Source organism: Gymnoscopelus microlampas (genome assembly GCF_963454915.1).
Source record: "Gymnoscopelus microlampas genome assembly, chromosome: 17".
Classification (NCBI taxonomy): domain Eukaryota; kingdom Metazoa; phylum Chordata; class Actinopteri; order Myctophiformes; family Myctophidae; genus Gymnoscopelus; species Gymnoscopelus microlampas.
Window position 1 is genome coordinate 4941515 of NC_139954.1, and position 72089 is coordinate 5013603.

Genomic DNA, 72089 nt, shown 5'->3' on the forward strand with positions numbered 1-72089 from the left:
ACAAACTGTACAGGTATAGGGCTTTTCACCTGTATGAGTCATCATATGTGTTTTTAGATTACCCTTGTGAACACAGCCTTTACCACAAACTGTACAGGTATAGGGCTTTTCACCTGTATGAGTCATCATGTGTGTTTTTAGATCGCTTGTGCTAACACAGCCTCTACCACATACTGTACATGTATAGGGCTTTTCACCTGTATGAGTCATCATATGTATTTTTAGATTACCCTTGTGCACCCAGCCTTTACCACAAATTGTACATGTACAGGGCTTTTCACCTGTATGAGTCATCATGTGTGTTTTTAGACGACCCTGTTGATTAAAGCTTTAACCACATACTGTACAAGAAAATGGCTTTTCACCTGTATGAGTCATCATGTGTCTTTTTAGATGACCCTTGTGAACACAGCCTTTACCACAAACTGTACAGGTATAGGGCTTTTCACCTGTATGAGTCATCATATGTGTTTTTAGATTACCCTTGTGAACACATCCTTTATCACAAACTGTACAAGAAAAGGGCTTTTCGCCTGCATGAGTTTGTTTCAGTGATTTCAGGTCTTGGGACAGCTTTCGCTGTCCTCCCACATTCTGTGTCTTGTGTGATTTCAGAGTTTTTAAAGCTGACTGATCTCCCCTACTCTCCTCCCACTCATCACTGTCTTCAGTGTCTGATTCAGAACAGTGAGAAGAGAGGAGCTGGTCATCACTAGTTGGTGGTGATGTTCCACAGTCCTCTACATCAGCTTGTGTTTTCATGTGTTCAGTTGAGGTGCTGGCTACTGGCTCTGTCTCTCTGTTTTCATCATCATCTTCACTTTTCACTGCTAGTAATGTCAACGTTGACCCACCAGCCTCTTCTGGTATTTGAAGTAGATCCTCTTGTTCCTCTTTAATCTGTGGAGGTTGTGGTTCCTCCTGGAGCAGACTGGGGCTCCTCTCCTCTTCAGGGGAAACCTCCTCTTTACACACAGGGACATGCAGGAAGTCTACGAAAAAGATACAATGAGACTCTATAACATGTTTGCATCTTGTACATCCACTGCAGTACCTCAGTGCAGAGTTGTGGCTGGAATACGTATCAACTGATTACTCTTTGCCCACAACTGAACCATCGTCTGAATGTAGTCCCATTGTTAATGCTAAAATCGATAACCATATCCTACCAATTCCTAACTTTACACCCTCAGTACCGGCCCACTTTCACCAATACAATAAATAGAGTGTGCTTGAAACTTACTGAGATCCAGGTGGTCTTCAGGTTCCTGTTTAATAGAAACAGTCCTGGCTGGAGAACTGATCTTCACCGGCAGACTGGACTCCACACACTGGTCTGGAATGAAGGAATGCAATACCCACTTTATAAACAGCTGCTATAATAGAACAGTGAGAATCATGTAGATCTCAGGATTCACATGGAAACGGTGTGGCTCCAATGATGATCTCTGACTTAATGTGACCACATGGATTAAGCTTCTCCATTGTGGAGATTTACATATTTATACCTATAGCGTGTAGTTTGATGATGTTTGTGCAATAGACATAGCTGCAGTGTGTAGTTTGATGTTTAACAGACATACCTGCAGTGTGTAGATCGATGTCCATATCAAAATCAATGTCCAGCAGTTTGTTTTGTTTCTCCAGCAGAGTTTCCAGTGTCTCTATCTCTCTCTGGAAGAGGTTGCACATGAACTCTGCAGCCGCACTGAGGTGCTCCAACACAAACACTTTGACAAGCTTCACACAACAAACATCAGCACCACGCTGCTGTTTGTCCAAAACACACAATATGTCCTGTCCCACCGACGACATGTGTTCATTTATCTTCAGCCGTACAGACTCCATTTGACACGTTTTTACCTCCTTTATGGCCTTCAGCCCCCTGGTGTGTAAGTGAAGATAGAGCTGTGGAAAGACAGTCTGTCCGCCCTCACTGTGAGTCCTGAGAGTTTAACTGTGGTGTGTCCTGGAGTCTGAGCAGGAGGACAGAGTGGAGATTTGGAGTGAAAACACCACCATTTATCTTGAAGAGGAGAAACACCTCCTCCCACATCCTCACATTCATCCAGTTCACTGCAGTCAGGGGCAATTTCAATGTGAAAGGCTCATAACAAAAGACAGTGTAATGATGGGTCATCATCAGAGGAACATTTACATAGATGCAAGTTCCAATGGCTTTTGTTTCATGAACATGTTGACTGTTTTTTTTTTTACCAAAGAAAGCAAACCCATGATGACAGATTTCACTCACTTCTTTGTGATGAGGCAAAAGTGAATTTTGAGGTTTAGCTATTGATCAAGTTCTTCCGTGGAATTGTCCATTTAGATAACAAAATGTTACTTCACTGTGAAAACAAGTGTGTTTGGTGGACATTACAATGATACGCTGTCATGCCACCCTTTTTTGTTTTAGAAAATGTGCTGAATTCTGGGTTTTATCAGCAATGCACACAGACCGGGAGTGTTTACTAATGAATGACATTATTCCAGTGATTTTGTTCTTCTTTTACATAGAATGAGTTTAATTCTTGAACTACCAACAATGTCTTTACTTTAATTTCAATACCCAGAGCAACATGTTCTGCAGATGTTAAAAATCTGCATATTGTTTGACAAACAGATAGACAGGTATAGAACTAAAATATTAGTTAACTTTATATGGGGAACTATTACTAGGGAGGTCACAAATGTATTAAAAATTAACGGATGGAGGGCTTGGTAAAAATGTAGCATCCGGTTCATAAAGAAGAGCTTTGTGGATAGGTGAGGCCTTGAGTTTGCAAAAACAGAAGGGTTGTGCAAGCACAAACAGTTTGCACAAACAGAAGGGTTGTGCAAGGAGCTCTGTGCCTTATTTTAATATTATGTATGGTGAGTTAGTAAGCACATTTGCACATTTAAATATTGGTCTGACATGTCCAGTAAAAATGTTTATGTTAATCTGTGTGAAGATGTGTATGCTGGCATTTTCCCCTACAAACGTCTAGATGACACTCAAAAGCAGGCGTGCATAAAAATATACGGAGTGAAAACATTTCTGAAAAAGAGGTACGTCATGTGGCTGGTCTCAGTGAGGAGTTGCTGTGTGAAACTGTTAAACTACCTATTGAAAACTGTAATGAGGACAAGTCTATTGAACACCTACTTGTAGAATGTCAGAGGTCACAATACGTTTGGGGGAAGATGGCACACATTGGTTTTAATGTAAATGTCAAGTATACAAATTAAGCCCCATCAGCAGAGGGAACCCCACAATATAATTCCTCAGCTTGTATCATACGTAGTTCCAATTTTGTCAAATTATTTTCACCAAATACACTTGTTCACTTTTTTTGAGAACCTGTGGAACTGGCCTATAGCAATGATTATACAGGAATATAGAGTGGCCAGAGGATGGGCCGTGGGTAGCGTGGGAACCAACGCCCATCCTGCCACATTAACAACACAGATCATCACTTTATTTTATTCACATACCAGTAGACTAACATTTTTCATCATCTAAACTGACCAATTTATTGACCAAAATAATTTGATTGGAAATAAACTGTAAACATCTTGAGGTTTGCTTTCTTTGGCTAAGAAAAAACAGTCAGCATGTTGATGAAGACATTGTCAACTTGCCTCTATGTAAATATCTCTGATGATGGCCCATCATCATCATCTAGGTGTCTTTTGTTATGACCCTTTTACATTTTAAATGAGCCGGCCGGCCCACTTGGCACAGCACAGATAATCTACACACACACTTTAGGTGTGTCATTGTCTCCAAGTATCCCCCAATCTATACGGTTGTCGTTGATCTACATGTGATTCTCCAACTCTCTAATTTCAAGGACCCCGCATTAGATTTGCATTAGACCACATAACTCCATTTGACAAGATGTTTATCTCTGGAACCCAAATGTAAGGATATTTATGTTATTAGGAATGATTCAGTCAAATTGTTGGTCCATAATACATTTACTGTCTATGTACTGTAGGTATGGAGATCACAGTGAAATTGTGATCAAATTCAATGACCCCTGGAGGTCCCCAAACCCTACATTGAGATCCACTGATCTACAATAACTAGAGACACCATGATTGATATACTGATATCTGTTTGGTGCATCTCATGTGTTTGGTAGTGAAGAAACTCAGCATTTATGAATGAAACAATGTCATTCATTAGTAAACACTCCCCCACTCTGTGTGCAGTGCAAAAGGCCTTGCTCAGCCACATCCTGAAAAGACAGGAGAGGATATGTAAAATTATATATTAGGCAGTATCGTCTCAACAACCCAAGAGTCTCCAGATACATATAAATCCCTGTCTGCAGATTTGACTCTAATTTAAAAACAATAAAAGACTAGGGGTCCTTTAGTTTAGTGCGTTTCAGGGGGATCCCAGCTAATTTGGTGAAAGATTTGGTGTAGAGGAAAACAGGGAGGGGGACCCCAGTCAACATAGTGGTTCATATAGCATACAAAATATGACCATTTTAACCTGTTTTATACTATATATACTTCTGGGTCACTGTTAAAAAATATTATTTTATAATGACAACACAACTAATAATAATAATACAATGTATGCAGACTGTAAAATGAATACTTACTCATATACCCTGTAGTAATACAAGTATACAAGGTATAAAGGCTGTAAAATGACTGTATTGTTCACAGTAGTTATGAGGTAAGTCCAACACATGTTTGATAACATTTCTGTAATGATAAAGCACACATAGAGGACATGTAGTGGTGAAACCTTTATTAAATCAAACAACCAAAAAAACATTATCAATGTTTACTTTCCCAGGTATATTAAAGTGTTTCTTTCAGTTCAGAAAAACAGAGTAAATGTAAATAAGTAATCTGTAAAAACAATTCCGTAAAAGTAAACTAAGTCAACTGTCAGCTCTCAGACATCTACCAAATATGTACTATGATAATTTAACAATACAAACAACACACATGTCAACACACAGTGAACAGCTACACAAAACCAGCAGCTTGTCAGCACTTTACTGCACCATTATGCATGCATATCAATGAAAATAATAATGAATAAGACACGTTTTAATCCCGACAAATGTGCACAGACAGTGGTGCTCATGTTGTTCTACCAATAACCTATAGGCTGGAGGGAATAATACAAGATTATAAAAAACAAGCAATTGAAATTACATCATGTTAAATCGAAAACAAGATCCATACACAAGATAAAACAAAAATCTATATACAGAAACAAATAATGTTTATTCAGTCGCGTTGATATTGTCATATTATGAGATTCCTCTGATTTAGTATCCTTGTCATTGACATCCTGGATTAGACTGAATGATCATATGTGTGACTAACTTCAACTAAAGGCTTCCCCTCTGTATGAGTCCTCATGTGTTTGTTTAGATTACTTGTGCTAGCAAAGCTTTTACCACAAACTGTACAAGAAACTGGCTTTTAAGCTGTATGAGTCATCATATGTGTTTTTAGATGACCCTTGTGAACACAGCCTTTAACACAAACTGTACAGGTATAGGGCTTTTCACCTGTATGAGTCATCATGTGTTTGTTTAGATTACTTGTCTTAGCAAAGCTTTTACCACAAACTGTACAGGTATAGGGCTTTTCACCTGTATGAGTCATCATGTGTGTTCTTAGATCCCTTGTGCTAACACAGCCTTTACCACAAACTGTACAGGTATAGGGCTTTTCACCTGTATGAGTCATCATATGTATTTTTAGATTACCCTTTTGAACACAGCCTTTACCACAGACAGTACAGGTAAAGGGCTTTTCACCTGTATGAGTCATCATGTGTGCTTTTAGATGACCCTGTTGATTAAAGCCTTTACAACAAATTGTACAGGTATAGGGCTTCCCCCCTGTATGAGTCCTCTTGTGTTTGTTTAGATTACTTGTTCTAGCAAAGCTTTTACCACAAACTGTACAAGAAACTGGCTTTTCACCTGTATGAGTCCTCATGTGTAATTTTAGATCGCTTGTGCTAACACAGCCTCTAACACATACTGTACAGGTATAGGGCTTTTCACCTGTATGATTCATCATATGTCTTCTTAGATCACCCTTGTGCACACAGCCTTTACCACAAATTGTACATGTACAGGGCTTTTCACCTGTATGCGTCATCATGTGTGTTTTTAGATGACCCTGTTGATTAAAGCTTTTACCACATACTGTACAAGAAAATTGCTTTTCACCTGTATGAGTCATCATGTGTCTTTTTAGATGACCCTTGTGAACACAGCCTTTACCACAAACTGTACAGGTATAGGGCTTTTCACCTGTATGCGTCATCATGTGTGTTTTTAGATGACCCTGTCGATTAAAGATTTTACTACATACTGTACAAGAAAATGGCTTTTCACCTGTATGAGTCATCATATGTGTTTTTAGATGACCCTGTTGATTAAAGCCTTTACCACAAACTGTACAAGAAAAGGGCTTTTCACCTGTATGAGTCATCATATGTATTTTTAGATTACCCTTGTGAACACAGCCTTTACCACAAACTGTACAGGTATAGGGCTTTTCACCTGTATGAGTCATCATATGTGTTTTTAGATTAGCCTTCTGAACACAGCCTTTACCACAAACTGTACAAGAAAAGGGCTTTTCGCCTGTATGAGTTTGTTTCTGTGATTTCAGGTCTTGGGACAGCTTTCGCTGTCCTCCCACATTCTTTGTCTTGTGTGATTTCAGAGTGTTTAAACCTGACTGATCTCCCCTAGTCTCCTCCCACTCATCACTGTCTTCAGTGTCTGATTCAGAACAGTGAGAAGAGAGGAGCTGGTCATCACTAGTTGGTTGTGATGTTCCACAGTCCTCTACATCAGCTTGTGTTTTCATGTGTTCAGTTGAGGTGCTGGCTACAGGCTCTGTCTCTCTGTTTTCATCATCATCTTCACTTTTCACTGCTAGTGATGTCAACGTTGACCCACCAGCCTCTTCTAGTCTTTGAAGTAGATCCTCTTGTTCCTCTTTAATCTGTGGAGGTTGTGGTTCCTCCTGGAGCAGACTGGGGCTCCTCTCCTCTTCAGGGGAAACCTCCTCTTTACACACAGGGACATGCAGGAAGTCTACGAAAAAGATACAATGAGACTCTATAACATGTTTGCATCTTGTACATCCACTGCAGAGTTGTGGCTGGAATATGTATCAACTGATTATTCTTTGCCCACAACTGAACCATCGTCTGATTCATGGTACATTTAGATTGATGTAGTCACATTGTTAATGCTAAAATCGATAACCAATTCATATCGGTTCAACTTTACACCCTCAGTACCGGCCCACTTTCACCAATAAAATAAATAGTGTGTTTGCAACTTACTGAGATCCAGGTGGTCTTCAGGTTCCTGTTTAAGGTGGTCTTCAGGTTCCTGTTTAATAGAAACAGTCCTGGCTGGAGAAATGATCTTCACCGGCAGACTGGACTCCACACACTGGTCTGGAATGAAGGAATGCACTTTATAAAGCACTTTATAAACAGCTGCTATAATGGAACAGTGAGAATTATGTAGATCTCAGGATTCACATGGAAATGGTGTGGCTCCAATGATGATCTCTGACTAAATGTGACCACATAAGCTTCTCCATTGTGGAGATAGATTTACATATTTATATCTGTAGCGTGTAGTTTGATGTTGTGTGTAACAGACATACCTGCAGTGTGTAGTTTGATGTTGTGTGTGCAATAGACATAGCTGCAGTGTGACAAACTTCTTTAATACTACTATATCTAATTCCCTCTCCCAACCCCCCCCCCCCCCCCCCCACACACACACACACTTAATGAACTACTCTATATCCTATCATACTCCTGTTTCCCTTAAGAACTCTAATACCACTCTAATATGTTTCCTACCTTACTTTCTTAATAAACCCTTTAGGGTAACCAATATACGAAATAAAGAGATAGTGCTTGAAACTTACTAAGATCCAGGTGGTCTTCAGGTTCCTGTTTAAGGGGGTCTTCAGGTTCCTGTTTAATAGAAACAGTCCTGGCTGGAGAACTGATCTTCACCTGCAGACTGGATTCCACACACTGGTCTGGAATGAAGGAATGCAATACCCACTTTATAAACAGCTGCTATAATAGAACAGTGAGAATCATGTAGATCTCAGGATTCACATGGAAACGGTGTGGCTCCAATGATGATCTCTGACTTAATGCGACCACATGGATTAAGCTTCTCCATTGTGGAGATTTACATATTTATACCTCTAGCCGCTAGAGGTATAAATAGTCTAGCGTGTAGTTTGATGATGTTTGTGCAATAGACATAGCTGCAGTGTGTAGTTTGATGTTGTGTGTGTAACAGACATACCTGCAGTGTGTAGATCGATGTCCATATCAAAATCAATGTCCAGCAGTTTGTTTTGTTTCTCCAGCAGAGTTTCCAGTGTCTCTATCTCTCTCTGGAAGAGGTTGCACATGAACTCTGCAGCCGCACTGAGACGCTCCAACACAAACACTTTGACAAGCTTCACACAACAAACATCAGCACCACGCTGCTGTTTGTCCAAAACACACAATATCTCCTGTCCCACCGACGACATGTGTTCATTTATCTTCAGCCGTACAGACTCCATTTGACAAGTTTTTACCTCCTTTATGGCCTTCAGCCCCCTGGTGTGTAAGTGAAGATAGAGCTGTGGAAAGACAGGCTGTCCTCCCTCACTGTGAGTCCTGAGAGTTTAACTGTGGTGTGTCCTGGAGTCTGAGCAGGAGGACAGAGTGGAGATTTGGAGTGAAAACACCACCTTTTATCTTGAAGAGGAGAACCTCCTCCCACATCCTCACATTCATCCAGTTCACTGCAGTCAGGGTCCATTTCAATGTGAAAGGCTCACACCAAAAGAGCTCCGTTCCGAGCTGTGTTCCGTCAGCAGAAATAACGGAGCAGAAATAAGACTTCCGGTTGACGATCTCTTCAGAATAAGAGTACCCTCTAGAGTAAAAAGAAACCATTGAAAACCATTGAAAAACGGTTCATTTGCACATTAAAACTATAAATTAAGCATTTAAACGAAGCTAGAAAACACATATTATGTATATTTGTAATAAAAGAAGTGTTTAACTGTTTTAATAACATAAAAAATGTATCTAAATGGATAAATGCTGTTCACTGGAGTGCATAGACTTCACAAATTGGGCGCTGGACACGAGACAGGAATTTGTGGCGGCACTTGTGACATACGCACGCGTTCAGGGAGACCCCCTCTACAACGCCACACTCTCCGCTAAGCCAGACAGGTGTATTTGGAAAAGTGGCGGGCCGTCCAGTGAGGTCAGGGGTCAGAAAACAGCCATTTTTAGTGCATAGACTTCACAAATTGGGCGCTGGACACGAGACAGGAATTTGTGGCGGCACTTGTGACATACGCACGCGTTCAGGGAGACCCCCTCTACAACGCCACACTCTCCGCTAAGCCAGACAGGTGTATTTGGAAAAATGGCGGGCCGTCCAGTGAGGTCAGGGGTCAGAAAACAGCCATTTTTAGTGCATAGACTTCACAAATTGGGCGCTGGACACGAGACAGGAATTTGTGGCGGCACTTGTGACATACGCACGCGTTCAGGGAGACCCCCTCTACAACGCCACACTCTCCGCTAAGCCAGACAGGTGTATTTGGAAAAGTGGCGGGCCGTCCAGTGAGGTCAGGGGTCAGAAAACAGCCATTTTTAGTGCATAGACTTCACAAATTGGGCGCTGGACACGAGACAGGAATTTGTGGCGGCACTTGTGACATACGCACGCGTTCAGGGAGACCCCCTCTACAACGCCACACTCTCCGCTAAGCCAGACAGGTGTATTCGGAAAAGTGGCGGGCCGTCCAGTGAGGTCAGGGGTCAGAAAACAGCCATTTTTAGGGCATAGACTTCACAAATTGGGCGCTGGACACGAGACAGGAATTTGTGGCGGCACTTGTGACATACGCACGCGTTCAGGGAGACCCCCTCTACAACGCCACACTCTCCGCTAAGCCAGACAGGTGTATTTGGAAAAATGGCGGGCCGTCCAGTGAGGTCAGGGGTCAGAAAACAGCCATTTTTAGTGCATAGACTTCACAAATTGGGCGCTGGACACGAGACAGGAATTTGTGGCGGCACTTGTGACATACGCACGCGTTCAGGGAGACCCCCTCTACAACGCCACACTCTCCGCTAAGCCAGACAGGTGTATTTGGAAAAGTGGCGGGCCGTCCAGTGAGGTCAGGGGTCAGAAAACAGCCATTTTTAGTGCATAGACTTCACAAATTGGGCGCTGGACACGAGACAGGAATTTGTGGCGGCACTTGTGACATACGCACGCGTTCAGGGAGACCCCCTCTACAACGCCACACTCTCCGCTAAGCCAGACAGGTGTATTCGGAAAAGTGGCGGGCCGTCCAGTGAGGTCAGGGGTCAGAAAACAGCCATTTTTAGTGCATAGACTTCACAAATTGGGCGCTGGACACCAGACAGGAATTTGTGGCGGCACTTGTGACATACGCACGCGTTCAGGGAGACCCCCTCTACAACGCCACACTCTCCGCTAAGCCAGACAGGTGTATTTGGAAAAGTGGCGGGCCGTCCAGTGAGGTCAGGGGTCAGAAAACAGCCATTTTTAGTGCATAGACTTCACAAATTGGGCGCTGGACACGAGACAGGAATTTGTGGCGGCACTTGTGACATACGCACGCGTTCAGGGAGACCCCCTCTACAACGCCACACTCTCCGCTAAGCCAGACAGGTGTATTTGGAAAAGTGGCGGGCCGTCCAGTGAGGTCAGGGGTCAGAAAACAGCCATTTTCAGACCCCCTCTAAAAAAAAATTGTTTGAAATAGTGAAAATAGACGATTAGCATGCAGATATACGTCAGAATCACTTGTCAGTGCACATTTATTTATATTTATTTATTTAACAGGGACAATGCACATTGATCAACATGTCAGTTATTCACGTCCATGTAAATGAGCCAGAGTTGGCTAATTTTCATCTGTAGTCCCTGGGCAGGCTGTTAAAAAAGTGGTATAGTTATCCATACAAAAAGAGACATTGTCAACTATACAAAACAAGTAGACATAGTACAATACAGTAAAATAGGAGGAGACACATCAGTGATTAATGGAGGCGAAATTTACTCATGATTACAAATTTGGTTAGCTTTTAGCCATCTTTTAAGGTTGAATTTGAAGGTTAGAAAGTTGTTGGTCTCTCTTACTTCGGTAGGAAGACTGTTCCAGTGATGGGGGGCTCTAACAGAGAAGACTGTTTTACCAACACACTCCGTCTGAATGGTACCTCACAGTCTCCTCTGGTAGTTGCCCTTGTTGATCTGTCACCACTCTCCCTTCGCTCTATGAACTGTTTTAGTGGTGGAGGTGCAAGCCCATTTAAAACCTTAAAAATGAGACAGGCATCTGCAAAATGTTTAAAGCTATCAAAATTAAATAAATTATACTTTTGAACTATACGGCAATGGTGGTAACGGTTGGGTTTTTGATCAAGTGTTTTTAATGTCTGTTTGTAAAGTGATTCTATGGGTTTGAGAGTTCTTAGATGTGTCTGTCAGTGCATTGTGCAAATAACATTGTGCAAATAAGTGTCAATTGGTCACCTGGTAGTACCAGGTGACACTTTGCCGACTGGGACTGTACGTGTGGGACTGGGACTATTTTAAAATAGTTAAAATAGGCGATATACTGTACAAGCTCACAATGTGATTTACAATTTAGGCATTTAGGCATTTAGCAGACGCTCTTAATCCAGAGCGATTTACAGTAAGCAAGGTAATACATCAAATGCATAGAAATAGTAATCTAGGATCATACTGTATGTAAACCAAGAATCATCAGTCTAACAGCTCCCTATCCCCCCAAAAAATCTATAATCTCTACATTGAAACTATTCAAACTATAGGATGCCAGGTCAACAATGGCCTGGCATCTGTCTACATAACATGGTATCTAATTACATTTTAGCCTTTGCATAAGCCTGCAAGCCTGCAATGCGTTGCTATCTTGTATTTTTGCACATTTGCCACTGCTGCTACAGATTATCATACATGTTTTAAGAGGTTTATCATACATGCCATTCCATCTGTACTTTCATTTTATTTCTGTTATCTATAATTCTAAAAAGATATTGGTTGTGTTAGCACAGTCTCTGTAGAAACAGCCCCAAACATTTCACTGCTTGTACCTGTATTGAGTAAGTGACAAATAAATCCCTATTGATTCTTGTTCAGATTAGTTCCAGAGTTCTCTTTGAAAATGTCACACATTTTGAAATGGCTCCACATCCATTACCTGATAGAAGAGAGTTTCAGATTTTCATGGAACTTGGTAGAAATGATCTCTAGGCTGCCCTATAAAAATGGCTCAAGGTCACAATCATAGTCACAGTCAATGTTACATCAGTCATATCTCAGGAACGGAGAGAGACGCAGAACGAGATGTTGGTGTGTGCCTTATAATGGTATTGAAATTTTATACTGATGTCAAACTGGGAAACTGAAATAGAAGCAAGGCTTGTCCATAGCCATGTCTGTTTTGTGGGAGTATCCACACATATCTATCAATAACTGGTCAACGCAACAGTACTGTATACACAGAAGATGCTTTAAAACTTCCTGATGATATTCTGTGGCACTTCCTGGGACTTGCATCCTCTTCCAAAAAGCCAATGAGTAGGTTTGATTTATTATGGAGTCATAAGGAGGTGACATCAATAGAACTTTTTAAAAGGTATTTTATTTAATTTGATAGGTGAAGTCACAGCAGTAGATTGGCTAATTTCAGCATGCAACCAAGTGTAAAATGTAGCATTACGACGCCATCAAGGCCTGCCAAAATACATTTTTGACGACAAAATCAACTGTAGATTTAGTCGACTAAAATCGTATTATATTTAGTCGACTAAAACTACACTAAAACAAACATTTAAGGTGAATAAAATATGACTAAAACTAAATTAAATGTTATTCAAAAGACTATGACTAAAACGAAATAAAAACAACAACAGGTAACCTCAGTCTGTGATATTAATCTACATTTTTTTGTGTTTGTGACTGTAGCCTGAATGATCAGCGGCCAATTGTAAGCAAGAACAGATTGTTATAATTGTAAGTAAGTAATAGTAAGTGCCACGGCAAATAGCTGTCTCATGTCTGGCTTAGCGGAGAGTGTGGCGTTGTAGAGGGGGTCTCCCTGAACGCGTGCGTATGTCACACGTGCCGCCGCAAATAGCTGTCTCGTGTCCAGCGCCCAATTTGTGAAGTCTGTTGTAAAGTACATTTATTATGATTATTATTATGCGTCATGCCTGCAGATGGAGCTGTTGACCATGAATACCAGTGTCACAGGTTTGGGGGTTAAAAGGGATTACTTCCGGTGCTACCGGCAGATAGGAAATGTAGCCGCTAGCATGTAGCTATGTTTGTGACCACCACAGTGTTCTGTATTGTATTGTCACCTGCGAGTCTTAATATAAAGATAACCAAAGACATCAAAGCGTGAGTGTGTTCCTTCTTGGAGTGAAGTTACCACATATTTTTGGCGACGAGGTGAACTGGATTACCGTGTGCTCAAGTTGGATTACTATGAGCAGCAGTAGCAGTGACAGCGACGCGACACAGAACGGAGACGTGCAGAACGGTGACGACAACGTGGAATTGCCGGTGAATGCGGCCGGTGGACAACGTGTGAAAATGACGACGTTTGGACTGGACGGAGTACGAGGAAAGGTTGGGACACTTTTTCGCTGCAAATGACATTACTGAGGAGGCTAAAAAGCGCTCTATTCTCCTGAGTGTGTGTGGGGCAAAGACTTATAAGCTGATAAGGAACTTGGCCACTCCACGGAAACCAGGAGATATTGCATATGATGATCTTGTCCAGCTCGTGGGAAACCACCACAACCCAAAACCCTCTGTTATTGTCCAACGGTTTAAATTCCACAGTCAGTTCAAAAGACAAGGTCAGTCTGTGGCTAATTTCGTAGCCGAGCTACGGCAGCTATCTGAACATTGTGATTTTGGGGCAGTGTTAGATGATATGCTCCGTGACCGATTAGTATGCGGCATTAATGAAAACGCCATTCAGCGCCGCTTGCTGGGAGAAACACCACCATTGACTTTTCAGAAAGCCTTGGACATTTCACTAGGCATGGAAATGGCTGCAAGTGATGCTAAGGATATCCAAAAAGGGAATGGATCACAGTCAGTGGCAGTGTACCAAGTCAGGAAGGAGACTTGTAAGCAAGAAAGGCGGGTGGAATGTTTTAGGTGTGGGGGGTCACACTATGCTAATGACTGCAAGTTTAAGGATGCTATCTGTCATGCATGTAACAAAAAGGGCCACTTATCTAAAAAGTGCAGGAGCTCTAAGGGGAGAGTTAAGCCTGGGGGGAGGAGACCTCAGCAGTCTCAGGCAGCCACACACCATCTAGAAGAGGAGGATGGGGAGGCCACATGTTCATATAATATGTTTGGGGTGGAAACAGATGAGGAGCCACCTGAGCCTTATTATGCCACAGTTACTGTTAATGGGCAGGACATTAAGTTTGAGATTGATTCAGGGGCTACTGCCTCAGTCATAAGTGAGGAGACCTACAGGGGATCATGGGGGCGCAGTCTGCCTCCTATCAAGCCCTCAAAACTCAAGCTCAGGACTTACACAGGACAGCCCATACCTCATTTAGGGGTGATATATGTGGACATTGCAGCTGAAGGTCAGAGAGACACAGCCAGGCTGGTGATAGCCACAGGGAGCGGGCCTAGTCTATTGGGCCGCGATTGGCTTCGCAAACTCCGCCTAAATTGGCATGAAATTAAATATGCCCGCACACACACTGTGGAGGACATTCTGCAGAACTACAGTGAGGTGTTCAAGGATGAGCTGGGCACACTGAAGGGCGTGTCTGTGAAGCTCCATATGGACTCGGATGCCAAGCCACGGTTCTTTAAGCCCAGGCCAGTGCCTTATGCGATGAAAAGTATTGTGGAGGAGGAGCTGAACCGTTTACAGAAAATGGGTATCATAGAGCCTGTACAGTTCTCAAGGTGGGCGGCTCCTATTGTTCCAGTACTAAAGGAAGACAAAACGGCAAGGATATGTGGAGACTACAAGCTGACAGTGAACCAGTGCTCTACGCTGGAGGAGTATCCGTTGCCACGGGTGGATGACCTGTTCGCGACCCTGTCAGGGGGGAAGCTCTTCACAAAACTGGACATGAGCCATGCCTACCAACAACTGCTGCTTGACGAGGAGTCGAGAGAGTTTGTCACAATCAACACACACAAGGGGTTATTCAAGTACAACCGCCTAGTGTTTGGAGTGGCGTCCAGCCCCGCCATTTTCCAAAGAACAATGGACACCTTGCTGCAGGGAATTCCTCACGTGGCAGTGTATCTGGATGACATCTTGATCACAGGGGCCACGGAGGAGGAGCATCTGGCTAACCTAGAGCAGGTGCTGAAGAAGATGTCTGATGCAGGACTGCGTTTGAAAAGGCGCAAGTGCGTATTCATGGCGCCCAGTGTAACGTACCTGGGTCACAAGATCACAGCAGAGGGGCTCTGGCCCTTGGAGGACAAAGTGCGAGCCATCAAAGAGGCACCAAGTCCCAAGAGTGTACCTGAGCTCAGATCGTTTCTAGGTCTGGTAAATTATTATGGCAAGTTCTTACATGACCTTTCACAGGTCCTGGCCCCACTGTACAAGTTGCTGTGCATGGACACTAAGTGGCAGTGGGGTGAAGAGCAGGAGAGAGCATTCAAGGCAGTGAAAGAGCTCCTCCACTCAACAAAGTTGCTTGTTCATTATGACCCAGCTAGAGAGATCACGCTTGCCTGTGATGCCTCGCCCTATGGCGTGGGGGCAGTCTTTTCTCATATAATGGAGGATGGCTCTGAGAAGCCTATTGGTTTCTCTTCCCGCACCCTGAACGCCGCCGAGAGGGGGTACTCACAGTTGGATAAGGAGGGGCTGGCCATTGTGTTTGCTGTAAAACGGTTTCACCAGTACCTGTATGGCCGTCCATTTACCATTCATACGGACCATAAACCTCTGATGAGCCTGTTCAGCGAGACTAAATGCATCCCACCGCTTGCCTCAGCCAGAATACAGCGTTGGGCCCTCACCTTGTCCGCCTACCAGTATACTATTGTGTACAGAGCAGGTAAAGATAATTCAAATGCTGATGCACTGAGTCGACTGCCTTTACCTGATACACCTGCTACTACTTATGTGCCGCCCGAGACTGTGTTTTCCTTGCAGAGAGTGGCAGAGACACCTGTGAAGGCAACACAGATCCGGCAGTGGACAGAGAGAGATCCAACCCTGTCCCAAGTTAAGACTTTCTTGTTGCAAGGGTGGCCCAGTGAGGTGGAAGGTGAGGACCTTAAACCCTATGCAAAACGCAAGACAGAACTGAGTTTGCAAGATGGATGCATTCTCTGGGGCACGAGAGTGGTCGTACCGCCCCCGGCTCGTCCACGGATTGTGGAGGAGATTCACGAGACTCATCCAGGTGTGTCTCGAATGAAAAGCTTTGCAAGATCCTATGTCTGGTGGCCGAAAATGGATCTGGAGTTGGAGTACAAGGTGAAATCATGCACACAATGCCAGATCAACCAGAACATGTCGCCACCAGCACCACTGCACCCATGGGAGTGGCCAGACCGTCCATGGTCTAGGCTACATGTGGACTTTGCAGGCCCGTTTATGGGACATATGTTCTTTATAATGGTAGATGCTCATTCCAAGTGGATAGAGGCCCACATCATGAGCAACATTACCGCCCCCATGACCATAGACAAACTAAGACAAGTGTTTTCAGTTCACGGTTTGCCTGATTCTCTCGTGAGCGATAATGGCCCCACGTTCACCAGTGAGCTGTTCAGTGAGTTCATGCAGCAGAATGGCATTCATCACATCCGGACGGCTCCTTTCCATCCTGCTTCAAATGGCCTAGCCGAGCGGGCTGTTCAGACAGTGAAGGAGGGCCTGAAGCGATTGACAGGAGGCTCTGTTAGCACACGACTATCACGTTTCCTGTTTAATTATCGCCTCACTCCTCAGACTACAACTGGACGCACACCAGCCGAGTTGTTGATGGGGCGTCGGCCCAAGTCAAAATTGGACCTGCTGCGTCCCGACCTGAAGGCAAAGGTGGAGAGAAAACAGGAGAAAATGAAGGAAGGACATGATCAACATGCACGAGAGAGACAGTTAAAACAAGGTGACAATGTCTATGTGAAGGATTTCAGTCATAACAACAACCAGAAATGGCTGCCTGGGGTTATTCTTAGGCAGAGTGGTCCAGTCTCACATGTTGTCAAGCTGAGGGACGGACGGGAGTTCCGCAGACATCAGGACCATGTGCGCCTGCGTTATGATGCAGGTCCAGACACAGAGACAGTCACACAGTTGCCGTTGAGTTACCCTATTGAGGGAACAGGTGCCACTGTGCCTGTACCCGAGCGAGAGACACTGGCAGAGGTGTCTGTGCCCCCTGAACAGGATGAACATTCTCCCACACACGCACAGACCCCTCTCATGTCCCCAGCACCAGATCCTCTCAAATCACCATCACCAGTGGTGACTGCGGAAACACCCGGGGTGGTGCGCAGGTCACAGCGTGCCCGTAGACCTCCCGATAGATTTGGGTTTTGATATATTTTGAAGAAAAAAAAGAGAAAAAAAAAAAAAACACTTAATGATGCACTGGTATAATCTGTGAATGTGAAAAAAAAAGAAAGAAATGTATTTTGTATGTTTCAGATGTACTTAACATTCATGGGGAAGTTGAAATCTAAGGGGAGAGAGGTGTTGTAAAGTACATTTATTATGATTATTATTATGCGTCATGCCTGCAGATGGAGCTGTTGACAATGAATACCAGTGTCACAGGTTTGGGGGTTAAAAGGGATTACTTCCGGTGCTACCGGCAGATAGGAAATGTAGCCGCTAGCATGTAGCTATGTTTGTGACCACCACAGTGTTCTGTATTGTATTGTCACCTGCGAGTCTTAATATAAAGATAACCAAAGACATCAAAGCGTGAGTGTGTTCCTTCTTGGAGTGAAGTTACCACAAAGTCTATGCACTAAAAATGGCTGTTTTCTGCCCCCTGAGCTCACTGGACGGCCCGCCACTTTTCCAAATACACCTGTCTGGCTTAGCGGAGAGTGTGGCGTTGTAGAGGGGGTCTCCCTGAACGCGTGCGTATGTCACGCGTGCCGCCGCAAATAGCTGTCTCGTGTCCAGCGCCCAATTTGTGAAGTCTATGCACTAAAAATGGCTGTTTTCTGCCCCCTGACCTCACTGGACGGCCCGCCACTTTTCCAAATACACCTGTCTGGCTTAGCGGAGAGTGTGGCGTTGTAGAGGGGGTCTCCCTGAACGCGTGCGTATGTCACAAGTGCCGCCACAAATAGCTGTCTCGTGTCCAGCGCCCAATTTGTGAAGTCTATGCACTAAAAATGGCTGTTTTCTGACCCCTGACCTCACTGGACGGCCCCGCCATTTTTCCAAATACACCTGTCTGGCTTAGCGGAGAGTGTGGCGTTGTAGAGGGGGTCTCCCTGAACGCGTGCGTATGTCACAAGTGCCGCCACAAATAGCTGTCTCGTGTCCAGCGCCCAATTTGTGAAGTCTATGCACTAAAAATGGCTGTTTTCTGACCCCTGACCTCACTGGACGGCCCCGCCATTTTTCCAAATACACCTGTCTGGCTTAGCGGAGAGTGTGGCGTTGTAGAGGGGGTCTCCCTGAACGCGTGCGTATGTCACAAGTGCCGCCACAAATAGCTGTTTCGTGTCCAGCGCCCAATTTGTGAAGTCTATGCACTAAAAATGGCTGTTTTCTGACCCCTGACCTCACTGGACGGCCCGCCATTTTTCCAAATACACCTGTCTGGCTTAGCGGAGAGTGTGGCGTTGTAGAGGGGGTCTCCCTGAACGCGTGCGTATGTCACAAGTGCCGCCACAAATAGCTGTCTCGTGTCCAGCGCCCAATTTGTGAAGTCTATGCACTAAAAATGGCTGTTTTCTGACCCCTGACCTCACTGGACGGCCCGCCATTTTTCCAAATACACCTGTCTGGCTTAGCGGAGAGTGTGGCGTTGTAGAGGGGGTCTCCCTGAACGTGTGCGTATGTCAAAAGTGCTGGCGCCAACAGCCGTCTCCTGTCCAGTGTCCAGTATTGTCTGAAATTGGCACTTTTCTTACGTCAGGCCGCACTGGGCGGCCTGCCACTTTCTTTTTTTTTTACAAATTATCTCTCAAATGTTCACCAATATTCTCTACTGGTCTGTATCCATTTTCTATCAAGTTTAGGGGCGCTCAGTTATGGAGAAGTACACACACACACACACACACACACACACACACACACACACACACACACACACACACACTAAAAATGTACTAATATTTCTCTATCTTTTTTTATGCTGTGTTTCCATGTTGTATATATGTTGTTAAATAATATAAATTTGTAATATTTTTTTTCTGATTACTTTTGTATTTGTATTGTATTTTAGTTTTTAAATACGTGAGATCAACTTTATAAACCCCAAATTCTTCTCTTTTTTTTTATCTCGCTTGCACTATCTACTATTATTATTTGTAGCATATTTTGTGGTCTCTTTTATCATTGTTTATTTGCTTCTGCAATAAACAATATTATATCATCATCATTTTCCAAGAGTGACCTGGCCTAGAGTCATCATTATTACAACAATGGACAAACAATACAAAAACAATACATATATGTAACACACACAAATCAATATCCAGTTAAAGTGCAAAACAGTGCTAAGTGCACATTTAATGGGGGTCAATAGCCAATTTCAAACTGGAACAACCTGGCACTTAGAAGTGATCTAGTATAAGCCATTTAAAAAGACATAATGTACATCATAAATGTATTTTTTAAATACAATTGTGTCTTTCTTTTAAACTTGCCACTTAGACGTGTTTTAGTATGAGCCATTTAAAAGGCATACATCATAAATGTATTTTTAAATTAGATTTGTGTCTTTTAAAAAACATAAAAAATTCACGCTCTTATTTTGAAGGCAACCGGAACCCTTATTTCTGCTAGCTCGAAAACCGGAAGTCCAATTTCTGCTGACGGAACGGAGCTTCCGTTCCGTCAGCAACGATAGGACATCCGGTTTTGGAGCTAGCAACAATAAGGTTTCCGGTTGCCTTCAAAATAAGATCGCGAATTTGTAATGTTTTTAAAAGACACAAATCTATTTTAAAAATACATTTATGATGTATGTCTTTTAAATGGCGCATACTAGAACACTTCTAATTGCCTTTTTTTTTTAAAGACACACATTTATTGAAAAAATATATTTATGATGTATGTCTTTTAAATGGCTTACACTACGCTTACGAGCAGTGGTTCTCAAACTTTTTCATGTCAAGGACCCCCAAATTGATATATATTTGTATTATATTATTGTATCGTATTATTATTTGTATTATGTTTGAAAATATATTGTGCAGGGACCCCCAGAAGAGAAGATTTGTGTTGCAAATGAAAAAGTTCAAAAGAATTTCAAGATTTTTCAAAAATGTAAAAAAAATAGCAGATCTACAAGCTCGCAGCACGGCACGAAGTGACGCGCTGCGAGCTTGTAGATCTGCTATATTTAAAATAGCGAACTTATAAATGGATAAAGTGGTTAACTACTTTTGCTGGGGACCCCCTGGAACCATCCCAAAGACCCCTGGCGGTCCCCGGACCCCACTTTGAGAACCAATGTAGGCCTACTATAGCACTTCTAAGTGAGGTTGTTCCAGATTTAAATTGGCTATTGATCCCCATTAAATGTGCACAGTTTCTGATCCTGTTTTGCACTTGGATATTGTGTTCATTTGTGTGTGTTAGATATATGTATTTGCAGGAGCAAAAGAACAATGATAAAAGCAACAACAAAATATGCTACAATTAATAATAGTAGATGCAGAGCAGGTAAGATAAATTAAAAAAAAGTATAGGGTTTATTAAGTTGATCTCACCTATTTAAAAAATAAAATACAATACAAATAAGAATGTAATCAGAAAAATACATTTAAAACGTATATTATTTAACAACATACATACAACATGGACACAGTATCAAAAGAAAAGATTAAAGGCATATTGGTAGATTTGTAGTATATGTGCTGTTCCATAACTGAGCGCCCCTGCACTTGATAGGAAAAAAAATGGTGGGCCGCCCAGTGCGGCCAGAGGTCAGAAAAGTGCCACTTTCAGACAATAGTGGACACTGGACAGGAGACCGCTCAGCGAGGCAGCACATTGGACATACGCACGCGTTCAGGGAGACCTCCTCTACAATACCACACTCTCCGCTAAGCCCGAGAGGTGTAAAAAAAAGTGTGGCGGACCGTCCAGTGAGGTCAGAGGTCAGAAAAGTGGCAAAAAGTGCCGCTTTCAGACAATAGTGGGCGCTGCACAGGAGACGGCTCCGCGAGGCAACACTTTGGACATACGTACACGTTCAGGGAGACCTCCTCTACAATACCACACTCTCGGATAAGCCCGAGAGGTGTAAAAAAAAGTGTGGCGGACCGTCCAGTGAGGTCAGAGGTCAGAAAAGTGGCAAAAAGTGCCGCTTTCAGACAATAGTGGGCGCTGCACAGGAGACGGCTCCGCGAGGCAACACTTTGAACATACGCACGCGTTCAGGGAGACCTCATCTACAATACCACACTCTCGGATAAGCCCGAGAGGTGTAAAAAAAAGTGTGGCGGACCGTCCAGTGAGGTCAGAGGTCAGAAAAGTGGCAAAAAGTGCCGCTTTCAGACAATAGTGGGCGCTGCACAGGAGACGGCTCCGCGAGGCAACGCTTTGGACATACGCACACGTTCAGGGAGACCTCCTCTACAATACCACACTCTCGGATAAGCCCGAGAGGTGTAAAAAAAAGTGTGGCGGACCGTCCAGTGAGGTCAGAGGTCAGAAAAGTGGCAAAAAGTGCCGCTTTCAGACAATAGTGGGCGCTGCACAGGAGACGGCTCCGCGAGGCAACACTTTGGACATACGTACACGTTCAGGGAGACCTCCTCTACAATACCACACTCTCGGATAAGCCCGAGAGGTGTAAAAAAAAGTGTGGCGGACCGTCCAGTGAGGTCAGAGGTCAGAAAAGTGGCAAAAAGTGCCGCTTTCAGACAATAGTGGGCGCTGCACAGGAGACGGCTCCGTGAGGCAACACTTTGGACATACGCACGCGTTCAGGGAGACCTCCTCTACAACACCACACTCTCCGCTAAGCCGGACGGGTGTGAAACAAAAAGTGGCGGCCCGTCCAGTGAGGTCAGAGGTCAGAAAAGTGGCAAAAAGTGCCGCTTTCAGACAATAGTGGGCGCTGCACAGGAGACGGCTCCGCGAGGCAACACTTTGAACATACGCACGCGTTCAGGGAGACCTCCTCTACAATACCACACTCTCGGATAAGCCCGAGAGGTGTAAAAAAAAGTGTGGCGGACCGTCCAGTGAGGTCAGAGGTCAGAAAAGTGGCAAAAAGTGCCGCTTTCAGACAATAGTGGGCGCTGCACAGGAGACGGCTCCGCGAGGCAACACTTTGAACATACGCACGCGTTCAGGGAGACCTCCTCTACAATACCACACTCTCGGATAAGCCCGAGAGGTGTAAAAAAAAGTGTGGCGGACCGTCCAGTGAGGTCAGAGGTCAGAAAAGTGGCAAAAAGTGCCGCTTTCAGACAATAGTGGGCGCTGCACAGGAGACGGCTCCGCGAGGCAACACTTTGGACATACGCACGCGTTCAGGGAGACTTCCTCTACAACACCACACTCTCCGCTAAGCCGGACGGGTGTGAAACAAAAAGTGGCGGCCCGTCCAGTGAGGTCAGAGGTCAGAAAAGTGCCAAAAAGTGCCGCTTTCAGACAATAGTGGGCGCCGCACAGGAGATGTCTCCGCGAGGCAACACTTTGAACATACGCACGCGTTCAGGGAGACCTCCTCTACGACACCACACTCTCCGCTAAGCCGGACGGGGCTCAAACAAAAAGTGGCGGGTCGTCCGGGGAGTAGGGGGAGAGAGGCAGAGAGAGGCAGAGAGAGGCAGGGGAAGAGAGGCAAAGCTTTTGGAGCTGGGGTTAGTGATATTAGTGATATTGCCAGTGATAAGAACGACAAAGTCACAAATCGTACAGATACTGACAAGTTGAAATTATGTACAGAAATGCCAAACGTACACTAGGTGATGAGTGGGTGAGGCCAAAAAAAAGAATTAAAAAAACTGTCTATTGCATTTGTGAAAAAACAAATGACCCAGCAAAAGCTATGCTTGAATGTAATCTCTGTGGATGCTGGTATCATATGGACTGTGTGGGAGTTTCACAGAGTCGAGACATTAAGACCCTTACTTATGCGTGTTTATCCACCACTTGCAATCATGAGGCATTGATACAGGGGATTTTATATACAGAAAAAAATAGTTGTGTTCAGGCACAGCCTAAGCCAGTTGTTGTGCACCAGGAGGAAAAGTTGGTTGTGCAAGACAGCCCTGTAGTTGAACAGCCTTTTGTGGAACGTGAAATTCACATAGAAATAGATCACCATTCCCCTGCACTTCATGACGAAGATGAAGAGCCTTTTGTGGAAATAAATAACTCTCATGCACTTCATGAGAGCCCTGTAGATGAACAGCCTTTTGTGGAACGTGAAATTCACATAGAAATAGATCACCATTCCCCTGCACTTCATGACGAAGATGAAGAGCCTTTTGTGGAAATAAATAACTCTCATGCACTTCATGAGAGCCCTGTAGATGAACAGCCTTTTGTGGAACGTGAAATTCACGTAGAAATAGATCACCATTCCCCTGCACTTCATGACGAAGACGAAGAGCCTTTTGTGGAAATAAATAACTCTCATGCACTTCATGAGAGCCCTGTAGATGAACAGGATGACATGCAGACTCTAGATATTAGTACTGTTCAGAGTGTCATGGGACCTGGTGCAACATTAGGACCCTTCAAACACGATGCCCTTCAACCTGCTAGCTTTACTTTGCAGGCTTCTGATTGGAAAATGTTTCACTCCTACAGACCAAAAGGAAGTACACATTTTAAGAGGTTTGAATGGCAAGGGCTATTTGCCAGAAAAGTCAAGGAATCTAATCCGTACTGTGTACTACGTTTTGTTAATCACTTCTTTTCTACTGCTGTTGTTAGACAGACAAACAAGCCATGTCTCACGGTCAATGGCAGCTGCCTGCACACTTCATGTGAGATGACTTTCCAAATACTTCTCCATTCATTCGAAGAGGGCATATTTCATATAGTTTACACTGGCAACCTTTATCACACAAAGGACAGATTGAGAAGTAGATATATTAGGGGCCAAGAACGTAAGGAGTTAGGGATATCAATGATGGACAAACAGCCATTTTGTGCTTACGTCGATGCAGTAGTAAATGCAGATCACTGTCAGCTGTCTCAGACATCTACCAAATATGTACTATGATAATTTAACAATACAAACAACACACATGTCAACACACAGTGAACAGCTACACAAAACCAGCAGCTTGTCAGCACTTTACTGTACCATTTTGCATGCATATCAATGAAAATAATAATGAATAAGACACGTTTTAATCCAGACAAATGTGAACAGACAGTGGTGCTCATGTTGTTCTACCAATAACCTATAGGCTGGAGGGAATAATACAAGATTATAAAAAACAAGCAATTGAAATGACATCTTGTTAAATCGAAAATAAGATCCATACACAAGATCAAACAAAAATCTATATACAGAAACAAATGTTTATTCAGTCGCGTTGATATTGTCATATTATGAGATTCCTCTGATTTAGTATCCTTGTCATTGACATCCTGGATTAGACTGAATGATCATATGTGTGACTAACTTCAACTAAAGGCTTCCCCCCTGTATGAGTCCTCATGTGTTTGTTTAGATTACTTGTGCTAGCAAAGCTTTTACCACAAACTGTACAAGAAAATGGCTTTTCACCTGTATGAGTCATCATGTGTGTTTTTAGATCGCTTGTGCTAACACAGCCTCTACCACATAATGTACAGGTATAGGGCTTTTCACCTGTATGAGTCATCATATGTCTTCTTAGATTACCCTTTTGAACACAGCCTTTACCACAAATTGTACATGTACAGGGCTTTTCACCTGTATGAGTCATCATGTGTGTTTTTAGACGACCCTGCTGTTTAAAGCTTTTACTACATACTGTACAAGAAAATGGCTTTTCACCTGTATGAGTCATCATATGTGTTTTTAGATGACCCTGTTGATTAAAGCTTGTACCACATACTGTACAAGAAAATGGCTTTTCACCTGTATGAGTCATCATATGTGTTTTTAGATGACCCTTGTGAAGACAGCCTTTACCACAAACTGTACAGGTATAGGGCTTTTCACCTGTATGAGTCATCATATGTGTTTTTAGATTACCCTTCTGAACACAGCCTTTACCACAAACTGTACAAGAAAAGGGCTTTTTGCCTGTATGAGTTTGTTTCGGTGATTTCAGGTCTTGGGACAGCTTTCGCTGTCCTCCCACATTCTGTGTCTTGTGTGATTTCAGAGTTTTTAAAGCTGACTGATCTCCCCTAGTCTCCTCCCACTCTTCACTGTCTTCAGTGTCTGATTCAGAACAGTGAGAAGAGAGGAGCTGGTCATCACTAGTAGGTGGTGATGTTCCAAAGTCCTCTACATCAGCTTGTGTTTTCATGTGTTCAGTTGAGGTGCTGGCTACAGGCTCTGTCTCTCTGTTTTCATCATCATCTTCACTTTTCACTGCTAGTAATGTCAACGTTGACCCACCAGCCTCTTCTGGTATTTGAAGTAGCTCTTCTTGTTCCTCTTTAATCTGTGGAGGTTGTGGTTCCTCCTGGAGCAGGCTGGGGCTCCTCTCCTCTTCAGGGGAAACCTCCTCTTTACACACAGGGACATGCAGGAAGTCTACGAAAAAGATACAATGAGACTCTATAACATGTTTGCATCTTGTACATCCACTGCAGTACCTCAGTGCAGAGTTGTGGCTGGAATACGTATCAACTGATTACTCTTTGCCCACAACTGAACCATCGTCTGAATGTAGTCCCATTGTTAATGCTAAAATCGATAACCATATCCTACCAATTCCTAACTTTACACCCTCAGTACCGGCCCACTTTCACCAATACAATAAATAGAGTGTGCTTGAAACTTACTGAGATCCAGGTGGTCTTCAGGTTCCTGTTTAATAGAAACAGTCCTGGCTGGAGAACTGATCTTCACCGGCAGACTGGACTCCACACACTGGTCTGGAATGAAGGAATGCAATACCCACTTTATAAACAGCTGCTATAATAGAACAGTGAGAATCATGTAGATCTCAGGATTCACATGGAAACGGTGTGGCTCCAATGATGATCTCTGACTTAATGTGACCACATGGATTAAGCTTCTCCATTGTGGAGATTTACATATTTATACCTATAGCGTGTAGTTTGATGATGTTTGTGCAATAGACATAGCTGCAGTGTGTAGTTTGATGTTTAACAGACATACCTGCAGTGTGTAGATCGATGTCCATATCAAAATCAATGTCCAGCAGTTTGTTTTGTTTCTCCAGCAGAGTTTCCAGTGTCTCTATCTCTCTCTGGAAGAGGTTGCACATGAACTCTGCAGCCGCACTGAGGTGCTCCAACACAAACACTTTGACAAGCTTCACACAACAAACATCAGCACCACGCTGCTGTTTGTCCAAAACACACAATATGTCCTGTCCCACCGACGACATGTGTTCATTTATCTTCAGCCGTACAGACTCCATTTGACACGTTTTTACCTCCTTTATGGCCTTCAGCCCCCTGGTGTGTAAGTGAAGATAGAGCTGTGGAAAGACAGTCTGTCCTCCCTCACTGTGAGTCCTGAGAGTTTAACTGTGGTGTGTCCTGGAGTCTGAGCAGGAGGACAGAGTGGAGATTTGGAGTGAAAACACCACCATTTATCTTGAAGAGGAGAAACACCTCCTCCCACATCCTCACATTCATCCAGTTCACTGCAGTCAGGGGCAATTTCAATGTGAAAGGCTCATAACAAAAGACAGTGTAATGATGGGTCATCATCAGAGGAACATTTACATAGATGCAAGTTCCAATGGCTTTTGTTTCATGAACATGTTGACTGTTTTTTTTTTTACCAAAGAAAGCAAACCCATGATGACAGATTTCACTCACTTCTTTGTGATGAGGCAAAAGTGAATTTTGAGGTTTAGCTATTGATCAAGTTCTTCCGTGGAATTGTCCATTTAGATAACAAAATGTTACTTCACTGTGAAAACAAGTGTGTTTGGTGGACATTACAATGATACGCTGTCATGCCACCCTTTTTTGTTTTAGAAAATGTGCTGAATTCTGGGTTTTATCAGCAATGCACACAGACCGGGAGTGTTTACTAATGAATGACATTATTCCAGTGATTTTGTTCTTCTTTTACATAGAATGAGTTTAATTCTTGAACTACCAACAATGTCTTTACTTTAATTTCAATACCCAGAGCAACATGTTCTGCAGATGTTAAAAATCTGCATATTGTTTGACAAACAGATAGACAGGTATAGAACTAAAATATTAGTTAACTTTATATGGGGAACTATTACTAGGGAGGTCACAAATGTATTAAAAATTAACGGATGGAGGGCTTGGTAAAAATGTAGCATCCGGTTCATAAAGAAGAGCTTTGTGGATAGGTGAGGCCTTGAGTTTGCAAAAACACACATTGGTTTTAATGTAAATGTCAAGTATACAAATTAAGCCCCATCAGCAGAGGGAACCCCACAATATAATTCCTCAGCTTGTATCATACGTAGTTCCAATTTTGTCAAATTATTTTCACCAAATACACTTGTTCACTTTTTTTGAGAACCTGTGGAACTGGCCTATAGCAATGATTATACAGGAATATAGAGTGGCCAGAGGATGGGCCGTGGGTAGCGTGCGAACCAACGCCCATCCTGCCACATTAACAACACAGATCATCACTTTATTTTATTCACATACCAGTAGACTAACATTTTTCATCATCTAAACTGACCAATTTATTGACCAAAATAATTTGATTGGAAATAAACTGTTAACAACTTGAGGTTTGCTTTCTTTGGCTAAGAAAAAACAGCCAGCATGTTGATGAAGACATTGTCAACTTGCCTCTATGTAAATATCTCTGATGATGGCCCATCATCATCATCTAGGTGTCTTTTGTTATGACCCTTTTACATTTTAAATGAGCCGGCCGGCCCACTTGGCACAGCACAGATAATCTACACACACACTTTAGGTGTGTCATTGTCTCCAAGTATCCCCCAATCTATACGGTTGTCGTTGATCTACATGTGATTCTCCAACTCTCTAATTTCAAGGACCCCGCATTAGATTTGCATTAGACCACATAACTCCATTTGACAAGATGTTTATCTCTGGAACCCAAATGTAAGGATATTTATGTTATTAGGAATGATTCAGTCAAATTGTTGGTCCATAATACATTTACTGTCTATGTACTGTAGGTATGGAGATCACAGTGAAATTGTGATCAAATTCAATGACCCCTGGAGGTCCCCAAACCCTACATTGAGATCCACTGATCTACAATAACTAGAGACACCATGATTGATATACTGATATCTGTTTGGTGCATCTCATGTGTTTGGTAGTGAAGAAACTCAGCATTTATGAATGAAACAATGTCATTCATTAGTAAACACTCCCCCACTCTGTGTGCAGTGCAAAAGGCCTTGCTCAGCCACATCCTGAAAAGACAGGAGAGGATATGTAAAATTATATATTAGGCAGTATCGTCTCAACAACCCAAGAGTCTCCAGATACATATAAATCCCTGTCTGCAGATTTGACTCTAATTTAAAAACAATAAAAGACTAGGGGTCCTTTAGTTTAGTGCGTTTCAGGGGGATCCCAGCTAATTTGGTGAAAGATTTGGTGTAGAGGAAAACAGGGAGGGGGACCCCAGTCAACATAGTGGTTCATATAGCATACAAAATATGACCATTTTAACCTGTTTTATACTATATATACTTCTGGGTCACTGTTAAAAAATATTATTTTATAATGACAACACAACTAATAATAATAATACAATGTATGCAGACTGTAAAATGAATACTTACTCATGTACCCTGTAGTAATACAAGTATACAAGGTATAAAGGCTGTAAAATGACTGTATTGTTCACAGTAGTTATGGGGTAAGTCCAACACATGTTTGATAACATTTCTGTAATGATAAAGCACACATAGAGGACATGTAGTGGTGAAACCTTTATTAAATCAAACAACCAAAAAAACATTATCAATGTTTACTTTCCCAGGTATATTAAAGTGTTTCTTTCAGTTCAGAAAAACAGAGTAAATGTAAATAAGTAATCTGTAAAAACAATTCCGTAAAAGTAAACTAAGTCAACTGTCAGCTCTCAGACATCTACCAAATATGTACTATGATAATTTAACAATACAAACAACACACATGTCAACACACAGTGAACAGCTACACAAAACCAGCAGCTTGTCAGCACTTTACTGCACCATTATGCATGCATATCAATGAAAATAATAATGAATAAGACACGTTTTAATCCCGACAAATGTGCACAGACAGTGGTGCTCATGTTGTTCTACCAATAACCTATAGGCTGGAGGGAATAATACAAGATTATAAAAAACAAGCAATTGAAATTACATCATGTTAAATCGAAAACAAGATCCATACACAAGATAAAACAAAAATCTATATACAGAAACAAATAATGTTTATTCAGTCGCGTTGATATTGTCATATTATGAGATTCCTCTGATTTAGTATCCTTGTCATTGACATCCTGGATTAGACTGAATGATCATATGTGTGACTAACTTCAACTAAAGGCTTCCCCTCTGTATGAGTCCTCATGTGTTTGTTTAGATTACTTGTGCTAGCAAAGCTTTTACCACAAACTGTACAAGAAACTGGCTTTTAAGCTGTATGAGTCATCATATGTGTTTTTAGATGACCCTTGTGAACACAGCCTTTAACACAAACTGTACAGGTATAGGGCTTTTCACCTGTATGAGTCATCATGTGTTTGTTTAGATTACTTGTCTTAGCAAAGCTTTTACCACAAACTGTACAGGTATAGGGCTTTTCACCTGTATGAGTCATCATGTGTGTTCTTAGATCCCTTGTGCTAACACAGCCTTTACCACAAACTGTACAGGTATAGGGCTTTTCACCTGTATGAGTCATCATATGTATTTTTAGATTACCCTTTTGAACACAGCCTTTACCACAGACAGTACAGGTAAAGGGCTTTTCACCTGTATGAGTCATCATGTGTGCTTTTAGATGACCCTGTTGATTAAAGCCTTTACAACAAATTGTACAGGTATAGGGCTTCCCCCCTGTATGAGTCCTCTTGTGTTTGTTTAGATTACTTGTTCTAGCAAAGCTTTTACCACAAACTGTACAAGAAACTGGCTTTTCACCTGTATGAGTCCTCATGTGTAATTTTAGATCGCTTGTGCTAACACAGCCTCTAACACATACTGTACAGGTATAGGGCTTTTCACCTGTATGATTCATCATATGTCTTCTTAGATCACCCTTGTGCACACAGCCTTTACCACAAATTGTACATGTACAGGGCTTTTCACCTGTATGCGTCATCATGTGTGTTTTTAGATGACCCTGTTGATTAAAGCTTTTACCACATACTGTACAAGAAAATTGCTTTTCACCTGTATGAGTCATCATGTGTCTTTTTAGATGACCCTTGTGAACACAGCCTTTACCACAAACTGTACAGGTATAGGGCTTTTCACCTGTATGCGTCATCATGTGTGTTTTTAGATGACCCTGTCGATTAAAGATTTTACTACATACTGTACAAGAAAATGGCTTTTCACCTGTATGAGTCATCATATGTGTTTTTAGATGACCCTGTTGATTAAAGCCTTTACCACAAACTGTACAAGAAAAGGGCTTTTCACCTGTATGAGTCATCATATGTATTTTTAGATTACCCTTGTGAACACAGCCTTTACCACAAACTGTACAGGTATAGGGCTTTTCACCTGTATGAGTCATCATATGTGTTTTTAGATTAGCCTTCTGAACACAGCCTTTACCACAAACTGTACAAGAAAAGGGCTTTTCGCCTGTATGAGTTTGTTTCTGTGATTTCAGGTCTTGGGACAGCTTTCGCTGTCCTCCCACATTCTTTGTCTTGTGTGATTTCAGAGTTTTTAAACCTGACTGATCTCCCCTAGTCTCCTCCCACTCATCACTGTCTTCAGTGTCTGATTCAGAACAGTGAGAAGAGAGGAGCTGGTCATCACTAGTTGGTTGTGATGTTCCACAGTCCTCTACATCAGCTTGTGTTTTCATGTGTTCAGTTGAGGTGCTGGCTACAGGCTCTGTCTCTCTGTTTTCATCATCATCTTCACTTTTCACTGCTAGTGATGTCAACGTTGACCCACCAGCCTCTTCTAGTCTTTGAAGTAGATCCTCTTGTTCCTCTTTAATCTGTGGAGGTTGTGGTTCCTCCTGGAGCAGACTGGGGCTCCTCTCCTCTTCAGGGGAAACCTCCTCTTTACACACAGGGACATGCAGGAAGTCTACGAAAAAGATACAATGAGACTCTATAACATGTTTGCATCTTGTACATCCACTGCAGAGTTGTGGCTGGAATATGTATCAACTGATTATTCTTTGCCCACAACTGAACCATCGTCTGATTCATGGTCTCCCTGAACGCGTGCGTATGTCACAAGTGCCGCCACAAATAGCTGTCTCGTGTCCAGCGCCCAATTTGTGAAGTCTATGCACTAAAAATGGCTGTTTTCTGACCCCTGACCTCACTGGACGGCCCCGCCATTTTTCCAAATACACCTGTCTGGCTTAGCGGAGAGTGTGGCGTTGTAGAGGGGGTCTCCCTGAACGCGTGCGTATGTCACAAGTGCCGCCACAAATAGCTGTCTCGTGTCCAGCGCCCAATTTGTGAAGTCTATGCACTAAAAATGGCTGTTTTCTGACCCCTGACCTCACTGGACGGCCCCGCCATTTTTCCAAATACACCTGTCTGGCTTAGCGGAGAGTGTGGCGTTGTAGAGGGGGTCTCCCTGAACGCGTGCGTATGTCACAAGTGCCGCCACAAATAGCTGTTTCGTGTCCAGCGCCCAATTTGTGAAGTCTATGCACTAAAAATGGCTGTTTTCTGACCCCTGACCTCACTGGACGGCCCGCCATTTTTCCAAATACACCTGTCTGGCTTAGCGGAGAGTGTGGCGTTGTAGAGGGGGTCTCCCTGAACGCGTGCGTATGTCACAAGTGCCGCCACAAATAGCTGTCTCGTGTCCAGCGCCCAATTTGTGAAGTCTATGCACTAAAAATGGCTGTTTTCTGACCCCTGACCTCACTGGACGGCCCGCCATTTTTCCAAATACACCTGTCTGGCTTAGCGGAGAGTGTGGCGTTGTAGAGGGGGTCTCCCTGAACGTGTGCGTATGTCAAAAGTGCTGGCGCCAACAGCCGTCTCCTGTCCAGTGTCCAGTATTGTCTGAAATTGGCACTTTTCTTACGTCAGGCCGCACTGGGCGGCCTGCCACTTTCTTTTTTTTTTACAAATTATCTCTCAAATGTTCACCAATATTCTCTACTGGTCTGTATCCATTTTCTATCAAGTTTAGGGGCGCTCAGTTATGGAGAAGTACACACACACACACACACACACACACACACACACACACACACACACACACACACACACACTAAAAATGTACTAATATTTCTCTATCTTTTTTTATGCTGTGTTTCCATGTTGTATATATGTTGTTAAATAATATAAATTTGTAATATTTTTTTTCTGATTACTTTTGTATTTGTATTGTATTTTAGTTTTTAAATACGTGAGATCAACTTTATAAACCCCAAATTCTTCTCTTTTTTTTTATCTCGCTTGCACTATCTACTATTATTATTTGTAGCATATTTTGTGGTCTCTTTTATCATTGTTTATTTGCTTCTGCAATAAACAATATTATATCATCATCATTTTCCAAGAGTGACCTGGCCTAGAGTCATCATTATTACAACAATGGACAAACAATACAAAAACAATACATATATGTAACACACACAAATCAATATCCAGTTAAAGTGCAAAACAGTGCTAAGTGCACATTTAATGGGGGTCAATAGCCAATTTCAAACTGGAACAACCTGGCACTTAGAAGTGATCTAGTATAAGCCATTTAAAAAGACATAATGTACATCATAAATGTATTTTTTAAATACAATTGTGTCTTTCTTTTAAACTTGCCACTTAGACGTGTTTTAGTATGAGCCATTTAAAAGGCATACATCATAAATGTATTTTTAAATTAGATTTGTGTCTTTTAAAAAACATAAAAAATTCACGCTCTTATTTTGAAGGCAACCGGAACCCTTATTTCTGCTAGCTCGAAAACCGGAAGTCCAATTTCTGCTGACGGAACGGAGCTTCCGTTCCGTCAGCAACGATAGGACATCCGGTTTTGGAGCTAGCAACAATAAGGTTTCCGGTTGCCTTCAAAATAAGATCGCGAATTTGTAATGTTTTTAAAAGACACAAATCTATTTTAAAAATACATTTATGATGTATGTCTTTTAAATGGCGCATACTAGAACACTTCTAATTGCCTTTTTTTTTTAAAGACACACATTTATTGAAAAAATATATTTATGATGTATGTCTTTTAAATGGCTTACACTACGCTTACGAGCAGTGGTTCTCAAACTTTTTCATGTCAAGGACCCCCAAATTGATATATATTTGTATTATATTATTGTATCGTATTATTATTTGTATTATGTTTGAAAATATATTGTGCAGGGACCCCCAGAAGAGAAGATTTGTGTTGCAAATGAAAAAGTTCAAAAGAATTTCAAGATTTTTCAAAAATGTAAAAAAAATAGCAGATCTACAAGCTCGCAGCACGGCACGAAGTGACGCGCTGCGAGCTTGTAGATCTGCTATATTTAAAATAGCGAACTTATAAATGGATAAAGTGGTTAACTACTTTTGCTGGGGACCCCCTGGAACCATCCCAAAGACCCCTGGCGGTCCCCGGACCCCACTTTGAGAACCAATGTAGGCCTACTATAGCACTTCTAAGTGAGGTTGTTCCAGATTTAAATTGGCTATTGATCCCCATTAAATGTGCACAGTTTCTGATCCTGTTTTGCACTTGGATATTGTGTTCATTTGTGTGTGTTAGATATATGTATTTGCAGGAGCAAAAGAACAATGATAAAAGCAACAACAAAATATGCTACAATTAATAATAGTAGATGCAGAGCAGGTAAGATAAATTAAAAAAAAGTATAGGGTTTATTAAGTTGATCTCACCTATTTAAAAAATAAAATACAATACAAATAAGAATGTAATCAGAAAAATACATTTAAAACGTATATTATTTAACAACATACATACAACATGGACACAGTATCAAAAGAAAAGATTAAAGGCATATTGGTAGATTTGTAGTATATGTGCTGTTCCATAACTGAGCGCCCCTGCACTTGATAGGAAAAAAAATGGTGGGCCGCCCAGTGCGGCCAGAGGTCAGAAAAGTGCCACTTTCAGACAATAGTGGACACTGGACAGGAGACCGCTCAGCGAGGCAGCACATTGGACATACGCACGCGTTCAGGGAGACCTCCTCTACAATACCACACTCTCCGCTAAGCCCGAGAGGTGTAAAAAAAAGTGTGGCGGACCGTCCAGTGAGGTCAGAGGTCAGAAAAGTGGCAAAAAGTGCCGCTTTCAGACAATAGTGGGCGCTGCACAGGAGACGGCTCCGCGAGGCAACACTTTGGACATACGTACACGTTCAGGGAGACCTCCTCTACAATACCACACTCTCGGATAAGCCCGAGAGGTGTAAAAAAAAGTGTGGCGGACCGTCCAGTGAGGTCAGAGGTCAGAAAAGTGGCAAAAAGTGCCGCTTTCAGACAATAGTGGGCGCTGCACAGGAGACGGCTCCGCGAGGCAACACTTTGAACATACGCACGCGTTCAGGGAGACCTCATCTACAATACCACACTCTCGGATAAGCCCGAGAGGTGTAAAAAAAAGTGTGGCGGACCGTCCAGTGAGGTCAGAGGTCAGAAAAGTGGCAAAAAGTGCCGCTTTCAGACAATAGTGGGCGCTGCACAGGAGACGGCTCCGCGAGGCAACGCTTTGGACATACGCACACGTTCAGGGAGACCTCCTCTACAATACCACACTCTCGGATAAGCCCGAGAGGTGTAAAAAAAAGTGTGGCGGACCGTCCAGTGAGGTCAGAGGTCAGAAAAGTGGCAAAAAGTGCCGCTTTCAGACAATAGTGGGCGCTGCACAGGAGACGGCTCCGCGAGGCAACACTTTGGACATACGTACACGTTCAGGGAGACCTCCTCTACAATACCACACTCTCGGATAAGCCCGAGAGGTGTAAAAAAAAGTGTGGCGGACCGTCCAGTGAGGTCAGAGGTCAGAAAAGTGGCAAAAAGTGCCGCTTTCAGACAATAGTGGGCGCTGCACAGGAGACGGCTCCGTGAGGCAACACTTTGGACATACGCACGCGTTCAGGGAGACCTCCTCTACAACACCACACTCTCCGCTAAGCCGGACGGGTGTGAAACAAAAAGTGGCGGCCCGTCCAGTGAGGTCAGAGGTCAGAAAAGTGGCAAAAAGTGCCGCTTTCAGACAATAGTGGGCGCTGCACAGGAGACGGCTCCGCGAGGCAACACTTTGAACATACGCACGCGTTCAGGGAGACCTCCTCTACAATACCACACTCTCGGATAAGCCCGAGAGGTGTAAAAAAAAGTGTGGCGGACCGTCCAGTGAGGTCAGAGGTCAGAAAAGTGGCAAAAAGTGCCGCTTTCAGACAATAGTGGGCGCTGCACAGGAGACGGCTCCGCGAGGCAACACTTTGGACATACGTACACGTTCAGGGAGACCTCCTCTACAATACCACACTCTCGGATAAGCCCGAGAGGTGTAAAAAAAAGTGTGGCGGACCGTCCAGTGAGGTCAGAGGTCAGAAAAGTGGCAAAAAGTGCCGCTTTCAGACAATAGTGGGCGCTGCACAGGAGACGGCTCCGTGAGGCAACACTTTGGACATACGCACGCGTTCAGGGAGACCTCCTCTACAACACCACACTCTCCGCTAAGCCGGACGGGTGTGAAACAAAAAGTGGCGGCCCGTCCAGTGAGGTCAGAGGTCAGAAAAGTGGCAAAAAGTGCCGCTTTCAGACAATAGTGGGCGCTGCACAGGAGACGGCTCCGCGAGGCAACACTTTGAAAATACGCACGCGTTCAGGGAGACCTCCTCTACAATACCACACTCTCGGATAAGCCCGAGAGGTGTAAAAAAAAGTGTGGCGGACCGTCCAGTGAGGTCAGAGGTCAGAAAAGTGGCAAAAAGTGCCGCTTTCAGACAATAGTGGGCGCTGCACAGGAGACGGCTCCGCGAGGCAACACTTTGAACATACGCACGCGTTCAGGGAGACCTCCTCTACAATACCACACTCTCGGATAAGCCCGAGAGGTGTAAAAAAAAGTGTGGCGGACCGTCCAGTGAGGTCAGAGGTCAGAAAAGTGGCAAAAAGTGCCGCTTTCAGACAATAGTGGGCGCTGCACAGGAGACGGCTCCGCGAGGCAACACTTTGGACATACGCACGCGTTCAGGGAGACTTCCTCTACAACACCACACTCTCCGCTAAGCCGGACGGGTGTGAAACAAAAAGTGGCGGCCCGTCCAGTGAGGTCAGAGGTCAGAAAAGTGCCAAAAAGTGCCGCTTTCAGACAATAGTGGGCGCCGCACAGGAGATGTCTCCGCGAGGCAACACTTTGAACATACGCACGCGTTCAGGGAGACCTCCTCTACGACACCACACTCTCCGCTAAGCCGGACGGGGCTCAAACAAAAAGTGGCGGGTCGTCCGGGGAGTAGGGGGAGAGAGGCAGAGAGAGGCAGAGAGAGGCAGGGGAAGAGAGGCAAAGCTTTTGGAGCTGGGGTTAGTGATATTAGTGATATTGCCAGTGATAAGAACGACAAAGTCACAAATCGTACAGATACTGACAAGTTGAAATTATGTACAGAAATGCCAAACGTACACTAGGTGATGAGTGGGTGAGGCCAAAAAAAAGAATTAAAAAAACTGTCTATTGCATTTGTGAAAAAACAAATGACCCAGCAAAAGCTATGCTTGAATGTAATCTCTGTGGATGCTGGTATCATATGGACTGTGTGGGAGTTTCACAGAGTCGAGACATTAAGACCCTTACTTATGCGTGTTTATCCACCACTTGCAATCATGAGGCATTGATACAGGGGATTTTATATACAGAAAAAAATAGTTGTGTTCAGGCACAGCCTAAGCCAGTTGTTGTGCACCAGGAGGAAAAGTTGGTTGTGCAAGACAGCCCTGTAGTTGAACAGCCTTTTGTGGAACGTGAAATTCACATAGAAATAGATCACCATTCCCCTGCACTTCATGACGAAGATGAAGAGCCTTTTGTGGAAATAAATAACTCTCATGCACTTCATGAGAGCCCTGTAGATGAACAGCCTTTTGTGGAACGTGAAATTCACATAGAAATAGATCACCATTCCCCTGCACTTCATGACGAAGATGAAGAGCCTTTTGTGGAAATAAATAACTCTCATGCACTTCATGAGAGCCCTGTAGATGAACAGCCTTTTGTGGAACGTGAAATTCACGTAGAAATAGATCACCATTCCCCTGCACTTCATGACGAAGACGAAGAGCCTTTTGTGGAAATAAATAACTCTCATGCACTTCATGAGAGCCCTGTAGATGAACAGGATGACATGCAGACTCTAGATATTAGTACTGTTCAGAGTGTCATGGGACCTGGTGCAACATTAGGACCCTTCAAACACGATGCCCTTCAACCTGCTAGCTTTACTTTGCAGGCTTCTGATTGGAAAATGTTTCACTCCTACAGACCAAAAGGAAGTACACATTTTAAGAGGTTTGAATGGCAAGGGCTATTTGCCAGAAAAGTCAAGGAATCTAATCCGTACTGTGTACTACGTTTTGTTAATCACTTCTTTTCTACTGCTGTTGTTAGACAGACAAACAAGCCATGTCTCACGGTCAATGGCAGCTGCCTGCACACTTCATGTGAGATGACTTTCCAAATACTTCTCCATTCATTCGAAGAGGGCATATTTCATATAGTTTACACTGGCAACCTTTATCACACAAAGGACAGATTGAGAAGTAGATATATTAGGGGCCAAGAACGTAAGGAGTTAGGGATATCAATGATGGACAAACAGCCATTTTGTGCTTACGTCGATGCAGTAGTAAATGCAGATCACTGTCAGCTGTCTCAGACATCTACCAAATATGTACTATGATAATTTAACAATACAAACAACACACATGTCAACACACAGTGAACAGCTACACAAAACCAGCAGCTTGTCAGCACTTTACTGTACCATTTTGCATGCATATCAATGAAAATAATAATGAATAAGACACGTTTTAATCCAGACAAATGTGAACAGACAGTGGTGCTCATGTTGTTCTACCAATAACCTATAGGCTGGAGGGAATAATACAAGATTATAAAAAACAAGCAATTGAAATGACATCTTGTTAAATCGAAAATAAGATCCATACACAAGATCAAACAAAAATCTATATACAGAAACAAATGTTTATTCAGTCGCGTTGATATTGTCATATTATGAGATTCCTCTGATTTAGTATCCTTGTCATTGACATCCTGGATTAGACTGAATGATCATATGTGTGACTAACTTCAACTAAAGGCTTCCCCCCTGTATGAGTCCTCATGTGTTTGTTTAGATTACTTGTGCTAGCAAAGCTTTTACCACAAACTGTACAAGAAAATGGCTTTTCACCTGTATGAGTCATCATGTGTGTTTTTAGATCGCTTGTGCTAACACAGCCTCTACCACATAATGTACAGGTATAGGGCTTTTCACCTGTATGAGTCATCATATGTCTTCTTAGATTACCCTTTTGAACACAGCCTTTACCACAAATTGTACATGTACAGGGCTTTTCACCTGTATGAGTCATCATGTGTGTTTTTAGACGACCCTGCTGTTTAAAGCTTTTACTACATACTGTACAAGAAAATGGCTTTTCACCTGTATGAGTCATCATATGTGTTTTTAGATGACCCTGTTGATTAAAGCTTGTACCACATACTGTACAAGAAAATGGCTTTTCACCTGTATGAGTCATCATATGTGTTTTTAGATGACCCTTGTGAAGACAGCCTTTACCACAAACTGTACAGGTATAGGGCTTTTCACCTGTATGAGTCATCATATGTGTTTTTAGATTACCCTTCTGAACACAGCCTTTACCACAAACTGTACAAGAAAAGGGCTTTTTGCCTGTATGAGTTTGTTTCGGTGATTTCAGGTCTTGGGACAGCTTTCGCTGTCCTCCCACATTCTGTGTCTTGTGTGATTTCAGAGTTTTTAAAGCTGACTGATCTCCCCTAGTCTCCTCCCACTCTTCACTGTCTTCAGTGTCTGATTCAGAACAGTGAGAAGAGAGGAGCTGGTCATCACTAGTAGGTGGTGATGTTCCAAAGTCCTCTACATCAGCTTGTGTTTTCATGTGTTCAGTTGAGGTGCTGGCTACAGGCTCTGTCTCTCTGTTTTCATCATCATCTTCACTTTTCACTGCTAGTAATGTCAACGTTGACCCACCAGCCTCTTCTGGTATTTGAAGTAGCTCTTCTTGTTCCTCTTTAATCTGTGGAGGTTGTGGTTCCTCCTGGAGCAGGCTGGGGCTCCTCTCCTCTTCAGGGGAAACCTCCTCTTTACACACAGGGACATGCAGGAAGTCTACGAAAAAGATACAATGAGACTCTATAACATGTTTGCATCTTGTACATCCACTGCAGTACCTCAGTGCAGAGTTGTGGCTGGAATACGTATCAACTGATTACTCTTTGCCCACAACTGAACCATCGTCTGAATGTAGTCCCATTGTTAATGCTAAAATCGATAACCATATCCTACCAATTCCTAACTTTACACCCTCAGTACCGGCCCACTTTCACCAATACAATAAATAGAGTGTGCTTGAAACTTACTGAGATCCAGGTGGTCTTCAGGTTCCTGTTTAATAGAAACAGTCCTGGCTGGAGAACTGATCTTCACCGGCAGACTGGACTCCACACACTGGTCTGGAATGAAGGAATGCAATACCCACTTTATAAACAGCTGCTATAATAGAACAGTGAGAATCATGTAGATCTCAGGATTCACATGGAAACGGTGTGGCTCCAATGATGATCTCTGACTTAATGTGACCACATGGATTAAGCTTCTCCATTGTGGAGATTTACATATTTATACCTATAGCGTGTAGTTTGATGATGTTTGTGCAATAGACATAGCTGCAGTGTGTAGTTTGATGTTTAACAGACATACCTGCAGTGTGTAGATCGATGTCCATATCAAAATCAATGTCCAGCAGTTTGTTTTGTTTCTCCAGCAGAGTTTCCAGTGTCTCTATCTCTCTCTGGAAGAGGTTGCACATGAACTCTGCAGCCGCACTGAGGTGCTCCAACACAAACACTTTGACAAGCTTCACACAACAAACATCAGCACCACGCTGCTGTTTGTCCAAAACACACAATATGTCCTGTCCCACCGACGACATGTGTTCATTTATCTTCAGCCGTACAGACTCCATTTGACACGTTTTTACCTCCTTTATGGCCTTCAGCCCCCTGGTGTGTAAGTGAAGATAGAGCTGTGGAAAGACAGTCTGTCCTCCCTCACTGTGAGTCCTGAGAGTTTAACTGTGGTGTGTCCTGGAGTCTGAGCAGGAGGACAGAGTGGAGATTTGGAGTGAAAACACCACCATTTATCTTGAAGAGGAGAAACACCTCCTCCCACATCCTCACATTCATCCAGTTCACTGCAGTCAGGGGCAATTTCAATGTGAAAGGCTCATAACAAAAGACAGTGTAATGATGGGTCATCATCAGAGGAACATTTACATAGATGCAAGTTCCAATGGCTTTTGTTTCATGAACATGTTGACTGTTTTTTTTTTTACCAAAGAAAGCAAACCCATGATGACAGATTTCACTCACTTCTTTGTGATGAGGCAAAAGTGAATTTTGAGGTTTAGCTATTGATCAAGTTCTTCCGTGGAATTGTCCATTTAGATAACAAAATGTTACTTCACTGTGAAAACAAGTGTGTTTGGTGGACATTACAATGATACGCTGTCATGCCACCCTTTTTTGTTTTAGAAAATGTGCTGAATTCTGGGTTTTATCAGCAATGCACACAGACCGGGAGTGTTTACTAATGAATGACATTATTCCAGTGATTTTGTTCTTCTTTTACATAGAATGAGTTTAATTCTTGAACTACCAACAATGTCTTTACTTTAATTTCAATACCCAGAGCAACATGTTCTGCAGATGTTAAAAATCTGCATATTGTTTGACAAACAGATAGACAGGTATAGAACTAAAATATTAGTTAACTTTATATGGGGAACTATTACTAGGGAGGTCACAAATGTATTAAAAATTAACGGATGGAGGGCTTGGTAAAAATGTAGCATCCGGTTCATAAAGAAGAGCTTTGTGGATAGGTGAGGCCTTGAGTTTGCAAAAACACACATTGGTTTTAATGTAAATGTCAAGTATACAAATTAAGCCCCATCAGCAGAGGGAACCCCACAATATAATTCCTCAGCTTGTATCATACGTAGTTCCAATTTTGTCAAATTATTTTCACCAAATACACTTGTTCACTTTTTTTGAGAACCTGTGGAACTGGCCTATAGCAATGATTATACAGGAATATAGAGTGGCCAGAGGATGGGCCGTGGGTAGCGTGGGAACCAACGCCCATCCTGCCACATTAACAACACAGATCATCACTTTATTTTATTCACATACCAGTAGACTAACATTTTTCATCATCTAAACTGACCAATTTATTGACCAAAATAATTTGATTGGAAATAAACTGTTAACAACTTGAGGTTTGCTTTCTTTGGCTAAGAAAAAACAGCCAGCATGTTGATGAAGACATTGTCAACTTGCCTCTATGTAAATATCTCTGATGATGGCCCATCATCATCATCTAGGTGTCTTTTGTTATGACCCTTTTACATTTTAAATGAGCCGGCCGGCCCACTTGGCACAGCACAGATAATCTACACACACACTTTAGGTGTGTCATTGTCTCCAAGTATCCCCCAATCTATACGGTTGTCGTTGATCTACATGTGATTCTCCAACTCTCTAATTTCAAGGACCCCGCATTAGATTTGCATTAGACCACATAACTCCATTTGACAAGATGTTTATCTCTGGAACCCAAATGTAAGGATATTTATGTTATTAGGAATGATTCAGTCAAATTGTTGGTCCATAATACATTTACTGTCTATGTACTGTAGGTATGGAGATCACAGTGAAATTGTGATCAAATTCAATGACCCCTGGAGGTCCCCAAACCCTACATTGAGATCCACTGATCTACAATAACTAGAGACACCATGATTGATATACTGATATCTGTTTGGTGCATCTCATGTGTTTGGTAGTGAAGAAACTCAGCATTTATGAATGAAACAATGTCATTCATTAGTAAACACTCCCCCACTCTGTGTGCAGTGCAAAAGGCCTTGCTCAGCCACATCCTGAAAAGACAGGAGAGGATATGTAAAATTATATATTAGGCAGTATCGTCTCAACAACCCAAGAGTCTCCAGATACATATAAATCCCTGTCTGCAGATTTGACTCTAATTTAAAAACAATAAAAGACTAGGGGTCCTTTAGTTTAGTGCGTTTCAGGGGGATCCCAGCTAATTTGGTGAAAGATTTGGTGTAGAGGAAAACAGGGAGGGGGACCCCAGTCAACATAGTGGTTCATATAGCATACAAAATATGACCATTTTAACCTGTTTTATACTATATATACTTCTGGGTCACTGTTAAAAAATATTATTTTATAATGACAACACAACTAATAATAATAATACAATGTATGCAGACTGTAAAATGAATACTTACTCATGTACCCTGTAGTAATACAAGTATACAAGGTATAAAGGCTGTAAAATGACTGTATTGTTCACAGTAGTTATGGGGTAAGTCCAACACATGTTTGATAACATTTCTGTAATGATAAAGCACACATAGAGGACATGTAGTGGTGAAACCTTTATTAAATCAAACAACCAAAAAAACATTATCAATGTTTACTTTCCCAGGTATATTAAAGTGTTTCTTTCAGTTCAGAAAAACAGAGTAAATGTAAATAAGTAATCTGTAAAAACAATTCCGTAAAAGTAAACTAAGTCAACTGTCAGCTCTCAGACATCTACCAAATATGTACTATGATAATTTAACAATACAAACAACACACATGTCAACACACAGTGAACAGCTACACAAAACCAGCAGCTTGTCAGCACTTTACTGCACCATTATGCATGCATATCAATGAAAATAATAATGAATAAGACACGTTTTAATCCCGACAAATGTGCACAGACAGTGGTGCTCATGTTGTTCTACCAATAACCTATAGGCTGGAGGGAATAATACAAGATTATAAAAAACAAGCAATTGAAATTACATCATGTTAAATCGAAAACAAGATCCATACACAAGATAAAACAAAAATCTATATACAGAAACAAATAATGTTTATTCAGTCGCGTTGATATTGTCATATTATGAGATTCCTCTGATTTAGTATCCTTGTCATTGACATCCTGGATTAGACTGAATGATCATATGTGTGACTAACTTCAACTAAAGGCTTCCCCTCTGTATGAGTCCTCATGTGTTTGTTTAGATTACTTGTGCTAGCAAAGCTTTTACCACAAACTGTACAAGAAACTGGCTTTTAAGCTGTATGAGTCATCATATGTGTTTTTAGATGACCCTTGTGAACACAGCCTTTAACACAAACTGTACAGGTATAGGGCTTTTCACCTGTATGAGTCATCATGTGTTTGTTTAGATTACTTGTCTTAGCAAAGCTTTTACCACAAACTGTACAGGTATAGGGCTTTTCACCTGTATGAGTCATCATGTGTGTTCTTAGATCCCTTGTGCTAACACAGCCTTTACCACAAACTGTACAGGTATAGGGCTTTTCACCTGTATGAGTCATCATATGTATTTTTAGATTACCCTTTTGAACACAGCCTTTACCACAGACAGTACAGGTAAAGGGCTTTTCACCTGTATGAGTCATCATGTGTGCTTTTAGATGACCCTGTTGATTAAAGCCTTTACAACAAATTGTACAGGTATAGGGCTTCCCCCCTGTATGAGTCCTCTTGTGTTTGTTTAGATTACTTGTTCTAGCAAAGCTTTTACCACAAACTGTACAAGAAACTGGCTTTTCACCTGTATGAGTCCTCATGTGTAATTTTAGATCGCTTGTGCTAACACAGCCTCTAACACATACTGTACAGGTATAGGGCTTTTCACCTGTATGATTCATCATATGTCTTCTTAGATCACCCTTGTGCACACAGCCTTTACCACAAATTGTACATGTACAGGGCTTTTCACCTGTATGCGTCATCATGTGTGTTTTTAGATGACCCTGTTGATTAAAGCTTTTACCACATACTGTACAAGAAAATTGCTTTTCACCTGTATGAGTCATCATGTGTCTTTTTAGATGACCCTTGTGAACACAGCCTTTACCACAAACTGTACAGGTATAGGGCTTTTCACCTGTATGCGTCATCATGTGTGTTTTTAGATGACCCTGTCGATTAAAGATTTTACTACATACTGTACAAGAAAATGGCTTTTCACCTGTATGAGTCATCATATGTGTTTTTAGATGACCCTGTTGATTAAAGCCTTTACCACAAACTGTACAAGAAAAGGGCTTTTCACCTGTATGAGTCATCATATGTATTTTTAGATTACCCTTGTGAACACAGCCTTTACCACAAACTGTACAGGTATAGGGCTTTTCACCTGTATGAGTCATCATATGTGTTTTTAGATTAGCCTTCTGAACACAGCCTTTACCACAAACTGTACAAGAAAAGGGCTTTTCGCCTGTATGAGTTTGTTTCTGTGATTTCAGGTCTTGGGACAGCTTTCGCTGTCCTCCCACATTCTTTGTCTTGTGTGATTTCAGAGTTTTTAAACCTGACTGATCTCCCCTAGTCTCCTCCCACTCATCACTGTCTTCAGTGTCTGATTCAGAACAGTGAGAAGAGAGGAGCTGGTCATCACTAGTTGGTTGTGATGTTCCACAGTCCTCTACATCAGCTTGTGTTTTCATGTGTTCAGTTGAGGTGCTGGCTACAGGCTCTGTCTCTCTGTTTTCATCATCATCTTCACTTTTCACTGCTAGTGATGTCAACGTTGACCCACCAGCCTCTTCTAGTCTTTGAAGTAGATCCTCTTGTTCCTCTTTAATCTGTGGAGGTTGTGGTTCCTCCTGGAGCAGACTGGGGCTCCTCTCCTCTTCAGGGGAAACCTCCTCTTTACACACAGGGACATGCAGGAAGTCTACGAAAAAGATACAATGAGACTCTATAACATGTTTGCATCTTGTACATCCACTGCAGAGTTGTGGCTGGAATATGTATCAACTGATTATTCTTTGCCCACAACTGAACCATCGTCTGATTCATGGTACATTTAGATTGATGTAGTCACATTGTTAATGCTAAAATCGATAACCAATTCATATCGGTTCAACTTTACACCCTCAGTACCGGCCCACTTTCACCAATAAAATAAATAGTGTGTTTGCAACTTACTGAGATCCAGGTGGTCTTCAGGTTCCTGTTTAAGGTGGTCTTCAGGTTCCTGTTTAATAGAAACAGTCCTGGCTGGAGAAATGATCTTCACCGGCAGACTGGACTCCACACACTGGTCTGGAATGAAGGAATGCACTTTATAAAGCACTTTATAAACAGCTGCTATAATGGAACAGTGAGAATTATGTAGATCTCAGGATTCACATGGAAATGGTGTGGCTCCAATGATGATCTCTGACTAAATGTGACCACATAAGCTTCTCCATTGTGGAGATAGATTTACATATTTATATCTGTAGCGTGTAGTTTGATGTTGTGTGTAACAGACATACCTGCAGTGTGTAGTTTGATGTTGTGTGTGCAATAGACATAGCTGCAGTGTGACAAACTTCTTTAATACTACTGTATCTAATTCCCTCTCCCAACTCCCCCCCCCCCCACACACACACACACACACTTAATGAACTACTCTATATCCTATCATACTCCTGTTTCCCTTAAGAACTCTAATACCACTCTAATATGTTTCCTACCTTACTTTCTTAATAAACCCTTTAGGGTAACCAATATACGAAATAAAGAGATAGTGCTTGAAACTTACTAAGATCCAGGTGGTCTTCAGGTTCCTGTTTAAGGGGGTCTTCAGGTTCCTGTTTAATAGAAACAGTCCTGGCTGGAGAACTGATCTTCACCTGCAGACTGGATTCCACACACTGGTCTGGAATGAAGGAATGCAATACCCACTTTATAAACAGCTGCTATAATAGAACAGTGAGAATCATGTAGATCTCAGGATTCACATGGAAACGGTGTGGCTCCAATGATGATCTCTGACTTAATGCGACCACATGGATTAAGCTTCTCCATTGTGGAGATTTACATATTTATACCTCTAGCCGCTAGAGGTATAAATAGTCTAGCGTGTAGTTTGATGATGTTTGTGCAATAGACATAGCTGCAGTGTGTAGTTTGATGTTGTGTGTGTAACAGACATACCTGCAGTGTGTAGATCGATGTCCATATCAAAATCAATGTCCAGCAGTTTGTTTTGTTTCTCCAGCAGAGTTTCCAGTGTCTCTATCTCTCTCTGGAAGAGGTTGCACATGAACTCTGCAGCCGCACTGAGACGCTCCAACACAAACACTTTGACAAGCTTCACACAACAAACATCAGCACCACGCTGCTGTTTGTCCAAAACACACAATATCTCCTGTCCCACCGACGACATGTGTTCATTTATCTTCAGCCGTACAGACTCCATTTGACACGTTTTTACCTCCTTTATGGCCTTCAGCCCCCTGGTGTGTAAGTGAAGATAGAGCTGTGGAAAGACAGGCTGTCCTCCCTCACTGTGAGTCCTGAGAGTTTAACTGTGGTGTGTCCTGGAGTCTGAGCAGGAGGACAGAGTGGAGATTTGGAGTGAAAACACCACCTTTTATCTTGAAGAGGAGAACCTCCTCCCACATCCTCACATTCATCCAGTTCACTGCAGTCAGGGTCCATTTCAATGTGAAAGGCTCACACCAAAAGAGCTCCGTTCCGTCAGCAACGATAGGACATCCGGTTTTGGAGCTAGCAACAATAAGGTTTCCGGTTGCCTTCAAAATAAGATCGCGAATTTGTAATGTTTTTAAAAGACACAAATCTATTTTAAAAATACATTTATGATGTATGTCTTTTAAATGGCGCATACTAGAACACTTCTAATTGCCTTTTTTTTTTAAAGACACACATTTATTGAAAAAATATATTTATGATGTATGTCTTTTAAATGGCTTACACTACGCTTACGAGCAGTGGTTCTCAAACTTTTTCATGTCAAGGACCCCCAAATTGATATATATTTGTATTATATTATTGTATCGTATTATTATTTGTATTATGTTTGAAAATATCTTGTGCAGGGACCCCCAGAAGAGAAGATTTGTGTTGCAAATGAAAAAGTTCAAAAGAATTTCAAGATTTTTCAAAAATGTAAAAAAAATAGCAGATCTACAAGCTCGCAGCACGGCACGAAGTGACGCGCTGCGAGCTTGTAGATCTGCTATATTTAAAATAGCGAACTTATAAATGGATAAAGTGGTTAACTACTTTTGCTGGGGACCCCCTGGAACCATCCCAAAGACCCCTGGCGGTCCCCGGACCCCACTTTGAGAACCAATGTAGGCCTACTATAGCACTTCTAAGTGAGGTTGTTCCAGATTTAAATTGGCTATTGATCCCCATTAAATGTGCACAGTTTCTGATCCTGTTTTGCACTTGGATATTGTGTTCATTTGTGTGTGTTAGATATATGTATTTGCAGGAGCAAAAGAACAATGATAAAAGCAACAACAAAATATGCTACAATTAATAATAGTAGATGCAGAGCAGGTAAGATAAATTTAAAAAAAGTATAGGGTTTATTAAGTTGATCTCACCTATTTAAAAAATAAAATACAATACAAATAAGAATGTAATCAGAAAAATACATTTAAAACGTATATTATTTAACAACATACATACAACATGGACACAGTATCAAAAGAAAAGATTAAAGGCATATTGGTAGATTTGTAGTATATGTGCTGTTCCATAACTGAGCGCCCCTGCACTTGATAGGAAAAAAAATGGTGGGCCGCCCAGTGCGGCCAGAGGTCAGAAAAGTGCCACTTTCAGACAATAGTGGACACTGGACAGGAGACCGCTCAGCGAGGCAGCACATTGGACATACGCACGCGTTCAGGGAGACCTCCTCTACAATACCACACTCTCCGCTAAGCCCGAGAGGTGTAAAAAAAAGTGTGGCGGACCGTCCAGTGAGGTCAGAGGTCAGAAAAGTGGCAAAAAGTGCCGCTTTCAGACAATAGTGGGCGCTGCACAGGAGACGGCTCCGCGAGGCAACACTTTGGACATACATACACGTTCAGGGAGACCTCCTCTACAATACCACACTCTCGGATAAGCCCGAGAGGTGTAAAAAAAAGTGTGGCGGACCGTCCAGTGAGGTCAGAGGTCAGAAAAGTGGCAAAAAGTGCCGCTTTCAGACAATAGTGGGCGCTGCACAGGAGACGGCTCCGCGAGGCAACACTTTGAACATACGCACGCGTTCAGGGAGACCTCCTCTACAATACCACACTCTCGGATAAGCCCGAGAGGTGTAAAAAAAAGTGTGGCGGACCGTCCAGTGAGGTCAGAGGTCAGAAAAGTGGCAAAAAGTGCCGCTTTCAGACAATAGTGGGCGCTGCACAGGAGACGGCTCCGCGAGGCAACGCTTTGGACATACGCACACGTTCAGGGAGACCTCCTCTACAATACCACACTCTCGGATAAGCCCGAGAGGTGTAAAAAAAAGTGTGGCGGACCGTCCAGTGAGGTCAGAGGTCAGAAAAGTGGCAAAAAGTGCCGCTTTCAGACAATAGTGGGCGCTGCACAGGAGACGGCTCCGCGAGGCAACACTTTGGACATACGTACACGTTCAGGGAGACCTCCTCTACAATAACACACTCTCGGATAAGCCCGAGAGGTGTAAAAAAAAGTGTGGCGGACCGTCCAGTGAGGTCAGAGGTCAGAAAAGTGGCAAAAAGTGCCGCTTTCAGACAATAGTGGGCGCTGCACAGGAGACGGCTCCGTGAGGCAACACTTTGGACATACGCACGCGTTCAGGGAGACCTCCTCTACAACACCACACTCTCCGCTAAGCCGGACGGGTGTGAAACAAAAAGTGGCGGCCCGTCCAGTGAGGTCAGAGGTCAGAAAAGTGGCAAAAAGTGCCGCTTTCAGACAATAGTGGGCGCTGCACAGGAGACGGCTCCGCGAGGCAACACTTTGAACATACGCACGCGTTCAGGGAGACCTCCTCTACAATACCACACTCTCGGATAAGCCCGAGAGGTGTAAAAAAAAGTGTGGCGGACCGTCCAGTGAGGTCAGAGGTCAGAAAAGTGGCAAAAAGTGCCGCTTTCAGACAATAGTGGGCGCTGCACAGGAGACGGCTCCGCGAGGCAACACTTTGAACATACGCACGCGTTCAGGGAGACCTCCTCTACAATACCACACTCTCGGATAAGCCCGAGAGGTGTAAAAAAAAGTGTGGCGGACCGTCCAGTGAGGTCAGAGGTCAGAAAAGTGGCAAAAAGTGCCGCTTTCAGACAATAGTGGGCGCTGCACAGGAGACGGCTCCGCGAGGCAACACTTTGGACATACGCACGCGTTCAGGGAGACTTCCTCTACAACACCACACTCTCCGCTAAGCCGGACGGGTGTGAAACAAAAAGTGGCGGCCCGTCCAGTGAGGTCAGAGGTCAGAAAAGTGCCAAAAAGTGCCGCTTTCAGACAATAGTGGGCGCCGCACAGGAGATGTCTCCGCGAGGCAACACTTTGAACATACGCACGCGTTCAGGGAGACCTCCTCTACGACACCACACTCTCCGCTAAGCCGGACGGGGCTCAAACAAAAAGTGGCGGGTCGTCCGGGGAGTAGGGGGAGAGAGGCAGAGAGAGGCAGAGAGAGGCAGGGGAAGAGAGGCAAAGCTTTTGGAGCTGGGGTTAGTGATATTAGTGATATTGCCAGTGATAAGAACGACAAAGTCACAAATCGTACAGATACTAACAAGTTGAAATTATGTACAGAAATGCCAAACGTACACTAGGTGATGAGTGGGTGAGGCCAAAAAAAAGAATTAAAAAAACTGTCTATTGCATTTGTGAAAAAACAAATGACCCAGCAAAAGCTATGCTTGAATGTAATCTCTGTGGATGCTGGTATCATATGGACTGTGTGGGAGTTTCACAGAGTCGAGACATTAAGACCCTTACTTATGCGTGTTTATCCACCACTTGCAATCATGAGGCATTGATACAGGGGATTTTATATACAGAAAAAAATAGTTGTGTTCAGGCACAGCCTAAGCCAGTTGTTGTGCACCAGGAGGAAAAGTTGGTTGTGCAAGACAGCCCTGTAGTTGAACAGCCTTTTGTGGAACGTGAAATTCACATAGAAATAGATCACCATTCCCCTGCACTTCATGACGAAGATGAAGAGCCTTTTGTGGAAATAAATAACTCTCATGCACTTCATGAGAGCCCTGTAGATGAACAGCCTTTTGTGGAACGTGAAATTCACATAGAAATAGATCACCATTCCCCTGCACTTCATGACGAAGATGAAGAGCCTTTTGTGGAAATAAATAACTCTCATGCACTTCATGAGAGCCCTGTAGATGAACAGCCTTTTGTGGAACGTGAAATTCACGTAGAAATAGATCACCATTCCCCTGCACTTCATGACGAAGACGAAGAGCCTTTTGTGGAAATAAATAACTCTCATGCACTTCATGAGAGCCCTGTAGATGAACAGGATGACATGCAGACTCTAGATATTAGTACTGTTCAGAGTGTCATGGGACCTGGTGCAACATTAGGACCCTTCAAACACGATGCCCTTCAACCTGCTAGCTTTACTTTGCAGGCTTCTGATTGGAAAATGTTTCACTCCTACAGACCAAAAGGAAGTACACATTTTAAGAGGTTTGAATGGCAAGGGCTATTTGCCAGAAAAGTCAAGGAATCTAATCCGTACTGTGTACTACGTTTTGTTAATCACTTCTTTTCTACTGCTGTTGTTAGACAGACAAACAAGCCATGTCTCACGGTCAATGGCAGCTGCCTGCACACTTCATGTGAGATGACTTTCCAAATACTTCTCCATTCATTCGAAGAGGGCATATTTCATATAGTTTACACTGGCAACCTTTATCACACAAAGGACAGATTGAGAAGTAGATATATTAGGGGCCAAGAACGTAAGGAGTTAGGGATATCAATGATGGACAAACAGCCATTTTGTGCTTACGTCGATGCAGTAGTAAATGCAGATCCTAGGTCTTTAATAGCTGGTAATCGAAGTGGAGTGGGCATTAACTCCGGCCAATTGTAACCAAATGGAGTCCCCAAGTACTCCTTTATACACAGTGTGACTACGCCACTCCCAATTACAGGGTGGGAGACCCGAGGTACATGTTATTATATCCAGTTAACTTCCCCAAAGGTAAGCGTTCAGTTTGAGTGAACAAATAATGGTCGGTTTGGAATGCAAAATATATATTTATTCACAATCGATAAAGTACAATGTATTGGTAGCTTTAATGATTAAAAACTCTGTCCACATGTCAACCAGTACTAAAGTGCATAGGGCTACTAAAGAGACAAAAAGCTTGGCCAAATAGCTGTACTGAAATGTAGGCCTACTCATTGAAGTCTGTACACACTAGTTAAACACTGCAAATCAGCAAGATATAAACACTCAGAGCCATGTGTAATTTGGCATTAAAGATCACTGCAAATGTACACTCAAAAAGGCCAAAAGCCATGAACACCACAAAAAGAGACAGCAATCAATTAAGTGCCAATCTGCAGTATAACTATTAGCCAAGTATCTTATCTGTCTCAGGCCGTAGCCGAATTAAACATCTGACCAAACAGTGCTCAACTAATACAAAGGTAGCAACATAAAACATAAAAACAAAAAGGTTAAAAGAACAGCGGTCAACAGTACACAGGCACAAGCTGTACTGAAAGCGGCACTTTTTGCCACTTTTCTGACGTCTGACCTCACTGGACGGCCCGCCACACTTTTTTTTACACCTCTCCCGCTTAGCGGAGAGTGTGGTATTGTAGAGGAGGTCTCCCTGAACGCGTGCGTATGTTCAAAGTGTTGCCTCGCGGAGCCGTCTCCTGTGCAGCGCCCACTATTGTCTAAAAGTGGCACTTTTCTGACCTCTGACCTCACTGGACGGCCCGCCACACTTTTTTTTACACCTCTCCCGCTTAGCGGAGAGTGTGGTATTGTAGAGGAGGTCTCCCTGAACGCGTGCGTATGTTCAAAGTGTTGCCTCGCGGAGCCGTCTCCTGTGCAGCGCCCACTATTGTCTAAAAGTGGCACTTTTCTGACCTCTGACCTCACTGGACGGCCTGCCACACTTTTTTTTACACCTCTCCCGCTTAGCGGAGAGTGTGGTATTGTAGAGGAGGTCTCCCTGAACGCGTGCGTATGTTCAAAGTGTTGCCTCGCGGAGCCGTCTCCTGTGCAGCGCCCACTATTGTCTAAAAGTGGCACTTTTCTGACCTCTGACCTCACTGGACGGCCCGCCACACTTTTTTTTTACACCTCTCCCGCTTAGCGGAGAGTGTGGTATTGTAGAGGAGGTCTCCCTGAACGCGTGCGTATGTTCAAAGTGTTGCCTCGCGGAGCCGTCTCCTGTGCAGCGCCCACTATTGTCTAAAAGTGGCACTTTTCTGACCTCTGACCTCACTGGACGGCCCGCCACACTTTTTTTTACACCTCTCCCGCTTAGCGGAGAGTGTGGTATTGTAGAGGAGGTCTCCCTGAACGCGTGCGTATGTCCAAAGTGTTGCCTCGCGGAGCCGTCTCCTGTGCAGCGCCCACTATTGTCTAAAAGTGGCACTTTTCTGACCTCTGACCTCACTGGACGGCCCGCCACACTTTTTTTTACACCTCTCCCGCTTAGCGGAGAGTGTGGTATTGTAGAGGAGGTCTCCCTGAACGCGTGCGTATGTTCAAAGTGTTGCCTCGCGGAGCCGTCTCCTGTGCAGCGCCCACTATTGTCTAAAAGTGGCACTTTTCTGACCTCTGACCTCACTGGACGGCCCGCCACACTTTTTTTTACACCTCTCCCGCTTAGCGGAGAGTGTGGTATTGTAGAGGAGGTCTCCCTGAACGCGTGCGTATGTTCAAAGTGTTGCCTCGCTGAGCCGTCTCCTGTGCAGCGCCCACTATTGTCTAAAAGTGGCACTTTTCTGACCTCTGACCTCACTGGACGGCCCGCCACACTTTTTTTTACACCTCTCCCGCTTAGCGGAGAGTGTGGTATTGTAGAGGAGGTCTCCCTGAACGCGTGCGTATGTTCAAAGTGTTGCCTCGCGGAGCCGTCTCCTGTGCAGCGCCCACTATTGTCTAAAAGTGGCACTTTTCTGACCTCTGACCTCACTGGACGGCCCGCCACACTTTTTTTTACACCTCTCCCGCTTAGCGGAGAGTGTGGTATTGTAGAGGAGGTCTCCCTGAACGCGTGCGTATGTTCAAAGTGTTGCCTCGCGGAGCCGTCTCCTGTGCAGCGCCCACTATTGTCTAAAAGTGGCACTTTTCTGACCTCTGACCTCACTGGACGGCCCGCCACACTTTTTTTTTACACCTCTCCCGCTTAGCGGAGAGTGTGGTATTGTAGAGGAGGTCTCCCTGAACGCGTGCGTATGTTCAAAGTGTTGCCTCGCTGAGCCGTCTCCTGTGCAGCGCCCACTATTGTCTAAAAGTGGCACTTTTCTGACCTCTGACCTCACTGGACGGCCCGCCACACTTTTTTTTACACCTCTCCCGCTTAGCGGAGAGTGTGGTATTGTAGAGGAGGTCTCCCTGAACGCGTGCGTATGTTCAAAGTGTTGCCTCGCGGAGCCGTCTCCTGTGCAGCGCCCACTATTGTCTAAAAGTGGCACTTTTCTGACCTCTGACCTCACTGGACGGCCCGCCACACTTTTTTTTTACACCTCTCCCGCTTAGCGGAGAGTGTGGTATCGTAGAGGAGGTCTCCCTGAACGCGTGCGTATGTTCAAAGTGTTGCCTCGCTGAGCCGTCTCCTGTGCAGCGCCCACTATTGTCTAAAAGTGGCACTTTTCTGACCTCTGACCTCACTGGACGGCCCGCCACACTTTTTTTTACACCTCTCCCGCTTAGCGGAGAGTGTGGTATTGTAGAGGAGGTCTCCCTGAACGCGTGCGTATGTTCAAAGTGTTGCCTCGCGGAGCCGTCTCCTGTGCAGTGTCCAATTTGTATAGGCTATGCACTCCTTTGAACAGCATTTATCCATTTATATAAATTATTAATGTTTTAAATCCCTTTTTGTTACACAGAAACATAATATGTGTTGTATAGAAACATAATATGTCGTTTAAATGCTTAATTTATAGTTTTAATGTGCAAATTAACCGTTTTTCAATGGCTCCTTTTTGCTCTAGAGGGTACTCTTATTCTGAAGAGATCGTCCACCGGAAGTCTTATTGTTGCCACCTTATCGTTGCTGACGGAACACAGCTCACCAAAAGACAGTGTAATGATGGGTCATCATCAGAGGAACATTTACATAGATGCAAGTTCCAATAGCTTTTGTTTCATCAACATGTTGTTGACTGTTTTTCTTTTACCAAAGAAAGCAAACCCATGATGACAGATTTCACTCACTTCTTTGTGATGAGGCAAAAGTGAATTTTGAGGTTTAGCTATTGATCAAGTTCTTCCGTGGAATTGTCCGTTTAGATAACAAAATGTTACTTCACTGTGAAAACAAGTGTGTTTGGTGGACATTACAATGATACGCTGTCAATGCACTTAAGACTTCTGGTGATTAGTAGTTTTCGTTCCCTACCTATGTTGAATACACTTATTGTAAGTCGCTTTGGATAAAAGCGTCTGCTAAATGACTGTAATGTAATGTAGACTGTCAGAGGTCACAATACGTTTGGGGGAAGATGGCACACATTGGTTTTAATGTAAATGTCAGGTATACAAATTAAGCCCCATCAGCAGAGGGAACCCCACAATATAATTCCTCAGCTTGTGTCATACGTAGTTCCAATTTTGTCAAATTATTTTCACCAAATACACTTGTTTATTCACTTTTTACTAAAGAGCTGGAGAGACCTCTGTCGTGTATAGCAGTGGTTCTGAACCTTCTGTTATAATTAATACATATTGTGAAAACAGCAGATGTACTCACAACGCCTCACATTGCAAGGTCTTAATAGTCCTTAAATTGTGACTTCATCCCAAAAATTAGACCCACAGGTTGAGAACCACTGGCCTATAGCAATGATTATACAGGAATATAGAGTGGGCAGAGGATGGGCCGTGGGTAGCGTGGGAACCAACGCCCATCCTGCCACATTAACAACACAGATCATCACTTTATTTTATTCACATACCAGTAGACTAACCTTTTTCATCATCTAAACTGACCAATTTATTGACCAAAATAATTTGATTGGAAATAAACTGTTAACATCTTGAGGTTTGCTTTCTTTGGCTAAGAAAAAACAGTCAGCATGTTGATGAAGACATTGTCAACTTGCCTCTATGTAAATATCTCTGATGATGGCCCATCATCATCATCTTTTACCTCCTTTATGGCCTTCAGCCCCCTGGTGTGTAAGTGAAGATAGAGCTGTGGAAAGACAGTCTGTCCTCCCTCACTGTGAGTCCTGAGAGTTTAACTGTGGTGTGTCCTGGAGTCTGAGCAGGAGGACAGAGTGGAGATTTGGAGTGAAAACACCACCTTTTATCTTGAAGAGGAGAACCTCCTCCCACATCCTCACATTCATCCAGTTCACTGCAGTCAGGGTCCATTTCAATGTGAAAGGCTCACACCAAAAGACAGTGTAATGATGGGTCATCATCAGAGGAACATTTACATAGATGCAAGTTCCAATAGCTTTTGTTTCATCAACATGTTGTTGACTGTTTTTCTTTTACCAAAGAAAGCAAACCCATGATGACAGATTTCACTCACTTCTTTGTGATGAGGCAAAAGTGAAGTTTGAGGTTTAGCTATTGATCAAGTTCTTCCGTGGAATTGTCCGTTTAGATAACAAAATGTTACTTCACTGTGAAAACAAGTGTGTTTGGTGGACATTACAATGATACGCTGTCAATGCACTTAAGACTTCTGGTGATTAGTAGTTTTCGTTCCCTACCTATGTTGAATACACTTATTGTAAGTCGCTTTGGATAAAAGCGTCTGCTAAATGACTGTAATGTAATGTAGACTGTCAGAGGTCACAATACGTTTGGGGGAAGATGGCACACATTGGTTTTAATGTAAATGTCAGGTATACAAATTAAGCCCCATCAGCAGAGGGAACCCCACAATATAATTCCTCAGCTTGTGTCATACGTAGTTCCAATTTTGTCAAATTATTTTCACCAAATACACTTGTTTATTCACTTTTTACTAAAGAGCTGGAGAGACCTCTGTCGTGTATAGCAGTGGTTCTGAACCTTCTGTTATAATTAATACATATTGTGAAAACAGCAGATGTACTCACAACGCCTCACATTGCAAGGTCTTAATAGTCCTTAAATTGTGACTTCATCCCAAAAATTAGACCCACAGGTTGAGAACCACTGGCCTATAGCAATGATTATACAGGAATATAGAGTGGGCAGAGGATGGGCCGTGGGTAGCGTGGGAACCAACGCCCATCCTGCCACATTAACAACACAGATCATCACTTTATTTTATTCACATACCAGTAGACTAACCTTTTTCATCATCTAAACTGACCAATTTATTGACCAAAATAATTTGATTGGAAATAAACTGTTAACATCTTGAGGTTTGCTTTCTTTGGCTAAGAAAAAACAGTCAGCATGTTGATGAAGACATTGTCAACTTGCCTCTATGTAAATATCTCTGATGATGGCCCATCATCATCATCTAGGTGTCTTTTTTTATGATCCTTTTACATTGAAATGGTCCCTGACTGCAGTTCACTGGAGGAGTTTTTTCTCCACTCCAAGACAAAAGACACACACACACACACACACACACACACACACACACACACACACACACACACACACACACACACACACTCCTTATTGTTGTCTTATTTGCATTTTAAATGTGCCGGCCGGCCCACTTGGCACAGCACAGATAATCTACACACACTTTAGGTGTGTCATTGTCTCCAAGTATCCCCCAATCTAGACTTGGTTGTCGTTGATCTACATGTGATTCTCCAACTCTCTAATTTCAAGGACCCCGCATTAGATTTGCATTAGACCACATAACTCCATTTGACAAGACGTTTATCTCTGGAACCCAAATGTAAGGATATTTATGTTATTAGGAATGATTCAGTCAAATTGTTGGTCCATAATACATTTACTGTCTATGTACTGTAGGTATGGAGATCACAGTGAAATTGTGATCAAATTCAATGACCCCTGGAGGTCCCCAAACCCTACATTGAGATCCACTGATCTACAATATGGCACTTTAAGAACTAACTAGAGACACCATGATTGATATACTGATATCTGTTTGGTGCATCTCATGTGTTTGGTAGTGAAGAAACTCAGCATTTATGAATGAAACAATGTCATTCATTAGTAAACACTCCCCCACTCTGTGTGCAGTGCAAAGGGCCTTGCTCAGCCACATCCTGAAAAGACAGGAGAGGATATGTAAAATTATACATTAGGCAGTATCGTCTCAACAACCTAAGAGTCTCCAGATACATATAAATCCCTGTCTGCAGATTTGACTGTAATTTAAAAACAATAAAATACTAGGGGTCCTTTAGTTTAGTGCGTTTCAGGGGGATCCCAGCTTATTTTGTGAAAGATTTGGTGTAGAGGAAAACAGGGAGGGGGACCCCAGTCAACATAGTGGTTCATATAGGATACAAAATATGACCATTTTAACCTGTTTTATACTATATATACTTCTGGGTCACTGTTAAAAAATATTATTTTATAATGACAACACAAACACAACTAATAATAATAATGCAATGTATGCAGACTGTAAAATGAATACTTACTCATGTAACCTATAGTAATACAAGTGTACAAGGTATAAAGGCTGTAAAATGACTGTATTGTTCACAGTAGTTATGGGGTAAGTACAACACATATTTGATAACATTTCTGTAATGATAAAGCACACATAGAGGACATGCAGTGGTGAAACCTTTATTAAATCAAACAACCAAAAAACATTATCAATGTTTACTTTCCCAGGTATATTAAAGTGTTTCTTTCAGTTCAGAAAAACAGAGTAAATGTAAATAAGTAATCTGTAAAAACAATTCCGTAAAAGTAAACTAAGTCAACTGTCAGCTGTCTCAGACATCTACCAAATAGTACTATGATAATTTAACAATACAAACAACACACATGTCAACACACAGTGAACAGCTACACAAAACCAGCAGCTTGTCAGCACTTTACTGCACCATTATGCATGCATATCAATGCAAATAATAATGAATAAGACACGTTTTAATCCCGACAAATGTGAACAGACAGTGGTGCTCATGTTGTTCTACCAATAACCTATAGGCTGGAGGGAATAATACAAGATTATAAAAAACAAGCAATTGAAATTACATCTTGTTAAATCGAAAATAAGATCCACACACAAGATAAAACAAACATCTATATACAGAAACAAATAATGTTTATTCAGTCGCGTTGATATTGTCATATTATGAGATTCCTCTGATTTAGTATCCTTGTCATTGACATCCTGGATTAGACTGAATGATCATATGTGTGACTAACTTCAACTAAAGGCTTCCCCCCTGTATGAGTCCTCATGTGTTGGTTTAAATTACTTGTGCTAGCAAAGCTTTTACCACAAACTGTACAAGAAAAGGGCTTTTCACCTGTATGAGTCCTCATGTGTGTTTTTAGATTTCTTGTGCTAACAAAGCCTTTACCACAAATTGTACATGTACAGGGCTTTTCACCTGTATGAGTCATCATATGTATTTTTAGATTACCCTGTTGATTAAAGCTTTTACCACATACTGTACAAGAAAATGGCTTTTCACCTGTATGAGTCATCATGTGTGTTTTTAGATTACCCTTGTGAACACAGCCTTTACCACAAACTGTACAGGTATAGGGCTTTTCACCTGTATGAGTCATCATATGTGTTTTTAGATTACCCTTGTGAACACATCCTTTGCCACAAACTGTACAAGAAAAGGGCTTTTCGCCTGCATGAGTTTGTTTCAGTGATTTCAGGTCTTGGGACAGCTTTCGCTGTCCTCCCACATTCTGTGTCTTGTGTGATTTCAGAGTTTTTAAAGCTGACTGGTCTCCCCTAGTCTCCTCCCACTCATCACTGTCTTCAGTGTCTGATTCAGAACAGTGAGAAGAGAGGAGCTGGTCATCACTAGTTGGTGGTGATGTTCCACAGTCCTCTACATCAGCTTGTGTTTTCATGTGTTCAGTTGAGGTGCTGGCTACAGGCTCTGTCTCTCTGTTTTCATCATCATCTTCACTTTTCACTGCTAGTAATGTCAACGTTGACCCACCAGCCTCTTCTGGCATTTGAAGTAGCTCCTCTTGTTCCTCTTTAATCTGTGGAGGTTGTGGTTCTTCCTGGAGCAGACTGGGGCTCATCTCCTCTTCAGGGGAAACCTCCTCTTTACACACAGGGACATGCAGGAAGTCTACGAAAAAGATACAATGAGACAGCTCCGTTCCGTCAGCAGAAATTGGACTTCCGGTTTTCGACCTAGCAGAAATAAGGGTTCCGGTTGCCTTCAAAATAAGATCGTGAATTTTTTATGTTTTTTAAAAGACACAAATCTAATTTAAAAATACATTTATGATGTATGCCTTTTAAATGGCTCATACTAAAACACTTCTAAGTGGCAAGTTTAAAAGAAAAAGACACAATTGTATTTAAAAAATACATTTATGATGTACAGTATGTCTTTTTAAATGGCTTATACTAGATCACTTCTAAGTTGTTCCAGTTTGAAATTGGCTATTGACCCCCATTAAATGTGCACTTAGCACTGTTTTGCACTTTAACTGGATATTGATTTGTGTGTGTTATATATATGTATTGTTTTTGTATTGTTTGTCCATTGTTGTAATAATGCTGACTCTAGGCCAGGTCACTCTTGGAAAATGATGATGATATAATATTGTTTATTGCAGAAGCAAATAAACAATGATAAAAGAGACCACAAAATATGCTACAAATAATAATAGTAGATAGTGCAGGTGAGATTAAAAAAAAAGAAGAATTTGGGGTTTATAAGGTTGATCTCACCTATTTAAAAACTAAAATACAATACAAATACAAATGTAATCAGAAAAAAATCATTAAAAATGTATATTATTTAACAACATATATACAACATGGAAACACAGCATAAAAAAAGATAGAGGACAGAAATATTAGTAAATTTGTAGTTTGTGTGTGTGTGTGTGTGTGTGTGTGTGTGTGTGTGTGTGTGTGTGTGTGTGTGTGTGTGTGTGTGTGTGTGTGTCCAGTGAGGTCAGAGGTCAGAAAAGTGCCGTTTTCAGTGCGTAGCCTATACCAATTGGACACTGGACCGGAGACGGACACGTGTGCCAACACTTGTGACATACTCACGCGTTCGGGGAGACCCCCTCTACAACGCCACACTCTCCGCTAAGCGGCACAGGTGTAAAAAAAAAGTGTGGCGGACCGTCCAGTGAGGTCAGAGGTCAGAAAAGTGCCGTTTACAGTACATAGCCTATACAAATTGGACACTGGACCGGAGACGGACATGTGTGCCAACACTTGTGACATACTCACGCGTTCGGGGAGACCCCCTCTACAACGCCACACTCTCCGCTAAGCGGCACAGGTGTAAAAAAAAGTGTGGCGGACCGTCCAGTGAGGTCAGAGGTCAGAAAAGTGCCGTTTACAGTGCGTAGCCTATACCAATTGGACACTGGACCGGAGACGGACACGTGTGCCAACACTTGTGACATACTCACGCGTTCGGGGAGACCCCCTCTACAACGCCACACTCTCCGCTAAGCGGCACAGGTGTAAAAAAAAGTGTGGCGGACCGTCCAGTGAGGTCAGAGGTCAGAAAAGTGCCGTTTTCAGTGCGTAGCCTATACCAATTGGACACTGGACCGGAGACGGACACGTGTGCCAACACTTGTGACATACTCACGCGTTCGGGGAGACCCCCTCTACAACGCCACACTCTCCGCTAAGCGGCACAGGTGTAAAAAAAAGTGTGGCGGACCGTCCAGTGAGGTCAGAGGTCAGAAAAGTGCCGTTTACAGTGCGTAGCCTATACCAATTGGACACTGGACCGGAGACGGACACGTGTGCCAACACTTGTGACATACTCACGCGTTCGGGGAGACCCCCTCTACAACGCCACACTCTCCGCTAAGCGGCACAGGTGTAAAAAAAAGTGTGGCGGACCGTCCAGTGAGGTCAGAGGTCAGAAAAGTGCCGTTTACAGTGCGTAGCCTATACCAATTGGACACTGGACCGGAGACGGACACGTGTGCCAACACTTGTGACATACTCACGCGTTCGGGGAGACCCCCTCTACAACGCCACACTCTCCGCTAAGCGGCACAGGTGTAAAAAAAAGTGTGGCGGACCGTCCAGTGAGGTCAGAGGTCAGAAAAGTGCCGTTTTCAGTGCGTAGCCTATACCAATTGGACACTGGACCGGAGACGGACACGTGTGCCAACACTTGTGACATACTCACGCGTTCGGGGAGACCCCCTCTACAACGCCACACTCTCCGCTAAGCGGCACAGGTGTAAAAAAAAGTGTGGCGGACCGTCCAGTGAGGTCAGAGGTCAGAAAAGTGCCGTTTACAGTGCGTAGCCTATACCAATTGGACACTGGACCGGAGACGGACACGTGTGCCAACACTTGTGACATACTCACACGTTCGGGGAGACCCCCTCTACAACGCCACACTCTCCGCTAAGCGGCACAGGTGTAAAAAAAAGTGTGGCGGACCGTCCAGTGAGGTCAGAGGTCAGAAAAGTGCCGTTTTCAGTGCGTAGCCTATACCAATTGGACACTGGACCGGAGACGGACACGTGTGCCAACACTTGTGACATACTCACGCGTTCGGGGAGACCCCCTCTACAACGCCACACTCTCCGCTAAGCGGCACAGGTGTAAAAAAAAGTGTGGCGGACCGTCCAGTGAGGTCAGAGGTCAGAAAAGTGCCCTTTACAGTGCGTAGCCTATACCAATTGGACACTGGACCGGAGACGGACACGTGTGCCAACACTTGTGACATACTCACGCGTTCGGGGAGACCCCCTCTACAACGCCACACTCTCCGCTAAGCGGCACAGGTGTAAAAAAAAGTGTGGCGGACCGTCCAGTGAGGTCAGAGGTCAGAAAAGTGCCGTTTTCAGTGCGTAGCCTATACCAATTGGACACTGGACCGGAGACGGACACGTGTGCCAACACTTGTGACATACTCACGCGTTCGGGGTGACCCCCTCTACAACGCCACACTCTCCGCTAAGCGGCACAGGTGTAAAAAAAAGTGTGGCGGACCGTCCAGTGAGGTCAGAGGTCAGAAAAGTGCCGTTTACAGTACATAGTCTATACAAATTGGACACTGGACCGGAGACGGACATGTGTGCCAACACTTGTGACATACACACGCGTTCGGGGAGACCCCCTCTACAACGCCACACTGTCCGCTAAGCGGGAGAGGTGTAAAAAAAAGTGTGGCGGGCCGTCCAGTGAGGTCAGAGGTCAGAAAAGTGCCCTTTTCTGCCATTTTCAGACAATAGTGGACACTGGACTGGAGACGGCTGCCGATGCCAGCACTTGTGACATACACACGTGTTCGGGGAGACCCCCTCTACAACGCCACACTGTCCGCTAAGCGGGAGAGGTGTAAAAAAAAGTGTGGCGGGCCGTCCAGTGAGGTCAGAGGTCAGAAAAGTGCCCTTTTCTGCCATTTTCAGACAATAGTGGACACTGGACTGGAGACGGCTGCCGATGCCAGCACTTGTGACATGAGACGCTGGACATGAGACAGCTATTTGCCGTGGCACTTACTATTACTTACTTACAATTATAACAATCTGTTCTTGCTTACAATTGACCGCTGATCATTCAGGCTACAATCACAATTTAACACAAAAAATTGTAGATTAATATCACAGACTGAGGTTACCTGTTGTTGTCATGTCACTGTGACGCAGTGTTAATTTTTATTTATTTTTAGTCATAGTCTTTTGAATAACATTTAATTTAGTTTTAGTCATATTTTATTCACCTTAAATGTTTGTTTTAGTGTAGTTTTAGTCGACTAAATCTACAGTTGATTTTGTCGTCAAAAATGTATTTTGGCGGGCCTTGATGGCGTCGTAATGCTACATTTTACACTTGGTTGCATGCTGAAATTAGCCAATCTAGTGAATCTACTGCTGTGACTTCACGTATCAAATTAAATAAAATACCTTTTAAAAAGTTCTATTGATGTCACCTCCTTGTGACTCCATAATAAATCAAACCTACTCATTGGCTTTTTGGAAGAGGATGCAAGTCCCAGGAAGTGCCACAGAATATCATCAGGAAGTTTTAAAGCATCTTCTGTGTATACAGTACTGTTGCGTTGACCAGTTATTGATTGATATGTGTGGATACTCCCACAAAACAGACATGGCTATGGACAAGCCTTGCTTCTATTTCAGTTTCCCAGTTTGACATCAGTATAAAATTTCAATACCATTAATAAAGGCACACACCAACATCTCGTTCTGTGTCTCTCTCCGTTCCTGAGATATGACTGATATAACATTGACTGTGACTATGATTGTGACTTTGAGCCATTTTTATAGGGCAGCCTAGAGATCATTTCTACCAAGTTCCATGAAAATCTGCAACTCTCTTCTATCAGGTAATGGATGTGGAGCCATTTCAAAATGTGTGACATTTTCAAAGAGAACTCTGGAACTAATCTGAACAAGAATAAAGAGGGATTTATTTGTCACTTACTCAATACAGGTACAAGCAGTGAAATGTTGGGAGCTGTTTCTACAGAGACTGTGCTAACACAACCAATGTCTTTTTAAAATTATAGATAACAGGAAAAAAATGAAAGTACAGATGGAATGGCATGTATGATAATTGATAAACCTCTTAAAACATGTATAATAATCTGTAGCAGCAGTGCCAAATGTGCAAAAATAGAAGATAGCAACGCATTGCAGGCTTGCAGGCTTATGCAATTAAGAGCGTCTGCTAAATGCCTAAATGCCTAAATTGTAAATCGCATTGTGAGCTTGTATATCGCCTATTTTAACTATTTTAAAATAGTCCCAGTCCCACACGTACAGTCCCAGTCGGCAAAGTGTCACCTGGTACTACCAGGTGACCAATTGACACTTATTTGCACTTTTCTGACCTCTGACCGCAATGGACGGCCCGCCACACTTTTTTTTTACACCTCTCCCGCTTAGCGGAGAGTGTGGCGTTGTAGAGGGGGTCTCCCCGAACACGTGTGTATGTCACAAGTGCTGGCATCGGCAGCCGTCTCCAGTCCAGTGTCCACTATTGTCTGAAAATGGCAGAAAAGGGCACTTTTCTGACCTCTGACCTCACTGGACGGCCCGCCACACTTTTTTTTACACCTCTCCCGCTTAGCGGACAGTGTGGCGTTGTAGAGGGGGTCTCCCCGAACGCGTGTGTATGTCACAAGTGTTGGCACACATGTCCGTCTCCGGTCCAGTGTCCAATTGGTATAGGCTACGCACTGAAAACGGCACTTTTCTGACCTCTGACCTCACTGGACGGTCCGCCACACTTTTTTTTACACCTGTGCCGCTTAGCTGAGAGTGTGGCGTTGTAGAGGGGGTCTCCCCGAACGCGTGAGTATGTCACAAGTGTTGGCACACGTGTCCGTCTCCGGTCCAGTGTCCAATTGGTATAGGCTACGCACGGCACTTTTCTGACCTCTGACCTCACTGGACGGTCCGCCACACTTTTTTTTACACCTGTGCCGCTTAGCGGAGAGTGTGGCGTTGTAGAGGGGGTCTCCCCGAACGCGTGAGTATGTCACAAGTGTTGGCACACGTGTCCGTCTCCGGTCCAGTGTCCAATTGGTATAGGCTACGCACTGTAAACGGCACTTTTCTGACCTCTGACCTCACTGGACGGTCCGCCACACTTTTTTTTACACCTGTGCCGCTTAGCGGAGAGTGTGGCGTTGTAGAGGGGGTCTCCCCGAACGCGTGAGTATGTCACAAGTGTTGGCACACGTGTCCGTCTCCGGTCCAGTGTCCAATTGGTATAGGCTACGCACTGTAAACGGCACTTTTCTGACCTCTGACCTCACTGGACGGTCCGCCACACTTTTTTTTACACCTGTGCCGCTTAGCGGAGAGTGTGGCGTTGTAGAGGGGGTCTCCCCGAACGCGTGAGTATGTCACAAGTGTTGGCACACATGTCCGTCTCCGGTCCAGTGTCCAATTGGTATAGGCTACGCACTGTAAACGGCACTTTTCTGACCTCTGACCTCACTGGACGGTCCGCCACACTTTTTTTTACACCTGTGCCGCTTAGCGGAGAGTGTGGCGTTGTAGAGGGGGTCTCCCCGAACGCGTGAGTATGTCACAAGTGTTGGCACACGTGTCCGTCTCCGGTCCAGTGTCCAATTGGTATAGGCTACGCACTGTAAACGGCACTTTTCTGACCTCTGACCTCACTGGACGGTCCGCCACACTTTTTTTTACACCTGTGCCGCTTAGCGGAGAGTGTGGCGTTGTAGAGGGGGTCTCCCCGAACGCGTGAGTATGTCACAAGTGTTGGCACACATGTCCGTCTCCGGTCCAGTGTCCAATTTGTATAGGCTATGTACTGTAAACGGCACTTTTCTGACCTCTGACCTCACTGGACGGTCCGCCACACTTTTTTTTACACCTGTGCCGCTTAGCGGAGAGTTTGGCGTTGTAGAGGGGGTCTCCCCGAACGCGTCAGTATGTCACAAGTGTTGGCACACGTGTCCGTCTCCGGTCCAGTGTCCAATTTCTATAGGCTATGCACTCCATTGAACAACATTTATCCATTTAGATACATTTTTTATCTTTTAAAAAACGTTTTTGTTACACAGAAACATAATATGTGTTGTATAGCTTCGTTTAAATGCTTAATTTATAGTTTTAATGTGCAAATGAACCGTTTTTCAATGGTTTTCAATGGTTTCTTTTTACTCTATAGAGGATACTCTTATTCTGAAGGGATCGTCAACCGGAAGTCTTATTTCTGCTCCGTTATTTCTGCTGACGGAACACAGCTCAATGAGACTCTATAACATGTTTGCATCCTGTACATCCACTGCAGTACCTCAGTGCAGAGTTGTGGCTGGAATACGTATCAACTGATTACTCTTTGCCCACAACTGAACCATCGTCTGATTCATGGTACATTTAGATTGATGTAGTCACATTGTTAATGCTAAAATCGATAACCAATTCATATCGGTTCAACTTTACACCCTCAGTACCGGCCCACTTTCACCAATAAAATAAATAGAGTGTGATTGAAACTTACTGAGATCCAGGTGGTCTTCAGGTTCCTGTTTAATAGAAACAGTCCTGGCTGGAGAACTGATCTTCACCGGCAGACTGGATACCAAATACTGGTCTGGAATGAAGGAATGCACTTTATAAAGCACTTGAATGATGATCTCTGACTTCATGTGACCACATAAGCTTCTCCATTGTGGAGATAGATTTACATATGTATACCTGCAGTGTGTAGTTTGATGTTGTGTGTGTGTGAACAGGGCCGAAATTGTATCACATTTGACTTGCAATTTGTTTGTACTATTGCACTCTTCTCCTTTAATAAATAATCCAGAATAAAACTCACAACAATGAAATATAAATGCACAATAAAGTGCTGGGTGCGTAATTACTGTGAGTCCTATCTGAACTAATTGTTTGTCGACTACGCCACTTTTGTTATAGAGGGAAGTCCCCTTTGAATACACTTTAACTTCTTCTTCAGGCTTTCACAGGTTCGAGGTTAACTGGTAAGTTTCAATACTTTTGGTTTTGAGAATACAACACTGGCATGAGAATATCCCTTTAAGAAACTGGACACGAATACAGTGTATCAAAAAAGGTAAGTCATATTTATTGGGTCCCTAATACATTGGCTTCTGTGCCTTAAAAACAATCAAATAAACACTATACTAATAAAACCTATATAAACATACAAAACACAATTAATCTACACAACAACTATAAAATAAATTATAAAGTTGTGCAAATTACGCGGGGCTTAATCACAAGGGTTCCTTAGCATGGGGGGTTTCTGTGCAACAAATACTTTTCAAGTAAAGTGCTGTGCCAATAAAGTGCTTCAAGATACTCAACACGGTTTGTTCAGGGGTAATGCTGCATGTCCATATATGGGGGTAAGATGGGAAAGGGTTTGAGGCCAGTCGTCTTCGTCTTCTCTCTTCTTTCTCTCCGCCTGCAATTATAGAGATCTAGACCAGTTCACTGTGCATTTACACGATACATTTGCGTTGTCTCAGGCAGTGGTTATACAGGGATTCAACGTTGCTTGTTCGAATACTCACTCGCCAGCCAGGTTTTTACACCTGGCGCTGAGTTGGTTGCGTATGCAACGTTATCGCCACTTTCCAGTCTCAGCGCTACTTATATGGTCTGGTCTCACTCGTCTCTCATATGGTCTGGTCTCACTCGCCTCTTCCTCCCCTTCGGTTCGATCGCTTTCTCCTCTTGGTTTCTCCTTTGAATGTAGGCACACCTCGGCTTCCAAACTCCTAGGTGGCTGGTATGTCTACTTCATCTATGCACTCCTCTACTCCGTGTCTCGGCACAACCTTCCCCTCTGCTGTCCTTCTCCTCACTGACGCCTCTGTCACTTGGGTGCTCTGTTCTCTCTTTCAAACGGTCCCGCCTCCGCTTTTGTACCTGCCAAACCACACCTCCCTCTTCTTTCATTTGTCCGTGGTGACAGTCTGTCTGGGGACATTGGCCATGACCGTGGCCTTGGGCGTGACCGCGTGACTGCCGCTCTGCCACTCAATGTCTCTCAATACATGTGACCAGGGGATCATGGGGAAAACAATTATAAACAATACAGTGCGTAATAATAATTGGTACAAAAATAATAAGATGGTGGGGTTAAATGAGGCAATTATACACATTAAGCACCAATAAAAACAAATTACAAAAGTTTTAAGAACCCCTCATTTCACCCTTGTCACATTCCCCCCTACTTTTTCGTTGGCAGTCCCTGGCAACTGGTTCTAAACGTCATGCCCGTACCTCTCAGGTGGCTGTCCTTGGTTCGCTCTTCCAGAGCGCCGCGGACCTTCAGGTTCCCTAGGACCGGGGAAAAACCCTACATAAGGCGGCCATATTGGTCCCACCGGTTCGGCTACTGGGGCAGGTTCGGGGCTCTCCATCGGTGACCTGGGGGCTATACACACTTTTAATGCATTCCTATGGATCGTTCTATCTCGCCCTCCTTTTTCAGGTCGGATCCTGTATACTAGGCCCGCATCCCCCACCCTCTCCAATACCACAAAAGGTTCTGGGTCCCACCATGGGCCCAGTTTACCTTGTCCCTGTCGGTTCCGGTTTCGTACCCACACCCTCTCTCCAGGTAACAATGGTGGCATACCGGCTCGGCGGTCATAGACCTGTTTACGCTGTCCTGCTATATGCACCATTTTTTTCTCGGCTGTCCTATACGCTGTGGCCATTCGTTTCTGGTGATCTTGCACCCAATCTCCCACTCCCATTCGATTTTGTGACAACGGTACTCCTAATGCTACATCTACCGGACGCCTCAGGTGGCGACCAAACATTAAGTACGCAGGCGCATAACCTGTCGCACCATGTTCAGTATTGTTATAAGCGTGTACTAACTCAGGTAAGTGTTCATTCCATCTGCCTTGGCGATCAGTATCTAGAGAGCGCAACATGTTTAACAGTGTTTGATTAAACCTCTCCACCCCCCCATTACCAGCTGGGTGGTAAGGGGTGGTGCGACTCTTAGTAATACCGTATGTATGACACAATTGCTGCATTAATTCGGATTCAAAATTCGGGCCTCGGTCCGAATGGAAACGAGCCGGGCAACCGAATGGCTGAATAATATGTGTCCAAAGCGCACGGACAGTCGTGGGCGCAGTTTGGTCACGCGTTGGAATAGCCCAACTGTACCTGGTGAATAAATCGGTTGCTACAAGAATATTCTGCCATGCGTCATTCGGCCTACCTAATGTGAGAAAATCAATAGCCACTACCTCCATAGGATACGATACTTCGAATGGCTGTAAGGGGGCCCTGGGCTCTATCCTGTCTTTCAGTAGGCTGCAGGCAACACAACCTCGCTGGAACTGTCGCACCGCCCCCTCCATGCCCGGCCAGTAGAACCGGCGCCGAAGCTGCGCCAAAGTCCGGTCCACTCCGGCGTGTGCCGAGGCCTCATGGAGTCCTTTCCACACCTCCTCTCGTCGCGCCCCTGGACAAACAAGCTGTAAGTAACATTCTTGTGTATGCTGATCAATCACTTGCCTATACAACACATTGTCTCTGATGCGCAACCGGTCCCACTGTCGTAACATTTGCCTGGCTTCCCGTGACCAACTCCGCTTCTCCATAAGGGTAGGCTGTTTCCTCCGCTCTACGCAACTCTTCACCATCTGGATGTCCGGATCTCGATCCTGTGTTCCCCGCCACTCAGCTCCAGCCCACCCGTCCTCTCTCTCCACCGGTGCCAACTCCACTACGGCCACTCCTACAGGTTGAACAGGGAACCTAGACAGGGCATCTGCGTTCGCATTGCTTTTTCCAGGTCGGTACTTTATATCATAGGTGAATGATGCTAGCTGGGCTGCCCAGCGCTGTTCCACCGCGCCTAGTCGAGCTGTTTGAAGATGCGCAACAGGATTGTTATCTGTATAAATCGTAAAATGAGCGCCAGTTAAGTAATCTTTAAATTTTTCGGTCACTGCCCATTTAAGTGCCAAGAGTTCTAATTTAAAGGAGCTATAATTTGCATCATTTTGTTCGGTAGGGTGTAGACTTCGGCTGGCGTAGGCGATTACTCGCTCCTGGCCATCTTGGACCTGTGCCAGAACGGCGCCGAGCCCGCGGCCACTCGCATCAGTATACACTACAAACGGTCGGTCATAATCTGCATAAGCCAGTATTGGAGCCTGCGTAAGGGCAGTTTTAAGAGCATCAAACGAGTTTTGGCATTCAGGGGACCACTCTATTTTACACTGATGGGACTTCACATCATTCGGGACTCCGATCAACAAACTATTTAACGGCCTAGCTATGGCAGCAAATGAGGACACGAAGCGGCGATAATAACCAGCCAGACCTAGAAAAGCGCGGACCTCGCGGACAGTCGAGGGTGGGTTCCAGTCTCTTACCGCAGCCAACTTTTCAGGGTCCGGGCGCACTCCCTCTTTGTCTACAACGTGGCCCAAGAACTTTACCTCCGGTTGGAGAAGCTTGCATTTATCGAGGCGCAGTTTCAATCCGTGTCTCCACAGCCGCTCGAAAACCTGGTCAAGGTGCTGCATGTGAGAGGAAAAGTCAGGTGAATATACAATAATGTCATCGAGGTACACTAATAATGACTCTGTCACCTGGCCACTCAAGCATCGCTGCATTAATCTTTGGAAGGTCGCGGGGGCGTTACATAAACCGAACGGCATACGTTGGAACTCGAACAGTCCTAAAGGGGTGGTAAACGCTGTCTTTTCTCGATCCCGAGGGTCCATACCCACCTGCCAATAACCGCTGGCCAGGTCGAGTGTGGAGAACCACTGAGCCTTGGTCAGGCTTGTTAAAGTCTCTTCAATCCGAGGTAAAGGGAAGGCATCTTTGTGCGTCACGGCATTCAGTTTACGGTAGTCGACACAGAAACGCCAGCTGCCATCTTTCTTCTTCACCAGGACAATGGGCGCTGCCCAGGGACTGCAACTCTCTTTTATCACTCCCTTGTCCAGCATGTCACTCAATAAGGTCTTCATTTCTCTATACATGGAGGGCGGCAGCGGTCGGTGCCTCTCGCGGATGGGTGCCGCGTCTCCAGTTGGTATTTGGTGTTGCACCACGTCCGTCTGCCCAAAATCTTCATTATGGACTGCAAACACCTTCTTCCATTTACACATCATCGCATGCAGCTCTTCTCTCTGCTGGTCAGGTAGGTCATCTCGCCGGGTCAACGCCTCCATCTCCTCAGGTAAGGTCTTCACGGGTCCCTCGTCTTCGATGCTCACCAGGGACACTTCCACGGCTCCGTCGGTTCCTAGGGACAGGTTCAGGTCTCGTCGTCCACGGACGTCGGCCTCCTCCACTGGATATAGCTTCCCTAACTTTTGATGTCTGCCCACGGTCACGCTATACGCGTGGGGGTTGCAGATGCGCACGGGGACTCGGCCATTACGCACGGTGACCAACGCTCGGGCCACTCCCAGATCAGTTCCTTCCGGCATGGCCTCCATCAGGGCCTCGTATTCGGCTCCATTTGGACCTTTCCAGGCACGGCCCCATACTACTAACTCACTGCGGGCGGGGACTCGGATTCTCCGTCGGCCGACAGGCCACACATAGCCCAATGCTCCGTCTTCGTGGG